General features: G+C 44.0%; 1 protein-coding gene across 1 annotated transcript; it reads left to right on the forward strand.

Moving 5' to 3' along the window:
- The first annotated feature begins 3,540 nt into the window (after window positions 1–3,540).
- Window positions 3,541–28,541, forward strand: lpar2b (lysophosphatidic acid receptor 2b). The gene is made up of 5 exons (XM_056280277.1): window positions 3,541–3,713; window positions 17,006–17,500; window positions 18,991–19,485; window positions 21,934–22,193; window positions 27,151–28,541. The coding sequence occupies exons 2-5, from the start codon at window positions 17,248–17,250 to the stop codon at window positions 27,241–27,243; spliced, it is 1,101 nt and encodes a 366-aa protein (XP_056136252.1). The 5' UTR covers window positions 3,541–3,713; window positions 17,006–17,247; the 3' UTR covers window positions 27,244–28,541.
- Window positions 28,542–72,089: the final 43,548 nt, after the last annotated feature.

Below are 72,089 nucleotides of genomic sequence, written 5' to 3' on the forward strand. Positions count from 1 at the left end.
GGAAAGGCACAAATGAATTGCAGAGAGGGAATCTCCCAATCAGTCATTACTGTATGCGTTGACATATTGGAGAGCTGGCTCTGTCGAAAGTGTGTGTGTGTGTGTGTTGGGGTTAAGGAGGGGTGTTTCCGTGGAACACTCATACAGTCTTCTTGTAGAGGCAGGGAACCACAGCTCTCAGCATTCCTGGCCTCTTCTTCCTGGATCCAGGACCAAGTTGTTGTGTACTGCTTCTGCCATCAATCATCAGCGGTAAGGATAGATGGGAAAAACAGACGACATACTGTATCTACTACAGTAATGGCAAATACTATGTGTGCTTATACGATACTAAAAACACAAACCACTCTTGCTTCTCTCTCTCTCTCTCTCTTTCTCTCTCTGTGTCTCTCTCTGTCAGCTGTTGCACATTCATGTAATCAGACAGATTCGCACAGCTCACGCTGTATACACTACACTATACAGTGTACAGTGTAGTGTATGCAGTGTGAGCTGCAGTTCAGATGAGCAGCGCTGATGGAAGAGATGATGTCATCCTTGTAAGTAGGAAACAGCAGGGGGCAGGCCATAGGGAGCCTCTATGGCATTTCATACATACTTAACTCACACAATACATGTGTGCACATTCCATTTCCTACTCTCGAAACTCTCCCAAAGTGCGGAAGGGCCGCCACAGCCTTCCCTTTCATGACATTTGAAGATGAGGGCGCAGAGTTACGGTTGAGGGTAACCATTGGGACATCAAGGCCCTCACGAAATCTATGCCAGATGACAATAAGCAACTCCATATGCAATTCACACACACACGTGTACACACACACACTCACACACACACACACACACACAAATTCTCTCCACTCATAAACACATACAGTCACATAGTATCTATTGGCTTGTACACATCTGCGCAAGCCAAGGTCGAGTGACATACTTTTACATAAACACACGCGAACACATTTAATGACACGTTCACATTCTTGTGCGTCCTGTTGGTCTCGCACACAGTATCTTGCTGTTTTATGACCCACATGGATGTCTCTAGGCAGTAATTTGACTGTCATTCTTTTCTTATGACAATGCTCAGCTTTTTTTTTCTTCCCCCCCACTCTGTTTTTCTGCCATTTCACCATACAGGTCTTAAATCTTGATGTTCTGCTCTGCTTCATGAACCACGTTGGCCTTATATTGCTCTATGGTCGTCCTCGTAACTTACATTTTTTCTAATTCCCGTTTCCCTATTACTGTTCTGTGGGCAAAAACGTGAGCTGTACAAAAGCCATATACTAGCATCAGGAAGTGGACCTACACTGCTCCACCATAATGATCTCAACTCCTTGTAAGTTGTTTTTTTTTTTGGATGAACATCTGCTCTGAACCTTTGCTTTAATGATATACTGAGCATCCCAGAATTATCTTTGTGACTGTTTCAACCATTAAAAAAAAAATCCAGTTCACCTTTTTATAGAGCTACATGAGTGGGACACCAGCAGGTAGTGTGGCCTTCGCCTCTTGCCATTGTGTTATTTGGTATGCGATAGTGCAGCAGTAGCGTGCCATTTAAACCTCAAATCTAGAGACATTTCCTCTTTAAGCCATATAGTATGGGGGCGGCAGGTATAGTGATCGGCTTGTTTAGTCCTTGCGTCCCTCGAACAGGTGCGGGGGACGAGATCAGCATCGTGGACGCCATGATGACAGCGGGGCCACCACAGCAGCTGTCTGGGACGCTGAGGGGAAATCAAGTGCGACAGGAAACTAATGACTTTCCGACACACACACACACACACACACACACACACACACACACACACACACACACACACACACACACACACACACACACACACACAGAGAGAGAGAGAGAAACCGAGTCAAGCATGTCATCGTGTTGCAAGGCGCCTGTCACGGAAAGTAAACTGTATAAGTTGAAACAAACAAACATGACTGCCTCCCCTCTCACACGTTAACCTCCACACAGTCGGCCCATCTTGTAAACAGGAACGAATATCTGCTTCTTCTTTTCTTTTTTACCGTCTCTCGGCTGTGTCTTCCAGCAATCTCACTGTCCGTCCCATCCTTATCTTGCCCCCCCCCCATTTTCACTGCTAGACAATGTTTATACTTGAAACAGCCCTTGTAAATTCCACGAACGTCGCAACAATGTCAAGTGTTAAACAATGCCTCTCAGTCTGTCCTCATCACGCCATGAAAGCGGCCTGCCTGTCCCCTCACGAAACGAGAAGGCAGAATTGACAAAGCCTTCACGGATTTAGATACCGCTGACAATGTCTCATAACTACCCCTAGAAATAGATACACCAGAAGCAGAGCATACCGCTCAAACCGTAGGTGGGCCCAAACGCGATCGTCAGTAAACGAGACAAGGTAAAAATCTCCCCCCCCCCCTCGATATTGTTCAAAGCGCCATCTACGCATAACACAGTGTGTGTGTGTGTGTGTGTGTGTGTGTGTGTGTGTGTGTGTGTGTGTGTGTGTGTGTGTGTGTGTGTGTGTGTGTGTGTGTGTGTGTGTGTGTGTGTGTGTGTGTTTTGTGAACAATTCTCTCAAACTAGTTCACATATAAAAGCTTTCATCACGTCCGTGTGGAGGTGTGGTTGGTGCTAAGTCGGTGTTTTTGTGCTCTTTTGCTTATAAATAATTGATGAGCCAGGCAGTTTTGTGGGAAGTCGGTTGTGTTGTTATCGGTCTTGTCTTGTACCTTTTGTTGTAATAATAATAATAATAATAATAATGAAGCAATCTTACATAGCGCTTTTCTAACACTCAAAGTCGCTTTACAATAAACGAGGTAAGACAAGACAACAGATAACACATAGCACAGACATACAGGGGTGGATGGGAAGGGGGCTACGAGAGGGAGAAGCGGCAGCCACACACGACGTCAGCAGTACTCTCCCACTTAAACATACTGTAACGTGCATGGATAAGAAGACACGCTGGCCGCTGGTTGGCAGGTCTGATCCTTTAGTCGAGCGGTTAGCGATGTCTCCTGCGGTGCGGGCGATACGGGTTCGCTTCCCTGCCGCGGCAGTTCCTATGGTTGTGTTGTCCCCTGAATTCGCTACAATACGAAAGGGCAAGAAAAAAAAAACCCCGAAAGCACTGTAGACGTTGATTTTCAGTATGTGTAGATTTTTTTATAGATGGTTTTATTCCGAGTGCAACGCAGTTAATTCCGTATCGACGCGAAATCGAGCCCGATTGAATCAGTTTTTACACCTTGCTCGGAATTTCCACTACCCTCTCACGTTCAGCCGGAGAGTCACGACGTCTTTCCGACATGTGACACCGCGGCTGAATCGTTGTCACGCACGGAGCTGAACTCCCTTCAATTTCTCAAACCCGTCAATCGCACCTCAACTCCGTCTCTCATTGGTCGATTTCCCCCTCGCAGGCGTCCAACGTGGAGTAGAGAGGGGAGGAGGAGGAGGGGTCATTAGTGGGGGTGGGCGGAGCTTAAACGCTCAGGTTTGTCGGGGAGCGAACCAAAAACCCAGCAGACCCCCGCCGCGCCCTTTCCCCTCGTCTCGGTGCGCTCAGGTGCTAGCGCCGACACCGCACAGGAGCTAAAGTCGGTAGTGGGGACGGGTATTTTATTCCCCCCCCCCCGAGGTCGGCGTTTGTTAAAGGTACGGAGGATAAAAAAAATGCACCTGGAGTGGACTTCTCATAGAACAAAACACGAATAAAAGGGTAAGTGTCTGCCTTTTATTGTCGTTCGCTCCCTCCATTGTTCTGCGCCCGTTTAACTGGGCAGGTTAGTGAGTGTAGGTGCGACGGGAGACCGGAAAAAAAAAGCCAAACTTGACAAGGCGTCGAATCTGGATTTACTTGCCAAACGAGTTTAATAAGGTAAACGTTAAAGGCAAGCGCTATCTGTCTCTTTTATATATATATATATATATATATATATATATATATATATATATATATATATATATATATATATATATTTAGATGTGTGTGTATATGCCACGTGGAGTTTTGGAACATAAGATGCTGGGCTATAAAACAAAGTTTAAGCTGCCCTTGTTCTCGGCTTTGTGATTGTTTCTGTGGTCGGATCTGGGTGGTCTGCCTCAGTCGCCAGCATGCTGTGGCGTCTCCTGTATATCTTAAATGGTTTGCGAAACCACGGCTTCGTTCCCGCTGGAATAAACATCCGTATTTCCACAAGAGTGTGGATGGACCATGAACCTGTTTTCTCTTAATGGATCGCAGGTTGCGTCACAACATGTGGCTTTACCATTCCTGCACTTTTGCAGATGCAAGGAGTGGCCTTGCTTAATAGCGCGGCTTATACATGGGCAGCTATTGTCATACCAGCAGTATCTGATGTATATGTTTTATTCATCCACTCTCTTGTCCTTTTGTTTCTTGGATCCGGCACACTCGGGTTATACATGGTTGTACATTGTATGTTTGGGGTCTTGTTGACACCAGTGGTATGTAGAAAGTAGTTGGCATCCTGCATCCTCCTGTTGTCTTTGTATACTGAGTATGGTCTGGTATCTTTGGAAAGACAAATTCATTATCACTCATATGAGCTTAACCCACAAAGTCAGATGCCCTTCTGTTTGAATGCTTAGAGGCAATCAGTACTGTTAATAGTTATTAAGGGTTAATGGAAAAAAGGTCATTTGACAGGTTGTACATACTATAAAGATGCCACTGTGCTTAAACCCTCCATCCCTATCCATAAAATTCAGAGAATGTAAAAAAGTGAGATATTCAATCAGTTAAGCCAATCTGCCATTGTGTAGTTTCACAAACAAGGAATTTTCTTTGGTTTGTTGTTCACACAGAATGCTAAGATGAGACCGAGAGAGAATAACAGCAGTGTAAGACTGAAAACTAAGTAAAGAAAAAATAGTGAAAAGTTAGGCGGTGCAAAGATGCAGTTGTTAGTACTGCAGTACATAAATAGAAATTATAGTAGATATTAAAACATTTAGGTAGTCTATAAGCATCAAGTTTATTTCTGGTTAACTTCTTATTTATAATAAAATGTAATTGATTAATTAATTAATTTCTTATTAACTTGACTGGGTGACAGAGTGAGTGATTGTGTGTCGTATAATCTGTCAAGAAAAGGAAGAGCACTTTGATAGAGATCTGTTTTTGAAAGTCTCGGTGGCAGAATGTGGCTCACATATTTTACACCGAGGCTGTTCGTTTTTTGCTGGCAGGTCTTCTCCAGAGAGACTGATTGAACAAAAAGGGCTGCTACGGTACAGTGGCCCAGCAGTCAGCACTGTTGCCTCAGCGCAAGAAGGTGTTGGGTTCGAACCCCAGGCCGTCCCAGGTCCTTTCTGTGTCGAGTTTGCATGTTCTTTCCGTGTCTGTGTGGGTTTCCCCTGGGTGCTCCGGTTTCCTCCCACCATCAAAAAGACATGCACGTTAGGTTTAATGCTCTTGACCAAGGCAATGGAAAGAAGAACTGGAGTTGGTCCCCAGACACTGCAGCTGCCCACTTGCTCCTTTACAGTAGGCTGGGTTAAATGCAGGGAACAAATTCGCTGTAAGAATACAATTCATTGTAAGAATACAATGACAAAATAAAGGGGCTTTCTTTCTAATGTCAGCACACAGCTGCGCATTTCTCTGTTTCCTGTGAATTTTGTGTCGAGGTTTGAGTAAGCAGCACTATTGACACTTTCATGCATAATAATATTGCATAGTATTTGTCATTCTGTTTCATCACCATCACCACCATAACTACCTGTGCTGCCGAGTTGTTGACCATAGTCAATATGGACACATGGTGTAAGGCTTCCCTATGCCAAGTATAGCTCACTTAAGTTGATATGTAACCATTCTCCTCTTAAAGAGAGAGACAGACAGACTGGGAGAGAGAGAGAGACAGAGACGGGTGTGGCTCCTCGAGTAATGACTGGTTAGTATTCAAGCTGGTGTTTACTGATTCAGCCCAATCCACTCTCTTCACACACACACACACACACACACACACACACACACACACACACACACACACACACACACACACACACACACACACACACACACACACGTGCACACACTTGCACAAACCCTCACGCATGCCACATAATCTCACTCAAGCCTACAGATGGACTGAGGAAGTTGAAACTGAAACACACTGCTGCAGAAAGCCAATGTTAATCACATAACCGTGCTATTTTGTGTCATGGCTCTGTCCCATATAACACGGAGACCGCATTAGATATCCATATCTCCCTGGAGTGGGCTTTTTGTGTGTTTCTCTTGTTTTGAGTAACTTCACATCTCTGAAATGTCTGCAGTGTATTTGTTGGTCATCTAAATGTTAAAAGGGTAAGAGACTCATTCTGACAGTTGTGTACTGGAGCAGACAGACCTAGATTAATTTGAATGCAGAACTGAGATGTTGAGAGACTATGTGCTGTGGAACCTGTAAATCAATTACTGGTCCTATTAAAACTGTCTAATGGTGATTCGCTGATGTAGCAGTCGTGATTATGAGTCAGTCGCTGCACAGCTATCTAAGCTGTGATTGTATTTTCCTGTGAAAGCAATCACATCCAGGATCCTGCACCCTTATCTGCCTCATCTTCAGAGTTTTATGCATCAGTTTTTCAGAGGTCGGTGAAAGTACAGCCATAAGAAGAGCTATGATAAGTGCACATCTGTGAGAGCAAGGGGGCTGGTTTTTAGACGAAAGTCACAAGCAATATATATTCAGTCTGATGTGAAATTAAAAATGTTGACATCAAGTATGCATTAGTGCTGCATTCTGACTGTTAGCTGGGAAAAGAAACTATTGCCTCAAAAAATGTATGCTCTATATGTATGTCCTCACTGGCCGGATTGTAAGAGTAGTGCTTCATCCTTCAAAAGATAATTTCAAGTAAGTTTTTTTTAATGTGTGAATTTTATGTGTGTGTGTGTGTGCATGTGTATATATATATATAAACACACACACACACACACACACATATACATGTATATCAATTTATCTGTACCATTGATGGTTTCCGGGAAAAAACCCCACTATATATATGTGTATATATCGCTGCTCATCTTCCGGCGCAGGTTGAAAACTCAACTCTTTAAGCATTAGTACCCTGTTACTTGTTCTTAGCACTTATTGTATTCGCTCATTTAAAAAAAAAAAAAAAAAACTTTGTTGCACTTTTACTTCAGCACTGGTTTTGCTCTTAGATGCTTGTTTAGATGCACTTATGACCTCTGATGACTAGTTCTCCTGATTTCCTATGTTAAATGCACTTATTGTAAGTCGCTTTGGATAAAAGCGTCGGCTAAATGACTGTAATGTAATGTAATACATATATATATATCTTCTTCGGCAGTCCATCAAGACGATGATGACTGTGATGCAGTTTAAACTCGGCAAGCACACCTGTGGGCCATTAGGCTCACATTAGAGCGACAATATCGTCCACATTTGTCACAGACGAAAACAAAAACTGAAATGCATTAAAGTTTTTTTTCCTAAGTCTAAATATTCTGCTCCTCATTTGTTTAGCACTTTTATCAACACCAATGATGGTTTCCCGAAAAATAAAAAAAAGTTATCTCATATACATATATATATACATACACACACACACATACATACATACATACATACATACATACATACATAATAACTTTTTTTTTCAGAAACCATCAATGGTGCTGATAAAAGTGCTCGACAAATGAGGAGCGGAATATTTAGATTTAGGGAAAAAACATTTAATGCATTTCAGTACAAGCTTGTTTCATGTGTTACACACTCATCAGCTGCCAATGTGACATATATATATTTGTGTGTGTGTGTGTGTGTGTGTGTGTGTGTGTGTGTGTGTGTGTGTGTGTGTCTTTCATCACTCCCAATTTTCATTAGGAATGACGTAGAAGGACAGGATTAGGAACGAGTATATTAGAGGGACAGCTCAGGTTGGACAGTTTGGAGACAAAGCAAGAGAGGCAAGACTGAGATGGCTTGGACATGTGTGAAGGAGAGATGCTGGGTATATTGGGAGAAGGATGCTCAATATGCAGCTGCCAGGGAAGAGGTAAAGAGGAAGGCCAAAGAGGAGGTTTATGGATGTGGTGAGAGAGGACATGCAGGTGGCTGGTGTGACAGAGGAAGATGCAGAGGACTGGAAGAGATGGAAATGGATGATCCACTGTGGCAACCCCTAACGGGAGCAGCTGAAAGTAGTAGTAGTATATAATTCGGCTGCTCCCGTTAGGGGTCGCCGTTTCCATCTCTTCCAGTCCTCTGCATCTTCCTCTGTCACACCAGCCACCTGCATGTCTTCTCTCACCACATCCATAAACCTCCTCTTTGGCCTTCCTCTTTTCCTCTTCCCTGCCAGCTCCATATTCAGCAACCTTCTCCCAATATACCCAGCATCTCTTCTCCACATATTTCAAGCCATCTCAATCTTGCCTCTTGCTTTGTCTCCAAACCGTCCAAGCTGACCAGTACCTCTAATATGATCATTCCTAATCCTGTCCTTCTTCGTCACTCCCAACAAAAATCTTAGCATCTTCAGCTCTGCCACCTCCAGCTCCGCCTCGTGTCCTTTCGTCAGTGCCACTGTCTTCAAACCATATAACATAGCTGGTCTCACAACCACCTTTTAACCTTCCCTTTAACTCTTGCTGGTACCCTTCTGTCGTAAATCACTCCTGCCACTCTTCTCCACCCACTCCACCCTGCCTGCACTCTCTTCTTCACCTCTCTTCTGCGCTCCCCGTTACTTTGAACAGTTGACCCCAAGTATTTAAACTCATATGCCTTCATCACCTCTACTCCTTGCATCCTCACCATTCCGCTGTCCTCCCTCATTCACGCATGGGTATTCTGTCTTGCTCCTACTGACTTTCATTCCTCTTCTCTCCAGTGCATACCTCCACCTCTCCAGGCTCTCCTCAACCTGCACCCTACAATGTCATCTGCAAACATCATCGTCCACGGAGACTCCTGCCTGATCTCGTCCGTGAACTGTCCATCACCATTGCAAACAAGAAAGGGCTCAGAGCCGATCCTTGATGTAATCCCACCTCCACCTTGAACCCATCTGTCATTCTAACCACACACCTCACCATTGTCACACTTCCCTCATACATTTCCTACACCACTCATACATACTTCTCTGCAACTCCCAACTTCCTCATACAATACCACACCTCCTCTCTCGGTACCCTGTCGTATGCTTTCTCTAAATCTACAAAGACACTATGTAACTCCTTCTGGCCTTCTCTATACTTCTCAATCAACATTCTCAAAGCAAACATCGCATCTGTGGTGCTCTTTCGTGACATGAAACCATACTGCTGCTCGCTAATCATCACCTCTCCTCTTAACCTAGCTTCTATTACTCTTTCCCATATCTTCATGCTGTGGCTGATCAACTTTATACTTCTGTAGTTGCTACAGTTCTGCACATCGCCTTTGTTCTTGAAAATCGGTATCAGCATACTTCTTCTCCACTCCTCAGGCATCCTCTTGCTTTCCAAGATTGTGTTAAACAATCTAAATTTAGCACCAAAAGTAAGGAAATTTGTGTTTGGTAGATTATTTATTTGTTGTAACAATGCTTCTTGGCAATAAAGCTTATATCAGGCACCTGATTATCAGCACCTGGGTTACCAGAAGCTCAAAACAAGAGTCAATAGCAACAGCAAAATACGCTGTTTGGCATTGGCAGAGAAGATTTGGCAAATTTTTCATGGGCGCAACCCACATACTCAGCTCTGCTGCTCATCCCACAAATGCATGTTCCTTACAAATGTGGCACCATTTAAAAGGGAAATACACAGGCTTTCCAACGGTATAAGATTTATTGCCAAGAAGCATTGTTACCACAAAGAAATAATCTACCAAACACAAATTTCCTTACTTTTTGTGCTAAGTATAGTTAAAAATTCCACTGCCATCTCTCCTAAACATCTCCATGCCTCCACAGTATGTCATCTGGACCAACTGCCTTTCCAGTCTTCATCCTCTTCATAGCTTCCCTCACTTCCTCCTCGCTAATCCACTGTACTTCCTGATTCACTATCCCCACATCATCCAACCTTCTCTCTCTCTCATTTTCTTAATTTATCAGCCCCTCAAAGTACTCCTTCCACCTTCTCAGCACATTGTCCTCACTTGTCAGCACATTTCCATCCCTATCCTTGATTGCCCTAACTTGCTGCACATCCTTCCCAGCTCGGTCCCTCTGTTTAGCCAATTGGTACAAGTCCTTTTCTCCTTCCTTAGTGTCTAATCTGTCATACAACACACCATACACCATACACCTTTTCCTTTGCCGTTGCCACCTCTCTCTTCACTTTATGCTGCATCTCCTTGTACTCCTGTCTACTTTCTTCATCTCTCTGACTATCCCACTTCTTCTTTGCCAACCTCTTCCTCTGTATAATTTGCTGTACTTCCTCATTCCACCACCAAGTCTCCTTGTCTTCCTTCCTCTGTCCTGATGACACACCAAGTACCTTTCTAGCTGTCTCCCTCACTGTTTCTGCAGTGCCTGCCCAGCCATATGGCAACTCTTCACTACCACCCAGTACCTGTCTTAACTCCTCCCTGAACTCCACACAACAGTCTTCCTTCTTCAACTTCCACCATTTGATCTTCGGCTCTGCCTTCACTCGCTTCCTCTTCTTGGTCTCCAAAGTCATCGTACAGACCACCATCCAATGCTGCCCAGCTACGTTCTCCCTTGTCACCACCTTGCAGTCTCCAATCCCTTTTAGATCGCGCCTTCTACATAAGATATAGTCTACCTATGTGCACTTTCCTCCACTCTTGTACGTCACCCTGTGTTCCTCCCTTTTCTCGAAATAAGTATTCACCACAGCCATTTCCATCCTTTTCACAAAATCCACCACCATCTGCCCTTCCACATTTCTCTCCTTGACACCATACCTACCCATCACCACCTCATCACCTCTGTTCCCTTCAGCATCATGTCCGCTGAAGTCTGCTCCAATCACCACGCTCTCCTCCTTGTGTACAGCTCTCCACCACGTCATTCAACTCACTCCAGAATTCTTCTTTCTCTTCCATCTCACACCCAACTTGCGAGGCACATGTGCTGATAACATTTAGCAATACACCTTCGATTTCCAGCTTCATACTCATCACTCTGTCTGACACTGTCTTCACCTCCAGCACACTCTTGACATATCTGTGAATGTTCTCATTCATCCAGGTCATGGTTATCCAAAGGAGTTGAATCAAGTGCAGCTGGACTTGGTATATATCTGTGAAGACGTTTCACCTCTCATCCAAGAGGCTTCCTCAGTTCGCGCCTTTCTGACTAGACGAAGCTAGTCTGACTGGCTGGTGATGAGACTCAGAATTTATCCTCTTGGAGTCGTTGTCAGAGCTATAGATGTCCATGGCTCTTTGTGTCCCGATGTTTACCAACGCCCATCACTAACAGAGCCATTGATATGAGTGGCTCTTTTGTGTACCGATGTCCAGCCGCGCCCGTCGCCATCAGATCTATTGATTTGCATTTGTTTAGCAGCAACGGTCGTTGGGGGTGTTAGTTTCGACTTCATTATTCAGTGGTCATGAGAGTCGTTGGAGCCGTTAGTGACCGACTATTGTTCTTGGAGGCTAGGCTTCTTGAGTCTCCTGGGTAGAGATGAAAGGACAGCGTTGTAAGTGGGAGATAGGTGGTGTCGCAGACCTCCTCTGTTGAGGGATGGTTTTTCCAGTTTCGCATAGATGGCTTCCTTCACCCCTCTTTCAAACCATCTATCTTCTCTGTCCAAAATGTGTACGTTGCTGTCCTCGAAGGAGTGTGTCTTCTCCTTTAGGTGTAGATAGACTGCTGAGTCTTGTCCTGAGGAGTTTGGCCTTCTGTGTTGGGCCATCCGTTTGTGTAGTGGTTGTTTGGTTTCTCTTGTGTATAGGTCAGTGTGATCCTCATTGCATTGTACAGCATACACCAGATTGCTTTTCCAGGTGTGTGGTACACGGTCTTTGGGATGAACCAGTCTTTGTCTGAGTGTGTTGCTGGGTTTGAAGTATACCGGGATGCGGTGTTTGTTGAAAATTCTCCTGAGTTTTTCGGAGACCCCAGAAACATACGGGATGACTGTGCTATTCCTTCTTTTCCTTTTCTCCTCGTCGCTCACCTGGTTGGTCTTTTTGGAACGTGTTGCAGTTTTCACAAAGGTCCCACTGGGGTAGCCGCAGGTTTTTAGAGCTCCCCTCAGGTGTTTGTGTTCTTCTCGTTGGGCCTGAGTGCTGCTGGGCACATTATCAGCTCTGTGTTGCAAAGTCCTGATTATGCTCAGTTTGTGTTCCAGAGGGTGGTGTGAGTCGAAAGGTAGATATTGGTCTGTGTGTGTAGGTTTCCTGTAAACCCCAATGTGGAGGCTCCTGTCTTCTCCAATGTGGACGTCACAGTCCAAGAAGGGCAAACTGTTGTTCTTTACGTCTTGTCTTCCCTTGTGAACTTAATGTTCTTGTCCACTGAGTTGATGTGTTTGGTAAATGCTTGCACCTGTTGTGTTTGGATTTTGACCCATGTGTCATCCACATATCTGAACCAGTGGCTCGGAGGTGTTCCTCTGAAGGAGTTCAGGGCCCTGTGTTCTACCTCTTCCATATATAAATTGGCCACAATGGGCGATACTGGTGAGTCCATTGCACAGCCATGTTTCTGTTTGTAAAACTGGCCCCTGAATTGGAAATATGTAGTGTTCAGGCAAAAGTCCAGTAGTTGGCAAATCTGGTCTGGGCTGAGGTTGGTCCTATTGTGGAGGGTGTCGTCCCGTAGCAAACGTTACCTCACAGTTTCCAAAGCCTCCATGGTTGGGATGCAGGTGAATAACGAGATCACGTCGTAGGATACCATGGTTTCATCTGGTTCCAGTTTTACGCCTTGGACCTTGTCCACGAAGTCAATGGAGTTTTGGATATGGTGAGGTGTTTCGCCCACTAAAGGGGTCAAGATGTTGGCTATATGTTTGGCAATGTTGTACGTGACTGAGTTTATGCTGCTGACGATGGGCCTGAGGGGGGTTCCATCTTTATGGATCTTAGGGAGTCCATATATGCATGGAATGTTATCTTGTGGGTAGAGACGGTGGTATTGTATCCGATCAATGGTTCCTCCTTTCTGTAGTTTCTGTAGGTATTCTATTATTCTCCTCTTGTAACCACTAGTAGGATCGCGTCTCAGAGGTTCATAAGTGTCAGTGTCGCTGAGTAATGACGTGATCTTGGCATGGTAGTCTGTTGTGTTGAGGATAACCGTGTATCTCCCCTTATCTGCTGGAAGGATAGTGATGTTTTCATCCTTGCTCAGGGCTGTCATGGCTTTCCTTTCCTCCATGGTTAGGTTGGAAGGAGGGAGTTTCGCATTGGACAGAGCTGCTGATACCTTTAACCTAAGCTGTTCTGCCTCGGTTTCCGTTAGATTGTTTTTCCTTATGGCTGATTCTGGGGATGTGATGAGGTCAACTATAGGTAGTTGTTTGGGTGTCATGGCGAAGTTCAGTCCTTTGGCTAAGACCCCCTTCTCTGATTGGGAAAGTACCTTGTCTGACAGATTCTTGATCCATCTGTTCTGCATTCCGTTTTGTGTGGGATGTTCTGTCTTTTTTCTCCAGGTAAGTATATCTGCTTGGCTAGTGTTGTTGGTTTGTCGTTGTAAGTTTTGGAACTTCGTTGTCTGCCTTTCTTTGGTTTTGTGGTGTTGAGATAGTTGGGCTTTCTTGGTGAAATCAGTGATCCTCTCCAAAACTGCACCAGGCAAGTGGGATGTTATTTGCTGGAGTAGTTGGTCAGATTTCTCCTCAGCCCTTCAGTAGTGAAATGGACCTGTCTCACTCTTTCATTCAGGAGTTGATTCTGTGCCTTCTCTATGATTCTGTCTGCTCTATGTCCTTTCATTGTGGTACACAGGCGCAGGCTAGTGGGTATGACTAGCACTTTGAGGTTTCTATGAAATGTAAAGTGCATTTACAAATAAAATAAATTATTATTATTATTATTATTATGAGCCTGTGTTGTCTGCATCTCAGATTGAATCGCAAGTGGTTTCTGTAGTCTGCAATCTTCCGAGCCATCCTTTCATATTCCCTCACCATTTTAAGGGTGTCAGACCCAAATTGTTCCGCAATATGTCTGTGAATGTTCTCATTCATCCAGGTCATGGTTATCCAAAGGAGTTGAATCAAGTGCAACTGGACTTGGTATATATCCATGAAGACGTTTCGCCTCTCATCCAAGAGGCTTCCTCAGTTCGTGCCTTTCTGACTAGATGAAGCTAGTCTGACTGGCTGGTGATGACACTCAGAATTTGTCCTCTTGGAGTCGTTGTCAGAGCTATAGATGTCCATGGCTCTTTGTGTCCCGATGTTTACCAACGGCCGTCACTAACAGAGCCATAGATATGAGTGGCTCTTTTGTGTACCGATGTTTGGCCGCGCCCGTCGTCGCCATATTCTATATATATATATATATATATATATATATATATATATATATATATATATATATATATATATAAAATACTTTATTCATCCTCGGGGATGGATAAAGTATTCTGATTCTGATGTGTTTTAACAAGTGTTGTAACACTGATATTTGTCACCCTACACAGGAAACAACATTAAACTTGGCTGCAAGAGAAGCAGATTGCACATTCAGTGTATCCTCGCTGATTCTCTGGAATGTCTAGATATGCTACCAGACACGCTACACTGCTACTTTTGATCAGTGGATTTGTGTTGCGACCTCCTAGTCTGTGTTAGAAATCACACCATCTACCTGTGTGATAACACATACACTATATCATTCGTAAGCTAGCACATGGCCAGTATGTACTGAGCTTGTAATGCTGAACCTTCAAAGCAGCAAGAAAGACGAGACTAAGAGATGTGAATTTACATTGTTGCTATGTAGTGGATCGGACGGAGGACAGGAATTTCCTGACATTGAAAGTGGAGCTGTCAGGCCAAATTGTGTCCGGGCTGCCAAAATGTGTCCAGGTGACGTTATTGCAATACAATCATGACAGCTTGCATTCCTGATGTTCATCTCTCGCTGTAGATAGTCGTAATATTGCAGGCAAAAGCAGGTTTAATAGTGTACTCTTTTTAGCTACATCGTACAATAGATGTGCAGGGTCACCTTTTATATTGGACTTGCAATTGTTTATATTAGGATATGTTTTTCGAAATGTACCAAAGAAAGCATACTTTTTTAGGCGAAAGTTCATTTACTGGTTGATCACCTTGGTAGCATAGACGAGTTAAACCTATTTTCCATTAAAATGAAACGTCCAATATGTTTTTTGACATCAATGACAAGTTAGCTAGGTAGCTAGCAACCCAAAAAAAAGGCTCACAAAATGTTATTTTAAACAACTGGACTTTTACATCTTTATTGAAAATCTCGTCCACGCTACATAACGCTAGTTTGCTAGCTAGCTAACAAGGTGATCAACCAATAGATGAACTTTTGCCTAAAAGTATGCTTTTTTGTGCTTTTCGAAAAACATATCCTAATATAAACAATTGCAAGTTGAATATAAAAGGTGACCCTGCTCATGAATTGTACGATGTAGCTAAAAAGAGTACACTATTAAACCTGCTTTTGCCTGCAATATTACGACTCAACGAACTACAGCGAGAGAGGAATGTCAGGAATGCGAGCTGTCACGATTGTATTGCAATGACGTCACCCGGACACATTCTGGCAGCCCGGACACAGTTTGGCCTGACAGAGCAACTGTGCTCACTTCAAAGGTAAGCGCTCTTCATAGTCTGGGCTTCAAAGGTCAATTCTAGCACTGTTGCTGGATTTACAGTCCATATCCTGACAGGGGTAGATGCCTCGAAGAAAAGTGGGGGGAAGTTCTCATCTCAGGGGGAGACATGTCTGTTCATTTCTATCTGTAGGCAACACTCATCCGAAAACTTGCAAACTTGCACTTGTGGGCGCTTGCTCGATAAATGCTCATTTATTAGTATTGTTTTCCAGCCAAGTCTCCTCCCTGGTTGACTTTCTTGTCCTTTTTCATTTTCTTTGCCATTCTTTTTCATCCATCATTCATTGTTAGCCTTGTGCATGTTTTCAGTCTCTCCATGTCTTCCCTCCTTTTGGTTTGGCATCCCGCTGCATGCCCTCAATAGGAGAGTGGGTCATTGAGGCTCTCTTTCCCTCTGTGTGTGTGTGTGTGTGTGTGTGTGTGTGTGTGTGTGTGTGTGTGTGTGTGTGTGTGTGTGTGTGTGTGTGTGTTTGATTGAGATTGGGTTACATAGCTGGATTGTGTAATTGTGAGGTGTGTCTGCTATAGGGAGCTGCTCTGCTGTTTCCATTGTTGAAAGTAGAACTGGTGCCAGCGCTGTATGTGTGCAAGACTGCTTGGTTGGGTGTAATAGCTGGAGGAAATGGGAGCAAACGCACAAGGGAACATTGTTGATTCAAAACTCATAATGTGGTCTTTGCAAGTTTATTGTAAATAGAGGATTATAGCACGTTGTGTTGTTGTTGTTGTTGTTGTTTTATTACTGGTGCTTGATTTTTGGATTTTTCCTTTTGGGTGGGGGTTTGCTGGTTGAATTCTACTTCAGGGTTATGGTTAGCTTTGATTACAGTGTCCCATCTGTAAAACTATGCCCATTCCTGTGATGCTTTAAGGGACTCTTTGAGTTGACAAAGTGAAAAGTCCAGTATGTTTGTGTGATAATAATCACAGCATTTGTGCCTCATTTTTATTTACAAGGGAGTGTCAGCTCGAAGATGGCATTATCAGAGGATAAAAAAGGATGTAGAGCAACACAAATGCACACACTTATTTAAATATTTCTTGAGGCTATAGTAATTGAGTGATGATCCCAGAATAAGTTTTTTCCCATTTATAAATTTTTTTAAACCTAGCTGGCAAATGCGACTGCTGACACGCAAGTAAATAATTAATATAATTCACATAATAAGGTTAGTTGGTATCCTCAATAACAACAGTTTTTTTTTCTCACAGATTCACGAAGGGGGTAGAGTGTCTCAGCATTTCCCAAGATTAAAAGCGTCACATATCAAACTGGATGTGTACATTCATCACCTGTCAGGCTGACGGCATGCTAATTCTCAACCTACCAATAGGGCATGTCTGAATGCCTCCCTAGTCCTACCCCTTGGCATCCCATCTGAGCCACCCAAAAGGCCTCTCCGTCCTCCATTTTCATCTACCCTATTCTGATCCTGCCGCCCGATAGCCTCAAGATGGATATGCTGACAAAAGACACTGAGTGCATCAACAACCAGTCTGTCAAATTTTTCTATGACAAAAGTGGCAAGAACATCAGCACCGAATGGAGACCCCGTGACTATGTGGTTGTCACTCTTGGCATGTTTGTTTGTTTCATTGTTATCCTGTCCAACATATTGGTCATGACAGCCATTTTCCTCAACCGACGCTTTCACTTTCCCATCTACTACCTGTTGGGAAACCTGGCTGCTGCAGACCTCTTCTCAGGTACTTGGGTTTATACCACAGTCAATGGTTGTACTTCTAAGTCAGATCAGGTTTATTTATATATCCCTCGGTTACAACTACTGTTTCAAAGGGCTTTACATACCCACAGCGAAAATGAGTAGAAGCAGTGAACAACACCCCCTACCCATTTTCCCTTGATTCAGATGATGGGAAAACTCCACAAGAAAAAAAAAAAGCCTTTCCAGGGAAAAAAGGGAAGAAACCTCAGGAAGAACATTAGTGGTTACTAACATTACTACAAACATTCACTTTTTGGTTATTATAAATAGCCTACTAACTTGAGAAAGTATGCATATTTGTAAAACTTCCAAAAAGGTTGTCATTAAATGCAACCAGTTCTTGTGTTCTGTGTAAAATGATTTTTTTTGAGTAATTACTGTTTTAGCGCTAGTAAGCCAAATATTGTATACTATAAATGAATATCTGCACAGGGATGGGCAACATGATCCAGAAAGGGCCGGTGTGGGTGCAGGTCTTTGTTCCAGCCAAGCAGTTACACACCTGAATCTATTAGTCAACCAATAGTCTTTGCTAAGGACCTTGATTTGTAGACTCAGGTGTGTAACTGCTTGGTTGTAACAAAGACCTGCACCCACACCAGCCCTTTCTGGATCATGTTGCCCATCCCTGGTCCTTCTCATGTACTTGGGTAATTCACAGGCTTTTAACTGTTCGCATATGGAGCTACTAGCCCTATGCCATTTACTTTAAAACCAGTAGGCTACTATATACATAACCACCACAAAGCCACTTCTGTTAAAAAACCTATATTACTATTACTCTAATATTGTGTTATTCATTTATTCAAATCATAGTCATAGGTTTCCCATTCATGCAGTTAATCTTTGCTCATCCCCCAATAGAGCAAGTCTGAATCCTTCTCAGTTCCCCCCTTCCGCATCCTTTTCCAAGTTACATTAAAGGCCTCTCTCTCCCCTCCAGCCTCACCCCATATACCCTTGGAGGTCCAGGAGTTTTTATTCTGTTTAAAAAACATTTTATTGCAGGTGGGAAGCCAGATGTAGGTATGTGTCCTGGTTGCTGCACTAGCGCCTCCTCTGGTCAGTCGGGGTGCCTATTCAGGGGGATAGGGGAAACGGGGGGGGGGGGTAGCGTGATCCTCCACGCGCTACGCCCCCCTGGTGAAACTCCTCACTGTCAGGTGAAAAGAAGTGGCTGGTGACTCCACATGTATCGGAGGAGGCATGTGGTAGTCTGTAGCCCTCCCTGGATCGGAAGAGGGGGTAGAGCAGCGGCGACCGGGATGGCTTGGAAGAGTGGGGTAATTGGCTGGATACAACTGGGGAGAAAAAGGGTGAACAATCCAAAAAACAGAAAGCAGTGTCAGAATAGGGTCACGTAAAACACTGTATTAGAATGTATAATAGCTTCTGCTGCTTGTTCAATAACATTAGGTAGCACTTACATCAAATTATTTTGAAATGAAACCCTCTCTTGCCTCTTCCCAGGGATCTCCTACCTTCACTTGATGTTTCATACTGGGCCCTGGACTATCAATCTGTCCAGTAACCAGTGGTTTGTGCGCCAGGGCCTGATTGATACCAGCCTTACTGCATCAGTTGTCAACCTGTTGGCTGTGGCAGTGGAGCGCCACCAAACCATCTTCACCATGCAGCTGCATAGCAACATGACCAACCAGCGCGTTGTGTTGCTCATCATAGGCATCTGGGTGGTGGCAATAATCATGGGCCTAATTCCCACCATGGGCTGGCACTGTCTGTGTGACTTAACTAAGTGCTCCACAATGGCACCGCTATACAGTCGCAGCTACCTGGTATTCTGGGGCCTGCTCAACCTCCTGACCTTCAGCATTATGCTGGCTGTCTACACCAGGATCTTCATCTATGTAAGACACAAGAGCCAGAGGATGTCGCAGCACACCACACAGATGAGACACAAGGAGACAGTGGTCAACCTGATGAAGACTGTCTCCATGATTCTGGGTGAGGAAGGATGCACAGCCGTGCTACTGAAATACACTTGCACATAAAACGCATAACATCCAAAGACACGCCTACAATCGGTCATTACTCATTTACTCATGTTACTCATGCTGCTCAAGAAAAGAAACATTGGTGCCCGGGCAGCGTAGCAGTCTATTCTGTTGCCTACCAATACGGCAATCGCCAGATCGAATCCCCGTGTTACCTCCGGCTTGGTCGGGCGTCCCTACAGACGTAATTGGCCGCGTCTGCGGATGGGAAGTTGGATATGGGTATGTATCCTGGTCGCTGCACTGGCGCCTCCTCTGGTCGGTCGGGGCGGCTGTTCAGGGGGGTGGGGGAACTGGGGGGAATAGCGTGATCTTCCCACGTGCTACATCCCCCTGACGAAATTCCTCACCATCAGGTGAGCAGGGTGATTGGCCAGGTACAATTGGGGAGAAAGAAAAAAAAAAGAAAGAAAGAAAAGAAACATTGGTAACTTTGTAAGTTGAGGAATTCTGGGTGGAATGTGTGTTTTTAACATTTACATTTTATTTTTAGCAGGTGCTTTTGTCTAAAGCCACCTGTAAGTGAGATGGCAGTTAACAGATATGACTATCAGTCTGCATTGTAGAGCGCAATATAATATAATCGGAGTGTGTGTCAAGTGTGATATGAGTAGTAGGGGATTCAAACTACAAAGATTATCATATCATTGCCAAAAATACATGCCATGCCATGTGCAAATAAGTGTAAGTGCACAACAGGCAAATCACCAGAAGTAACTTTTGGTCCTAATTTAGCACTCCCCCTCCACTTGCTGTCTTCCCTCAAGTGAACCCTCTGGTGATGATATTTGATATAACAAGCAAGCCCTTTTCAACTGGGATGAGTGTGTGAGGGAGGGGAATGGGGAATGTATTCATGGGAAGTGTATTTGCCCTAACAACCTCTCCGCCCTATATAAGTTGTCATAGTATCTGGGTGGAACTTCTAGCAATATGGAGCCCTCCAACATAAGGTGGCAGTGTCTGATGTTGTTCATAAACATGTGTCCTACAGTCTCCATCTTTTCCCCTGTGCGGAATTTGGGAGCCACGTTTCATCCTGGCATTTTGCGGATTCCCCTCTTGAGCCAAGGGATGTTAATGGCAAGGAGAGAGCATTTAACTCAGAACTGGATGCACCCAGTGCATTGCGATTGGCAATAGCAAGAGTTTTGGCAATATGTTTGTATACAGATGAATGCATTGGCAATGTCACGTTGAGTTGGTTTGTGTTTAAATGCGAAAATGATAAATAGAAAAACCATACAGCTGTCGTATCTATCTCAAAATCAAAGAAACCAAAGTTATCGCCAAACCTGATAATATTTCTCAGTGCTTGACAATAATGATGGGATTCAGTCAGTGCCTTAATTTTGATATCCAGACCTACATATAACACACACTCGCATACACACACAAAGGCTGGTTAAGCCGCTCGGAGGAGGACCACGGGCACCCACAGGCTTTCAAGTTTATACACACACGGGGCGATGCAGCCTTCTCTAGCTTGTCTAAACTTGTCAAACTAGACTCCGCTTCCCCCGCATTCTCTCCCACCTTCTCTGTCCTGCTGTTTCCTTTCTTTTCTGCTCATCTGGCCACTCTTGGTTGCTGCCCTTCTCTCTTCCCACCCTACCTAGCCTCCACGCTTGAATTTTTAAGTTTTGATTAAATTCCTCAAGCTAGGAGATATTTTACTTCTCTCTCTTTTGTCACACACAGCGTTCAACAGCTTTGATGCGTAAAGAGGGTAAGGAAACCCTGAGCAAGCCCAGACACTGAACAGCATAGTTAAAAACCTGTGGAACAAAACATTCCCTCATATCCTCTCTGCCCGTATGACACTAAATGATTTTCGTGTGCTTGTGCTTATGTGTGTGTGTCTGTGTGGGAGGATGGGTGCGCGGGTGTGGGTCTCTGCTCTGCATGTGTCTGCGTGTGTGTACATCTGCATACCACCTTAGTACTTTTAAATTTTTTCCCCAGCATACATGTGTAAATAAATTGGTGTCAAATGTGCTGTATGTGTGTACATTATAAATTCCTGAGCTCTAATCGAGTAAAGTAATCATGAAATTCCATCATACAGAATAACTCTACTCCACACAATGATGTACCATACACGATATTTGCGTACATCATGCCTGTACTGTAAAGTACACCGAGAAACGGAGTAATCTGCATCAGTCCTTTCACTTTTCCTTTTACTCTGCCACCGTCTCCTTCTCTGCCTCTGCCATTCTTTCATTTCTCCATCCCTCTTTTTAGTAACGCTTCTTCCTCTTTTCAACACTTAACGGTTTTATATATGTATAGATATACACACACACACACACACACACAGTTATTATTATTATCATAGCCTCAGAACCATTGTATTGGCTCTCTTTTCTCACTCAACCCTCCCCACCCCCAACAGGCTGTTTTGTGATCTGCTGGACGCCCGGCCTGGTGGTGTTGCTGCTGGACGGCCTTGGCTGTGACAAGTGTCAAGTGCTGCGCTATGAGAAGTACTGCTTGATTCTTGCTGAGTGCAACTCCTTCGTCAACCCCATCATCTACTCCTTCAGGGACAAGGAAATGAGGAGGACCTTCAAGCGGATCCTGTGCTGTTTGTGCCGACAGAATGGCAAAGACAAAGGGGATTCGGGAGTTCGCTTTAGCACCCTGGATCACGAGGTATTGTCCGAAAGCAATGGAGACAACCATGATGACAACAATGGCAAACAAAACCAAACCACAACATTGCACATTAAGGATTAGCACTCCTAATGATAAAATGTCCTGATCATTTCTGAAGAAATACCTTGATGATCATATACTACAGAGCAATACGTAATGCCAAGACTGTAAGACTGGCTGAGAGTTGTACAATGCCAAACTAACACTTTCACTGACTTGAGAACATGTGAATAGTATGTCAGTTTTTGCCATTACAACATAACAGTAGCCCTAACATAAGAAATTAATGACTTGGAAAAACAAAATGGATTGTTTAAAGGTGCTATGTGTACTATTTCAGCTTTCCTGAGGCATAATATGACTAGTAAATGTCAGCAGAGATCGCTGAATAGTATTAATTGAAACAAAGTTAACAACTCGTACCTGCCAACTCTCCAGATTTCTGCATTCAAAAACTTGAATACCAGGCCAGCAAGGTGGTTTTTTTGTTGTTTGACACTGTCCCCCCCAAAAGATGTTACCCGTATTCACTGTCCTCAGAAACGATGCAGTAATTTCAGCAAACAATGTCTACTGAGAGTCTGATGTTGGCGAATGGGCTGTTTATCTGCTACCTTTCTCTTTGAATTTGTTTGTCTTGCTTGCTCTCATTTGTTGTTGTTATTCCATGGCTGAGTGATGAGATCAGGATTCAAGCTGAATTTCAAATAACAACTTTATTTTTGCATGTTATATGCCGCAGTACCATGCAAAACATCTCTTAAGTCATTGCAGCTTCAAAAAGCTTAACAGCTTGTGAGACTCCAAAGGCAGCAATGCTTTCTTATCGTCTGTTACTTTGTCTGCAGCATCATGTGCAGGATTGGCTTATGCATCTCCTCCTCTTTCTCTCACCTTAAACACATAAAGAAATGGTGAAAAATCTAATGTGAAATGACTGACAGCTGTAACCAACACACTTGTTCTTTTAGCTAGGAAGGTACTGCCCATACTACATTGGCTCTAGTATTACAGTTGGCATACACCAGTGTTTCTCAACCGGGGGTCCGCGGACCCCTAGTGGTCCGTGGTGTAATTGCAAGGGGTCCGTGAAAATAAAATATCTTTAAAAAAAAGATCCTATGACATTTATAGAAATAGGATTATTTTACTCAAATGTGACTGAGACCTTTATCTACCTAAACTATAAAGGGTAACAGGACTTTTTTCTCTAATTACCTCTGTTTCACAAGTGTAATTTATTGTATTTTAATAAGAGATCTCGCTCCCGTTTGCATTGTTAAAAGTTACTGCATAAAAATTCTGTTGTTACATATATCTGAAAGTTACTGAATACATATTCTGTTTTGTTACATATATCTGAAAGTTACTGCATAAGAATTCTGTTTTGTTAACTATATCTACACTCACCGGCCACTTTATTAGGCACACCTGTCCAACTGCTTGTTAACGCAAATTTGTAATCAGCCAATCACATGGCAGCAACTCAATGCATTTAGGCATGTAGACATGGTCAAGACGATCTGCTGCAGTTCAAACCGAGCATCAGAATGGGGAAGAAAGGTGATTTAAGTGACTTTGAACGTGGCATGGTTGTTGGTGCCAGACGGGCTGGTCTGAGTATTTCAGAAACTGCTGATCTACTGGGATTTTCACGCACAACCATCTCTAGGGTTTACAGAGAATGGTCCGAAAAAGAGAAAATATCCAGTGAGCGGCAGTTCTGTGGGCGAAAATGCCTTGTTGATGCCAGATGTCAGAGGAGAATAGCCAGACTGGTTCGAGCTGATAGAAAGGCAACAGTAACTCAAATAACCACTCATTACAACCGAGGTATGCAGAAGAGCATCTCTGAACGCACAACACGTCGAACCTTGAGGCAGATGGGCTACAGCAGCAGAAGACCACACCGGGTGCCACTCCTGTCAGCTAAGAACAGGAAACAGGCTACAATTCGCAAAGGCTCACCAAAATTGGACAATAGAAGATTGGAAAAACGTTGCCTGGTCTGATGAGTCTCGATTTCTGCTGCGACATTCGGATGGTAGGGTCAGAATTTGGCGTCAACAACATGAAAGCATGGATCCATCCTGCCTTGTATCAACAGTTCAGGCTGCTGGTGGTGGTGTAATGGTGTGGGGGATATTTTCTTGGCACACTTTGGGCCCCTTAGTACCAATTGAGCATCGTGTCAACGCCACAGCCTACCTGAGTATTGTTAATGACCATGTCCATCCCTTTATGACCACAGTGTTCCCATCTTCTGATGGCTACTTCCAGCAGGATAACGCGCCATGTCATAAAGCTCGAATCATCTCAGACTGGTTTCTTGAACATGACAATGAGTTCACTGTACTCAAATGGCCTCCACAGTCACCAGATCTCAATCCAATAGAGCACTTTTGGGATGTGGTGGACCGGGAGATTCGCATCATGGATGTGCAGCCGACAAATCTGCAGCAACTGCGTGATGCAATCATGTCAATATGGACCAAACTCTCTGAGGAATGTTTCCAGTACCTTGTTGAATCTATGCCACGAAGGATTAAGGCAGTTTTGAAGGCAAAAGGGGGTCCAACCCGGTACTAGCAAGGTGTACCTAATAAAGTGGCCAGTGAGTGTAAGTTACAACTGAAAGCTCTTATTTTTGCCCCAAAGAGTGAATAAATGCTATAATGCAATTTAAAATGCAGTTTCTACTGTTTCTATCAAATTGCAACCCCCCTCCCCCAAGATCAGGTGGAGGGGTCCTCAGGGTAGATCAAAAATATGCAGGGGGTCCAGGACCCCAAAAAGGTTGAGAACCACTGGCATACACAACATCTGAAATTGTGTAACTGAACCTAAGCCACAGATTGTGCTTTGCATCTGTGTGTAAAGATAAACTGCACCAAGATGAACAGATTATTTGAGAAATAGTCATTCAGGATATCACATTTATCAATGAACAAAAGTTGGCAAAACATCAAGATTTTGGCAAACATGCATATTAACCTAGGCTTTTTGAAATTGTCATTTTAAAGACACAATTATTTAGACATGCCCAAATACAAAGCTTATGCAATATTTCTTTTCTATATCTAGTGCCACATTTGTTTGTTCTTTTTTCTATTGTGTAAGGTTGTTTGCTATCCTTGTGCCGTCCTAAACTACTCCAGATGTCTGCTGGTGGTTTGAATGGGTCATTTTCCTTGCCAAATTTCCTCTGACTTGTTGCTCTGGCATGTGTGTATGTCAGAGGCATGCACTCCCTAACTCAAAGGCTCACTTTTAAGGGTAAATGCACACACATACATACACACATGTATTCTTGGCTTCATCATTACTGCTAAATACAGTCATGGGCATGAGTTTTTTTTTTATGTGCACACACAGACGTGTGTGTGTGTGTGTGTGTGTGTGTGTGTGTGTGTGTGTGTGTGTGTGTGTGTGTGTGTGTGTGTGTGTGTGTGTGTGTGTGTGTGTGTGTGTGTGTGTGTGATTTATTAATTCGGATATCACTGTTGCAACAGAGGCTAAGGCCATGTCAAAGTGGTATGATTGCAGAGATTTGAATGTAACTTTCTCACCATGTGGTCTAATGGTGAAAATGCGATGACACCTCTCTGTCTGTCTCTCTGTCTCTCTCTCTCTCTCTGTCTCTGTCCCTGTCTCTCTGTCTGTCTGTCTGTCTGTCTGTCTGTCTGTCTGTCTCTCTCAATTCAAAGGGCTTTATTGGCATGAAAGTTTAAAAAAAAAAACAATGTTGCCAAAGCATCAAAGTGCAATTTGTCCAAATATTTGGACAGTACACAATAACTCTAATAATGAACATTAACACAACATTATATCGATCAATAAAGAAACAATAAAACAATAAAGAAAGAGAAGTAAATCAAAAGGTAGAGCATGAGTTGTGAGGAGACCGAGTTCAGCTGTCATGTGTTGTGCTGGTTGTCTCTTAGGCTGTGACATGCACTGACATATCTTGCTGCATCTATGGCGCTGACACTATTTTCCCCAGATAGATGTTGCATTTTAGTCTGTCAGAGAGTGCATCAAAATGTTGGAATTTACATTTAATTTTTGTAAAAACTTTGTTCTTAAATCTTAATATGTGCTACATTGTAGCAGGAAATGTTTCTCTCTCCACCTCTCTCTGTGGACAGAGCTGACACAGCCTGTCTTCTCTAGGCAGCCAGGTCTGCCTGTCTGTCTGTCTGTCTCTCTCTCTCTCTCTCTCTCTCTCTCTCTCTCTCTCTCTCTCTCTCTCTCTCTCTCTCTCTCTAAAATATATATACACACACAAAATAAAAAGGAAGTAATCCATATGGGGAAAAACTCCCACTTAGTAGTCAGCCATTACTTATACTTTTACCAGTATTCGTGAAGGGAATGTCAATACAAGAAGCTTTTTAAGGGTTATACTCTAGTTAACTGTACTCTTTTCTATCTGATTTGCTTATTGAAACTTAATTTCATATTATACACTTTCTGTTAATAAAGTTAGTGATGACATTTTAATACATTTTCACCATATTGTTTATTTTTGTAAAAAATAAAAGTTGCAAATGAAATTAATAAATGCACAGGTTTAAATTTACCTACATCTGTCAGCCATTATGTTTGCATATATCTGCATGCTCTCTGTAATGTCTGCTTTCCTGCCATGGTGTCTCTGTGCAGCGATTGCCTTGATGTGGTGACCCAAATACAAATTTCCTGTAACTCAAACTGAGGGTGAAACTCATGCTATCTACGAAGAAGCATGTTTTTATGTCTATTTTCTCAACCAGTTTCCCTCTTTTTGGTAGTTTGGACATGACTAACTCATTTTCCTTTCTTTTTCATCCCCCTTTACCCTCTGCTGCACCTAATCCTCTCTTTTCTTCCATCATTACCCCACCACTCTATTCCTACCCTTGTTTTGTTTCTTTGGCTTTTGCTTTATCTATCACTCCACAACTCTCCGTAGACTTATAAGAGTCGTGCTGAGCTGGAGAAGACCAATGGGACCTCGCTCATCTTGAAAGGCGCAAAGGACTTGGAGTCTTCTTCAGAGAGCTGAAACTGACAAATACTAGGATAACTATTCAGCAGACCTTTTTGGCGAAAAGCATACACGGTTGAAATGGAGAAAGCATACACGGTTGAAATGGAGATCCACTGACCCCAGTGTGGATATGGAAGGTCTTCATATTGACTAATCGGTTGCCATTCTAGCAGGGTCACAAATAAGTGTCCAATTTAAAACCAACAGACTGACTTTTATACAGGACTTTGAGCCTTATGATCATCCAAAAGGCATCACTATGCCACAAATGGAAAGCTTTATCATTCAAGCAAGCCTTTTCATTCCTGTCAGATGCAAACATAGATTATAAGAGCTTGTGGTAGAAACTATATCCCCACAGATCTCAAATCTTCATTCTGGGCTCATTGTGCCCTCAGACTTATTCCCACATGTACCATTTTTAATGTGTATTACATCCAGGATTTTTACATTTTATGAAGTATATGAGCCTGCGTAGTTCATTTACTCTTGTTTTTTAAGTCTATGAAAACCTTTTTAATCATTATAACTGATATAAACTCTTATCAGCACACTCACAATGACATGGCAAAGACATACATGCTCTGTTGTTTTTCCCCTCACTCAGGAATATCCATTTGAATTACATGTTGATGCTTTTATGTTGCACTTAACGGGTGAGGCCCAATTTGGATCTCGATTCAAAACCAGTTCAGAACCACTGCTGCAGCTAAAAACACACGAGCAGCTGAACCAGAACTGTAAGCATCACAGCTTAAAAGTGATCTTTCTTCAAATTTGGATTGCTTTATTTTTATTTTTTCGCTTTAATGTTATTTTAATTGCGTCTGTGATTTTAGCTTATGTGAAAATGTTTCAGTCTTTGTGTGACAGGATTGCTATTAAAATTGTCCTCACCAAAGCTAACTATGATCATATTGTAACAGTTGGCAGTATCTATTAAGTGAACCTTTAAATGCTAACACCTCCAACCCAAATGCAAGCCATCAGAAAGGGAATGTATTTTAAGATCCACATAGCATAAATAATTTATTTTGTAAAGGGTCAAACTTTCTCACTGTGTCAGTTCGAGATGTTTGAGATCATTTGAAGCAAAAGGGAAAGTTGGACTTATATGTAGTTTAGATTAATAATATAAAGAGAATGTAACAGGATGCTTTTATGAAAAGCTCTCTGACTGTATGACAGTTGTTGTGTCGTAGGCAAAACTTGAGTTGACAGTTTGGCCATTTGTCACTCAGTGGTTGCATCTAAGCTATTATAATAATCAGCCAACCTTACCAATGGAAACTGATATGTCATTAAATACTTGAAATATTTGTGGGCCCTTCTGGGTCTGTTGTGCCCTGTGTTCACACTTTCTACTTACATAAAAGATTACAGTCAGCATTCTAAAATCAAGGTACTCTTAACAAATAGTTAACTTTAATAAAATGCTGCAATTTAGGCAACTGGGCCCCGTAATGGATGAATTAGTGAATATAATGGAGTTTTTTTCCATACACTTTAACTTCAATTATTTTTATCTTTGTAAAACACTGGGAGGAATCCTGTGTGTGTATATACCTGTTTTTCCCCCATTATTTTAAATGCATCAAGTTATCTAGGTAAAATTTGCAAAAGAGCCCTTTTTTATGTTCCTTAAGGAGAATCTCTTCTTCATCCTCTCTGCTGGTCTTCCTGCCCCCCCGGTGTAAAATTGACTCTCTCCTAGGATTGCTGAGGGACCATATTTTTATGGATATGGGTGCCTTCCTATCTCCTGACCTCCTGTGTGAATGAATAGCACTCCCCTCTCAGGCGATGCAGGCCAAGTTTGTCCCACTCTTTCTTTTATTGGTTATCGGGTTGCGCCGCCCACAGTCCTCTCAAGGCAATGCTCGGAGCTGGCTATTGTTTCTTTAGTCTTGCAGGACACCCGCCCCACCCCCCATAAGCACTGTTACTTACAATGGGAAGGAATCCACCCTCTTCAACCCAAACATCTTTCCTACAAGAACTAGTAGTATTTGCCAAAGCGTGTTTGGCCTACTTTAAATTTGGTGTACATGCAAATAAACACAGAAGGTCCATCCATCCATCCATTATCTGAACTGCTTATCCTGCTCTCAGGATCACGGGGATGCTGGAGCCTATTCCAGTCATTGGGCGGCAGGTGGAGAGACACCCTGGACAGGCCGCCAGGCCATCACAGGGCCGACACCCATACGCGCGCGCGCACACACACACACACACACACACACACACACACACACACACACACCCATTCATACCTAGGGAGAATTTAGTATGGCCAATTCACCTGACTTACATGTCTTTGGACTGTGGGAGGAAACTGGAGCCCCCGGAGGAAACCCATGCAGACATGAGGAGAACATGCAAACTCCACACAGAAGATAACCCAGGATGATCCACAAAGATTGGACTACCCGGGGGCTCGAACCCAGGACCTTCTTGCTGTGAAGCGACTGTGCTAACCACTGTGCCACTGTGCTGCTAAACACAGAAGGTGTACATCTAAAATCGTACATTTGTTGCTAGAAGGGGGACAATTTGTTTTAATTAACGATGTAAATATATTTCTACCATTAAGCAGTCAGCGAGGAAGCAGAATTTCATCACGTATGCCCATTGCCACCAGCAGACTTTAAATTTAACGTGTAAATTGTACAGAAGTGTGTTAGGACCACACGTGAAAAGTTGGATACAGTTAAAGTTAGATACACAATACAAACGCACCTTCTTTCCTCCCCTGTCTTGAAGGCGGGGGTGGTAGTGTGCAGACTTGTTTGCCCTTAACCACAGCCCAGAAAGAGAGACAAAGTGTGAGTCATGGTGCAGTTAATCTTACCTTCACTTTCGTATTTTTAAACCAGGTGATGGGTCAGCCCCGTCTATAACTTTGGTGTCAGATATGAAAGTCTGACCTACATGTCAGGACTGTGGGAGGAAACCAGTTGATGTACTTGTGTGAATATTTTGTTTCTTTATTTCTATCTCTGCGTAATGAATACTGCTCAGGATCTATTTGTTATTTACTTGAATAGTAGGAGCTTGCTGCTTAAAACTAATCTCTTCTGGTTTGTTTATAATAAACCTAGCATAATTACACATGTAGGTCAGGTTAATCGGCCATACTAAATTGTCTCTAGATGTGAATGTGTTGGCCCTGTGATGGCTGGCGGGCGGCCTGTCCAGGGTGTCTCCCCTCCTGCCGTCCAATGACAGCTGGGATAGGCTCCAGCATCCCCACGACCTCAACTGGTATAAGGGGCGTGAATAATGGATGGATGGATGGATGGATATGAAAGTCTGTCATATAGCGGCTACACCTGAGAGACAGCAATACAGGTTCAGTATTCAAACAAGTGATTTTTCAACACAAACATAAAAAAACGAGTTTAGCAACATTCTTAGTTTGCATTGTGTGCAACTTCTCTGTGTAAGGGTAAACTTTTTCTGGAACAGTAAAGCCATGACATTGGAACACTGTTGGGCAAACTACTTGGAAAGTATAGTGAGCTTATATCTTTATGCATGCTCAATAATCCAGGTAAGAAAATCAAAGAAAGTTGAATCGGTTCATCTGGACACAACGTTTATTGACAGAAACGTTTCATCAGTTTTTCTTGGATTTTTTTAATGCAATTAATTAAGTACTAGATTTTTATTTTTACATGCTATTTTTGATTAATTGTAAAGCGCTTTGAGTGGCTGTTGCAGCTTGAAAAGCGCTATATAAAATGCAACTTGATCGACTGATTGATAGACTGAGGAGGTGACTTAGATCAAGCAGTTTTTTTTTAGACTGAAGAGGTAGGTCACTTAGATGAGTGATGAAATGTTTTCGTCAATATATATTGTATCCTTTATGAACTGATTCAACATTCTTTAATATAGCCAGTTACTCTACATTAAATGAAGCTAAGCTACAGCAACATGGCAAAAGTAGTTTACTACATCCAAGCTATTTTTTTTTTACATTGAACCGACCTCTCTCCATTCGTTCTATCTCAATGATCAATAAAACTGTCAAACAGACAGGCAGGCAAAAACTGTTCGGTTCAATTGTTTATAAAACAATAAGCTCTGCTCTCACTGCTCCAAAACCAATTTGGCAACGAAAACAAACAAACAAAAAACGTGCTCCACGTATACTAGCAGAAATCAGACGTCGAGAGCGTGTTTGTCTGTGTGCGCGTGAGTCATCGGTCCAAGGATTGGTACGTGACGTCACAACCATACGGAAGCGCTGCTGTTAGCTACACATGCAGGTCCGTGTATGGGGTGGCGTCACTTACTGACCCGTAGCGGTTCTTTTTCACACCGCAGCAGAAAGCTCCGCTGCGCTTAAGCTTCAAAAATGTTTGGGAAAATGCAGCTTGTGTGGACATGAACGTACTACTTCATCAATAAAAGAGTGTCGCTACTGAAAAGCTAATTTGATTCAGAAAACAGCGACGCTACCACCGCGCTACTGAGCATGTAGTTAGTTAAACTAGTAACGCCGCTACTTTTAGCGACGCTACTGCCAACACTGCATTGGAACACACCGAGCTGTGGGTTTTGTCTTTTATCCACCTTATTCCTAGCCCGCGTACCTTGCGTGAATTATGGGCTCGACTTCCGGCGCGTCCTGTCGCTGAACCGGAACCGGCGTTTCCATGGTAACGGTACGCTAACCGTCTTCTATATGTACGGCGCCTCATTCATTCGTAAAGATCTAGCAAGCCAAGCCAAATTAGCTAATGATGTGGGAACACAACCTCACGGAGCTCAAAAGGGCTTGCCTGTATTGGGCAGGCGATGAGCAATTTAAAAAGCTCGGAGGCGTACCAATATTTTATACAGCAATAAAGAGTCTGAGTCAGAGTCTGCACGTATCTCATAAGGCTTGGAGCTACCATCAGTGACAGGTGACATACAGACAGCGGGTTGCTCATGCATTTCAGGGCCAGGACGCTCTTGTAGTCATGCAGCAGCAATTCTGTGGAAGGTCAGTAAAGTAATGGCATGAAAAGATATGAAAAATTTGATTTTATTGTAAGTTTTACAAATAAATTTACTGAACCGAAAATTGTACTGTACTTCAATTAATTCACTGCTTAATATGTTGTTGTTGTTGTTGTTGTGGCACACAACCTCAAATCTCACAACATTCCATTCCTCTAGCAAGTCCCTAATCGTGAAGCCACAGTCCCCAATCACCTCATCTCCAGCATGCAAATGGTCAAGAAACCCTGAGTTCTGTGTAATGAACTATATTTGCCACCACAAGCCTCTGAAATGAACGTAAGAATTCCAGATGGAGCAGTTGCTACAAGATACTTGACAGTATTATTGGCATAGTAGTGACTGTAAGATTCAGTTCTGAGTCCAGATTTTTAACTTTCTGCGAAACACTTTCTGTGCAGTCAGTTACACAAGTTGTGTTTGGAAAATTGTCCTTAAAAACCTGTGGCAATGTGGCCTTTATCGTTTCACAACGCAGCCATGGAATGAGATCCTTGGTGTGCTCAGCAATCACATCTATCTAGAATATCAGTGTTTTACTGACCTGACCAGGTGACCTTTTGAAGCGTCTTGCTAAATCAGCTATGACAAAGTTCTGTCTAAGTTTCATCAGCATCAACAGGATTTGGTCTACCTGTGATGGCCTGGCGGCTATCCAGGGTGTCTCCCTGCCTGCTGCCCAATGACTGCTGGGATAGGCTCCAGCATCCCCGTGACCCTGAGCAGGATAAGCGGTTTGGATAATGGATGGATGGATGACATTGATGATGATGTGGCAGCAAAACCCTGTAAGCAAGGCACAAGAGTGTTGAACTCTAGTAGTGGAACCTCTGTGTAGAGAAGGCAGTCTGCAGCATCTTTCAGTGTAACATCTGCAACAGACAGCGACCTCTCAGGGGACAGTGTTGTTGTCAAGCCACATGTGATGCTTGCTCCTTTGGAGTAGCTGTGGTCCTCCATTGCTGGGTCTGCGCACTGTGTTTGGGCATCATGAAAAGTCTTTTAAATAGGACTTGGCTCCTCAGAAACCTCGATCTCACCGGACTCGTCTGCAGGTAATACATAAAGTGCATATTTAGGTCACAATTGCTTTTTTTATCTAGCCTTTATTTATACGGGTGTATTTAACTTTTATTTACACACGGGATCCCGTTGTCTCAACGGTGTCTCATTTTCAAGAGAGACCTGTCCTGGAACAAACATAAACAATACAATACAACACTGAGTTACAGACAGGTTGATCAGTACAAAACACAAAACAAAAAATATGAGATGTATTGCTTTAGTAGTTATCAATTCAAGTAGATGGAAAAGTACACAAAGATTGACAGAAATTAAATGTACACAAATTTAAAACACAATGTTCAGATAATATGAATTAATGATTAGTTCATGATATTATTTGTGAAGATTCTGGAAAGGCAAATAATAAAAAATTAGGGCTACTTTAAATAAACAATATTAAACACTGTGCCTTACTTGTAGCTGTTGTCAGACTATTTATTCTCTACGGCAAATGAGCACTCTAAACCAAGGGGTGTTGTATGGGGGACTAAGGTCCGCTAATCAGAATCTAACTTGCACACAGACATCAGGATACAGAGCTCAGGTTTAATAATTTCAAAATAAATATTCTGTATCTGTTCGTTAAAACAGGGAATGAAATTAGTACCTGCCAAAATAAAGGGTAACGTTAAATGTCCGTGGCAAGTAAAAATATCAGGTCACCTGCCTGTCACCACGGCAGACAGGTTTTTCTTATACTAATAATATTTTTAAAAACAGTGCTTAAGTTAAGAGTAGTCAGGGATAGTCAGATTCTGAAAACTGAAAACCGTGGCGTAAACAAAGCTAGCAAACTAGTCGACATCACATTAACTTACCTGTTGTTGTGACATGATGAGTCCCGATGAGTCGGCGTCTCTTCTTCTTAGGTGGCCTCTCGTAACCCAGAACAAGTGTTGGGTAAGGGTTATCCAGCGGTGGCTTCTTATCAACAAAGTGAATTGAGTAAACCTAGAGTTTGAGGGGGCTTTTTTGAGTTTAAGTTCTTTAGCCAATTTCTTTTTGCCTCGTCGTCTTGTGGGAGGCGATGGAAAGTGTACCATCGCTGACAGGAACAGTCTTGATGTAGTTTTAGGCTTATGACTGAAGCATTCCCGTTTAAGCCACTCATTAAAGTTCGTCTGGTTGTACGTACAACCACGAACAGCACATGTTGTCCCCGAGCTCCGTAACGACATTTTATATGTAGGTTAGCAACTTTTATCATCTTTTTTTAAACACGAACAGCAATAGCTAACACTCCTTGAGCCAAATCTGCACACTGGATCAGAGCCCTAGAAAGAGAGAGTTGCGTCAATGAGGGTCAAAACGCGAGAGGGTCATGTGGTTCATGTAGCCGCCGAGTGGTTCCAAACGAAGCTTGGTAGGTCATTTAAATGAACTGCTTAGCCGCGATTTCTGGTAACTACTATCCAATATTTTCAGATTTTTACATTTATATATAGATATAGATATATTCCAACGTGACACATATTCTATGCGCACTGTTTGGAACTATCTGGGGCTCCCATGATCCGCCATTGCTGTTAAATAATTGGCCCATTGACGTCTACGGAGTTGACATAACTCTCTTTCTAAGGCTCTTCACTGGATGTATTCCCTATAATAGTTTCCCCAGTGACCCCCCCCCCCCCAGGAAACTCGTGGCTGGGCTATTTAGTTGGTTTAGATTTTTTGTGTGTGCCAATTTTAGTTAAATGTTAAAGCTGCAAGTTTGTAGATAAAGGCCAAAAGAGGATGTGTGGTATTGTATGAGGAAGCTGGGAGTGGCAGAGAAGTATGTAGGAGTGGTGCAGAATATGTATGAGGGCAGTGTGACAATGGTGAGGTGTGCGGTAGGAATGACAGATGGGTTCAAGGTGGAGGTGGGATTACATCAAGGATCAGCTCTGAGCCCTGTCTTGTAGGCAGTGGTGATGGCCAGGTTGAAAGATGAGATCAGGCAGGAATCTCCGTGGACTATGATGTTCGTGGATGACATTGTGATCTGTAGCGAAGAGTAGGGGGCAGGTTGAGGAGAGCCTGGAGAGGTGGATATATGCACTGGAGAGAAGAAGAAGAGAAATCAGTAGGAGCAAGATGGAATACATATGCATGAACATGAGGGAGGACAGCGGAATGGTGAGGATGCAAAGAGTAGCGGTTATGAAGATGGACCAGTCTTGGGTTCAGCTGTTCAAAGGAACGGGGAGTGCGGAAGAGAGGTGACGATAAGAGTGCAGGCAGGGTGGAGTGGGTGGAGAAGAGTGTCAGGAGTGATTTGCGACAGAAGGGTACCAGCAAGTGTTAAGGGAAGGTTTACAAGATGGTAGCGAGCGAGACCAGCTATGTTGTATGGTTTGGAGACGGTGGCACTGACGAAAAGACAGGAGGTGGCGCTGGAGAGCTAGAGGTGGTAGAGTTGACGAGGCTAAGATTTTCGTTGGGAGTGACGACAAAGGACAGGATTAGGAATGAGTATATTGTAGAGCCGAAGGAACGGAGAAGACCGTAGGTTCACACTTTAGCCGTGTACGCAACTTTCTTTAATCCACAGTAAATCAGAGAGACAACAAAACCAAAACTCGACTGAGCGGAGGCGGCAAGAATAACCAGAAAACTGGCTGGACAACCATAACTTAACCCTGCGTTAACCTGCCAGGGCAACCATGACTTAACCCTTAGTTCCTGGGTTGAATTCTGTCCCCAATACGTGTCCACCACATGAGCCCCCCCAGAATTCGCCCTAGTAATCGAAGTCAGGCAGGCGCGGGGGGACGACAAGCCGTCCGCGGCGGCTCCGGGTAACAGGGGCCGGAGTGTCTCTGGGAGGCATTGACGCGGGCCTGTGGAGGTCGGCCTGAGGAGCAGAAGAGGCAGCGCGGGCCTCCACGGGGGGAGGAGGCGGAGCCGGGGGACGACCGCGACGAGGAGGTTGGGCTAACTCCAACGGCTGCGTCAAGTCCAGGTGTGCGGGTTTAACTCGGTCCACTGAAACATGCTCGGCCGTGCCCCCAAAATCCACCACCAGGTGCTTAGTTCCCCGTTCCAGGACGCGGAAGGGGCCGTCATAAGGGGGTTGCAGAGGGGGGCGGTGTGCGTCGTGACGGATGAACATGTAGTCCGCTTACTGCAGACCTGGGGGCACCTGGGACACCGGAGCGCCGTGTTGGGCGGTAGGGACGGGTGTGAAAGCTCTGACCCCGTCCAGCAAGGAGGCTCGTTGGTCCACAGCTGACCAGGGACGCGTTGCGTTGGGCATGAAATCGCCTGGGACTCGCAGCGGCGTGCCGTACACCAGCTCCGCAGAGGAGGCTTGTAGGTCTTCCTTCGGGGCGGTCCGCAGGCCCAGCATGACCCATGGGAGCTTGTCGACCCAGTTGCAGTCCTTGAGAGTAGCCCGAAGCGCAGCCTTCATGGACCGGTGGAAGCGCTCACATAGGCCGTTCGCCTGAGGGTGGTAGGCGGTAGTGCGATGAAGCTTGACGCCCAGAGCCTCACCCACAGCATTCCCTAGCTCTGAGGTAAACTGTGGCCCGCGGTCAGATGAAAGGTCGGAAGGCGTACCGAAACGTGAGACCCACGACCCAATAAAAGCCTGGGCCACATCAGCAGACGTCGTGGATGCCAGGGGAACAGCTTCAGGCCAGCGCGTAGTCCTGTCCACCACAGTGAAGAGGTAGGTGAACCCATGGGAGGGGGGTAGGGGACCAACCAGGTCGACGTGGACATGGTCAAATCGTCTCTCTGGCACTGCAAAGCGTTCCAGGGGCGCCTTAATGTGGCGGTGTATCTTAGCCCGCTGACAGGCAACACACGAGTCGGCCCACGCTTTCACGTCTCTCTTAAGTCCCTCCCACACAAACTTAGCAGAGGTCAGGCGCACGGATGGCTTACCGCCTGGATGAGCGAGGCCGTGCACAGCTTCAAATACGGGGCGTCTCCAGCTGTGCGGGACGATGGGCCTGGGCTGTCCTGTTGAGACGTCACACAGGAGGGTGACACCTGTGTCGCTGAAAGGAACGTCCTGCAGGCGGAGCCCCGTGTCGGAGGTCCGGAGACGGAGGATGCTCGGGTCCGTGGCCTGGTCAGCGGCCATCTGTGCATAGTCCAGGCCTAGGTGGACCGCTCCAATCACTGCCCTAGAGAGGCAGTCAGCTACCTGGTTAGACTTACCAGCGACGTGCTGGATGTCGGTAGTGAATTCCAAAATGTAGGAGAGTTGTCGCTGCTGGCGAGCGGACCATGGCTCGGCCGTCTTGGACATGGCAAACGTGAGGGGCTTGTGGTCCACGTACGCAGTAAACTCGCGGCCCTCTAGCAGGAAACGGAAATGCCGGACGGCGAGCCAGAGACCGAGGAGTTCCCTGTCAAAAGTACTATACTTGCGCTCTCGGGGTGTAAGCTGGCGACTGAAAAAGGCCAAAGCTGCCAAGCCTCCCCCACCCACTGTTCGTGAACCGCACCAACAGCATAGCCCGATGCATCCGTGTTTATGGAAATAGGCGCTGTAGGTGAAGGATGCGCTAGCAGGGTAGCCTGGGAGAGCGCAGCTTTAGTCTCGGTGAACGCACGGTCCCGCTCTGCTGTCCAGTCGACCGCCTGGTTGGGGGACATGCCTTTCAGCGCCTCGTACAGTGACCGGATGATAAAGGCGGCTCGGGGAATGAAGCGGTGGTAGAATGTCACCATCCTGATGAACTCCCTGAGCGCACGAGCTGTTTGGGGGCGCGGAGAGGCCGCCACCGCTTCCACCTTTGAGGGCAGGGGGACTGCCCCGTCCCCAGTGATGCGGTGCCCGAGGAAATCAATGGCCGTCAGCCCGAACTGGCACTTCGCCGGGTTGACGATCAGCCCATGCTGGCTGAGGCGTGTGAAGAGGGCGTGAAGATGGGACAGGTGTTCTTCCTCGGAGGCACTGGCGATGAGTATGTCGTCCAAATAGACGAAGATGAAAGGAAGGCCACGGAGCACTGAATCCATCAGCCGCTGAAACGACTGGGCCGCGTTTTTGAGTCCAAATGGCATTCGTAGGAATTCAAATAGGCCGAATGGGGTAGTCACCGCTGTCTTGGGGATGTCCGAGGGGTGCACGGGAACTTGATGATAACCACGGACCAGGTCGACTTTTGAGAAGACGCGTTTGCCAGACAGGTTTGCAGAAAAGTCCTGGATATGCGGGACAGGATAGCGGTCGGGCGTGGTGGCGTCATTTAGTCGGCGGTAGTCCCCGCATGGGTGCCAACCTCCATCAGGCTTAGCGACGATGTGGAGTGGGGATGCCCACGGGCTGTCAGAGCGGCGGATGATCCCCATGCGTTCCAGGTGCTCGAACTCAGACTTGGCAATGGCGAGTTTGGCGGGGTCGAGACGCCTGGCTCTGGCGTAGACCGGGGGCCCCTTCGTAGCAATGTGATGCTCCACCCCATGCTTAGCGGTGGGTGCAGAGAAGGTAGGCTGGGTGAGGTCAGGGAACTCAGCGAGGAGGCGGTTGAACTTGTCTGCCTCTGAGAGAGAGTTGGCTAGACCTGCATAAGCCACTTCCCTCCGCGTACATGCGAAGGAGGAGAAGGTTAAGGCATCGACCAGACGGCTGTTCTGAATGTCCACTAGCAAACCGTAAGCGCACAAAAAATCAGCTCCGAGGAGGGGAAGCGTTACATTGGCCATGACGAACTCCCACGTGAAACGTTGTCCACCAAAACACAGTTCTACAGACCGCACGCCGTAGGTGTGGATTGGGCTGCCGTCAGCCGTCGCCAACTGGGGGCCCCGCTCCCCGCCCATGATGTCGACGTCAGTAGCAGGGAGCACGCTTCTCTGTGCGCCCGTGTCACAAAGAAATCGCCGACCGGAGAGGGTGTCGAGGATGAAGAGTAGCCTGCTCGTATCGCCAACACTCATGGCCACTACTGAGTGTTGGCCCTCTCGTTTCCCGTCGGCCTGTAGTTGCAGGGGGAACGGCACCGTTTAGCTTTCGCACCAAATCGAGCGTGGTACATACTGAGTCCAGAGGGCTTGTAGCGGTCTGACGCTGTGGCGCCACCGTCGGGCCACGCCCGCGATGTCGGCGGGGGGCCAGTGAAGGTAGGAGCCAGCACCCCGGCATGGGAGGAACGTTGTGTAGCGACGAAGAATCGGTCAGCCTCCTTTGCCAGCTCACGGGGATCAGTGATGGTGGAGTTAGCAAGCGCAGTCTGGACGTGGGGCGGCATGTTGCGCAGAAACAGCTCCATAAACAGGAAACATGGCTTTTCTTGACCCAGTAGGTTTAACATCCTGCTCATTAGCTCCGATGGTTTGCCATCCCCCAAGCCCTGAATTGCGAAGAGGCGACGTGCTCTCTCCGTTGTTGACAGTTCAAAAGTTTCAAGGAGGAGATGTTTAAGTGCGGCGTATTTACCATCGGCCGGTGGGTTGGTTATGAAACCGCTTATCCTGGAAGCCGTAGCGCCCCCCAGCGCTGCCACTACGTAGTAGTACCTGGTCTCGTCTGCTGTTATGTCTCTGAGCGCGAACTGTGCCTCAGCCTGTGTGAACCACGTAGCCGCGGAAGACTCCCAAAACTCCGGCAGTTTAATTGCAACGGCGTTCGTAGCCATAATGTGTGTGGTTTCAGAAAACTTATCCGAAAACCGACGTCGGGGTCACCAGTGTAGAGCCGAAGGAACGGAGAAGACCGTAGGTTCACACTTTAGCCGTGTAGGCAACTTTCTTTAATCCACGGTAAATCAGAGAGACAACAAAACCACAACTCGACTGAGCGGAGGCGGCAAGAATAACCAGAAAACTGGCTGGACAACCATAACTTAACCCTGCGTTAACCTGCCAGGGCAACCATGACTTAACCGTTAGTTCCTGGGTTGAATTCTGTCCCCAATACGTGTCCACCACAATATTAGAGGGAAAGCTCAGGTTTACAAGGTTGCAGATGGTTTGGAGACAAAAGCAAGAGAGGCAAGTGCACCCCCCCCCCAGTTAAATCACGAACACAAAGCGTTCTTTTGGTTACAGGCATTTATTTTGCATATCCATGTCGTCAAACATGCCGTGAGAACTAGATAGAAATACACAACACATAAAATTAGTCTGATATAACACATTCTCATAGAGAATAACCATTAAAACATACATCACAATCACAAAATATAGCTTACCCGTTTACTCTGAGGGCTATAAGCTGCTAAACTGACATAATTAGTTTGCTAAACGTTCACTGAAACATAGGTAGGCTATCACGTTGCTATCATGTGAACGCCGTTTCGCATATTAGCCGTTAGCATATCCAATAGCTACAAGCATGTTGAAACGTACAAATAAACTTGCATACCTCATTGGCCGCGCTAACTCATGGGGGTAAGAAAAGAAACCTCACGCTTTACAGGTCTTCACTTAATTCCAGTCTTAATGAACATTAATATACAGCAACGTAATTTAAACCACCATCGTACGTTGAGCCGGACATACGCTGCCCCTTGTGGCGCATAGCGTGCAACCAACAATAACAACCTGACCCCACTGCAACACAAGAACATGGAAATATTAGACAGGTCTGTTTACATATGATCTTATGTGTATATTCTTAGTTATATTTATGTGAATTAACAAAAATATTCTTTTATCAGAAACATAAATTATTCTTATATTTAACTCAAAATTATTAAATGAACTTAAAACTATAACTGAATGTGATGATAGCTACACTCTCACCAAATCACTGGTGATTTCTCTAATGAATCATACACTTGTATGATTCGAATAAAAACATTTTAAGAGATTTGGTGCGAGGGAAGGTAGACAGACAACAAGGCTGCATTACTCAGCTTCAAGCATGGTAACAGTCTTGTGGATAGGCCTCTAAAGGTAGGTTGGCTTGGTGAGTCGCTTTCCTTGATCATCTAGAGCTAAGTCACTGACCAGTAATTGCAGCTTTCTCATACATCCATCTTCACCAGGGTACACTTCATTGACCTTGGCCAGCTTCCATTCATTTCGTAGTGCAGTGTAGACTTGTACAATCACTATATCGTTGATCTTTGTGTTTCTGTGTGTCTTGTGCCAAGTCTGTCTCTGTTGCATGTACTCCTTCTTCCATATAGACCAGAACTAATTGGCTAGATGTTGCACTCTACACCATCTTTTGCGAAGATAATGGTCTTCCTTGACAAACTCTCCGGGTGGTGGCAAGTTTATTGAAGACTTCATTGTCAGAATGTGATTGGGCGTAAGAGGCTGTTGCCCAGCTGGATCATTGAGTAAATGTGCTGTTAAAAGGTCTGCTGTTTATGATTGCCATGAATTCGTAAAGGTAAGTTTGCAGTTTTCATGACAAACTCACAACCTAGTTGCTTTAGGCATTCTTGGTCCATCTCTTTTACAGCTTCCAGGAATTCACGTCTAGCACCAACAAAATTAGTGCCCTGATCAGATTGAAGTTGTCAAATGTTTCCGCGTAAGGCAATGAAGGCACAAAGAGCATTAATAAAGGCATCAGTCGTCATGTCATCAAGCAGTTCTATGTGCACAGCATGAGAGCAGCCAGGTAAATAACAGACAATAGCGCTTCAGCTCCATTCTTCCCTCTTTGGCATAGAATGGGCCAAAACAGTCCATCCCACAATATGTTAAGGGAGGAGTTATTCTATGCGTTCACGGGGTTAAGTCTGCCATTTGTTGCTGTTCTGTACACCTTCTGAACCTTCTACACTTGACAGACTTGTAGATGTAGGACGACACAGCATGACTACATTCAAGTATCCAGATGCCGTTTGATCATAGCTCATTCATTGTTATGCCACGCCCTTGGTGCTGCACCTTTTGATGATAGTGCTTGATCAGTACGTTTGATATGTGGCTGGTCTTTGGAAAGACTGCTGGATGCTTGATGTGCAGGCGCAAAGCAGCATGCTCTAGTCGACCTCCCATCCTGAAGATGCCTTGCTCGTCCAAGAAAGGATTCAATCTATGTAACCTGCTGGCCTTATCCTTGGTTGTCATTTCCTTCTTGTATTGAAGACTTTGGATTTCCTCAGAGAAGGTTGCTCTTTGGACAATGTCTATGATAGTAAGTTCTGCATCCTTCTCTCTTTGAGACTTGTGGCTTCATTGATTCTTGATGCCAAACCTGTACGCTCTTTGATGCCATATGAGTCTGGCGATGGCTTTGACTACCCTCATCCAACTGGAGAACTTTAGGAAGCTATCAAGCAGTAAATCTTCTGTTGTCAAGGTCTTGTGTACGAAGGCCTTACAAACTTCTGGGTCTTCACCTGCAATGTCTCCCACCTTAATATCTCCTCTGGGAAGCTCGTCACACCAGAGAAAGTCAGGACCAGTAAACCAGTTAGAAGCAATGACCTCTTTAGCTTTGAGGCCTCTTGATGCGTGGTCAGCGGGATTTTCTTCAGAGACCACCAGTGGTGGCTGGTGCTAAAAATGTGGGGGGGGGGGCGCAATTTACCTTGGTGCAGCACACCTGACAGCTGATTTAATGTCCACACAGTCACAGAGTTATTAAGAAGGACGATGTAGCCTATAGATTTTATCAGGGTTTGTAGACAGTTGATGATTGACAGTCGAGACGAGGCGTCGTGGTGGGTGTGAACATGATTGACAGCCACGAGAATTGTCCAATCACATTAGATCAAAAAACATTAGAACAATACCAATTCGCTGCCAATAAAAGTGGGAGTGTCTGGGGCGCTCAGAACTGCTCCTCGTGGAAAATCTGAAGAAACCAATTAGACAGCAGCCTCAGGTCATCTGCTCGCCAAAGGTTTGAGGGCTTACATCTTTTGGCCGGTGCCCCTCACCCAGGAAGTATATGTATTCAGACAGAAATCAACCAAATACCATTTGGAACCAATATTTAATGGCTGCTGACAGGTGCTCACCGACTGAAAAACACTTTTATTTCATAATTATTTGCATTATACAACTAAATTATATTTAATATGTTTAAGTAGATTTTCATCTCTTGATGTTTGAAGGGGCGGCGCCCCAGCACCCTATACTGGCCAGCCGCCACTGGACACCACGTGTCCCCGTTGACTTGGATTGGTACTTTCATAGATACGCTGAATGCGGTTTGCCACAAATACGTGAAATCGTCTGGCATCATTGTTGACCTTTGAGTCCACCCAGAAGAATTCTTAGGCACCTTCTATTTCCAACTCCCTTTTGAGCAGATCACTTGTACGGACAGCAACAACAGCTGCTGTCAGCTCAAGTCTTGGTACTGTGGTGACCTTCATGGGGGCCACTCTGGCCTTGCCTATGTTCTAAAGAACAGTGGATTGGTAGTTTGCCAGTGCTCCAGAGTTTTCTTGCTTCGCTGACTATTGTATTGCTTCATCTTCTGTTGACATACTTGTTAGGCCATCATCCACATAAAAGTTTCTTTTGATGAAACAGATAGATGCAACCTTGTCCTTGAGCGGCAATGTGTTTGAGGCCATAGTTTGCACAGCCAGGTGATGAGGCTGGTCCGAACAGGTGCACTCTCATTCGATAGACTGATGGGTGTGATTGAAAGTCCCAATCGTCCCACCAGAGAAATCTCAAATAATCTTACGTGAAATTGATGGAACATATGTACAATATTGCACATTATTGCTACAAGACCTTTGCGAAACTGAAAGAGAACTACCACCAGAGTATTCGTCAATTCTGGCCCGGTAAGCAGATGGTCATTCAATGACACGAATTGAAACTTCGCTGAGCAATCGAACACGATCCGTATTTTGCCTGGTTTCTCTGGGTGATACATCTCGTGGTGAGGGATGTACCAGGCAGAGCTCTTGTCGATTTCTTCTTCTCGAACCTTGTCAGCGTCTCCACGAGTCATTGTTCACTCATGTAGGCTATGTAGTCCTTATGGTATTGCTTGTCCTTCTCAAATCGCTTTCTCAGACACTTGAGTCGGTGATCTACACATCTATTGTCTGGCAGACTCGGCCTGTCTTCCTTAAATGGCAAAGGCATTTCGCATTGACCGTCTGCATTGATTTTGATTCTCTCCTCCATTATTGATATGAAGCACACATCCTCTTGAGAGAAGTGAGCATCCTCTACAGTCCTTTTGTTGAAGTCCGATTTGAGCACCTATATCAAGTCTGGTGGAGTAACTAATTCCTTGACTTGTCTTTGGCATATGTATCGAACTTAATTTGACAGATGAGCAGATGACTGTAGATAAGGTGTCACTTGTTTCACAATGACCCTGTGGCTGCTTCCAATTGTGTCGCCATAATCAACACAGGGATTGACACGTCCAACTATATACTCCAGTCAAAGTCTGTTCTTTGGGGAAATGGCTCATTGTCTTTGCGTGACACAACTTCTCTGGGTAGCAGGGCTTGAGAACAATTGTAACCTATGAGCAGACCAATGTCACATTTGATTAAAGGAGCAATCTCTTCAGCAAGGTGCTCTAGGTGAGGCCATGCGCTTGCTGTCTTGGGTGTAGGAATATGACTTAAATTGGCAGGAATAAACTCTCTTGAATAGGTTACTGGGATAGATATTTTCTTTGATGAATAAAAGCCTCTGACCTGCAGTCCAGTTAACTTCTGACTTGGAATGACTGTACTTCTGGATGACAACGTGGAGAGTTTTAATTGCACAGGCTCCTTCTGTGTGTCCAGAGTGTCTGCCTTTTCTTGCAAGATGAAGGTGGTGTCACTTTGGTTGTCCAGTAGTTCATATATGAGAACTTCATTCTCTGGGTTACTTATCGTGGACAACCATACTGGCATAACTGTGGACGTGTGGGTGCTGTCCATGTCTTGCACCACTCGGTTAGATGTTGCTTCATTTGGCGTTTCATTGGTCTGTTTAGACTCTATCCCTTCCTTTAACCTTTCTTTCTCCTTTGAGTGTTTCCCACTCTCCTTTCGCTCATCATCCTGTTGTTCTTTTTTCTGTCCTCTTTGGCATGATCTTCATGTAAGCACATTGGATGCTTCATTTTACATGTGTCGCAGACACTCCTCTTTTCACAGTTCTTTGAATTGTGCCCTGCTTTCAAACATCCACAACGCAAATTTTCCGTGTGTACAAATTTAACTCTTTCTATGATTGACTTGTCCATGAACTGTCGACATGTATGAATGCCATGGCTTGACTTCTCACAAAAAAACATCCTTTAGCATCTGTGTTTTCTTCAGCGCTGCTTACCAGCACCTTTGCACCAACGCTTCGAGTCTTTGGTGACCTCACCTCTTCACCATCACTGGACTCAACTCACTCCTTCAATCTCAAATACCTTTTTGTTCCATCTGGCTGTTAACCAATCAGGAAACTTGGTGAGCATTCTTTGATTTTCTCCACAGTGATTTAGGACTTCAAGACTCTTGACCTGAGACACTGCTGCTTGACAGCCTCAAAGGAAGTCTGAGAACTCTCTTAGTTCAACGCTATCCCTGGGTCCTATCTTTGGCCACGAGATGAGCTTATGCCTGAAGGCTTTAGCAATCACAAAGGAGCTTCCATACCTTTCTTCCAGGACGCCCCATGCTGAATGATAGGCTGCATCTATGCCTATCAGGAAATAACTCTCAATGGATTTCTTTACAGTTCCGACAACATACTAGCAGAGGTAGTAGACTTCCGCATTTACTGGAGTGTTCTCCCTACTTATCAATGTTTGAAAGGACATTTTTCAGTTTTTGTATCTTAGTGGGTCTCCACTGAAAACAGAAGGCTCTGGTACTGGGAGATGGTTTGCATTGATGGATTCTGCTGTTGCTGTAGCGAGTGCTGTAGCGTGATCCTCCTGATGTGTGTTAGTAACAGGTTGCCCCCTTGTGGCAGCGTGTGTCATCATAGCAGGTTGTACATGTGTGGCATATTGTGGTGGTGGCACATGATGCACTGGAAGATTTATTGGATTAGGTGCAGGTGTCTCCTGCCCTGTTTCTTGTGGAGCAACTCTGATATCTATTCATCTGAGCCCAGTTCTTGGTCTTGTTCATAGACTTGCAGTCGTGCCTTTGCAGCATTCATCTACTTAACTGTCTCTAAGTGCTCTATCTGCCTGTGCTTCTCTTCATTTTGTCTTGCGCGTTTTCAGCTTCTTGTAGTGTAAGCCTCTGTCTCTTCCAAGCATCAAGGGTTTCAAGCACTTGTTTCTCACGTTCCACTTCTTGTAAGACTTTCAAAGTGGACTGAGTTGCGGCCAGCTCTTCTGCAGCTTCTTGTTTCTTTGCAGAGGACAGGCTTGAATGTTTTGACCTTATGCTTTAACTGTTTGCAGACCTTGGACTTTGAGAGCTTGAACTGGTCTTCTGAGATGCTGCAGGTAATAACACTGAGCCAGTCTCAATCCAGTATGCTTGTTCTTTATAAGAAGCTTGGCCTTTGTCTTTCTCTTCATGACAATTCCATGCATAGTCCAGAATTTGTCTTGAGACAACATCAGAAGTGTCTACTCGGAGGTGAGTCTCTGCATCGGGGTAATGTATTGGCGTAAGTCTTCATAAACTTGTTTTATATCTGTTGAAGCACAGCGAATCTTAGTCATGAGGTCTTGTAGGAGCTCACTGAAGAGAGGTCCATTGAGTGCGTTCTTAACCTCCTAAGCAAGCGCTTTCCATTTGTCGTAAGAAATTTTTAAGCGATGCTGAAGCCTTTTAGATTTGCCCTCTTGGAGTTCTTGACCTTTTTCAGTGAGCTTTCGGGTTCTCTGGCTTCTCTGTAGTCCTTCTACAGCGGCTTGTGTCCCTACACTTACCTGAGTCTCTTTTAGTGGGTTTGTGTCTAAAGGTGCATTATCAGTGTTTTTAGACTGTTGCTGTAACTCTACAGCTTCACTGTTGCTGTCTAAGTCCCATTTATTAGCTTCACTCTCACACTCAGCTGCTACTACTACTTTCGGCTGCTCCCGTTAGGGGTCGCCAGAGTGGATCATCCGTTTCCATTTCTTCCTGTCTTCTGCATCTTCCTTTGTCACACTAGCCACCTGCATGTCTTCCCTCACTACATCCATAAACCTCCTCTTTGGCCTTCCTCTTTTCCTCTTCCCTGGCAGCTCCATATTCAGCATCCTTCTCCCAATATACCCAGCATCTCTCCTCCACACATGTCCAAGCCATCTCAATCTTGCCTCTCTTGCTTTGTCTCCAAACCATCCACCTTGAGCAGTCCCTCTAATATAATCATTCCTAATCCTGACCTTCTTCGTCACTCCCAGTGAAAATCTTAGCATCTTCAACTCTGCCTCCTCCAGCTCCGCCTCCTGTCTTTTCGTCAGTGCCACTGTGTCCAAACCATATAACATAGCTGGTCTCACAATCATCTTGTAAACCTTCCCTTTAACTTTTGCTGGTACGCTTCTGTCGCAAATCACTCCTGCCACTCTTCTCCACCCACTCCACCCTGCCTGCACTCTCTTCTTCACTTCTCTCCTGCACTCCTCGTTACTTTGGACAGTTGACCCCAAGTATTTAAACTCAAATGCCTTCGTCACCTCCACTGTTTTTGCATCCTGACCATTCCACTGTCCTCTCTCTCATTCACACATAGGTATTCCGTCTTGCTCCTACTGATTTTCATTCCTCTTCTCTCCAGTGCATACCTCCACCTCTTCGGGCTCTCCTCAACCTGCACCCTACTCTCGCTACAGATCACAATGTATTCTTTGAACATCATCTTCCATGGAGACTCCTGCCTGATCTTATCCGTCAACCTGTCCATCACTATTGCAAACAAGAAAGGGCTCAGAGCCGATCCTTGATGTAATCCCATCTCCACCTTGAACCCATCTGTCATTCCAACTGCACACCTCACCATTGTCACACTTCCCGCATACATATCCTGCACCACTCCTACATACTTCTCTGCAACTCCCGACTTCCTCATACAATACCACACCTCATCTCTCGGTACCCTGTCGTATGCTTTCTCTAAATCTACAAAGACACAATGCAACTCCTTCTGGCCTTCTCTATACTTCTCCATCAACATTCTCAAAGCAAACATCGCATCTGTGGTGCTCTTTCGTGGCATGACACCATACTGCTGCTCACTAATCATCACCTCTCCTCTTAACCTAGCTTCTATTACTCTTTTCCATATCGTCATGCTGTGGCTGATCAACTTTATACCTCTGTAGTTGCTACAGTTATGCACATCGCCTTTGCTCTTGAAAATCGGTACCAGTATGCTTCTTCTCCATTCCTCACGCATCCTTTCACTTTCCAAGATTGTGTTAAACAATCTAGTTAAAAACCCCTGCCATCTCTCCTAAACATCTCCATGCCTCCACAGGTATGTCATCAGGACCAACTGCATTTCCACTCTTCATCCTCTTCATAGCTGCCCTGACTTCCTCCTTGCTAATCCACTGTATTTCCTGATTCACTATCCCCACATCATCCAACCGTCCCTCTCTCTCATTTTCTTCATTCATCGGCCCCTCAAAGTACTCCTTCCACCTTCTCAGCACACTCTCCTCCCTTGTCAGCACATTTCCATCTCTGTCCTTGATCGCCTCAACGTGCTGCACATCCTTCACAGCTCGGTTCCTCTGTCTAGCTAATCAGTACAAGTCCTTTTCTCCTTCCTTAGTGTCTAACCTATCATACAACTCACCATGCGCCTTTGCCACCTCTCTCTTCGCTTTACAGTGTCTCCTTGTACTCCTGTCTACTTTCTTCATCTCTCTGACTATCCCACTTCTTCTTTGCCAACCTCTTCCACTGTATAATTTGCTGTAATTCCTCATTCCACCACCAAGTCTCCTTGTCTTCCTTGCTCTGTCCTGATGACACACGAAGTATCTTCCTAGCTGTCTCCCTCACTGTTTCTGCAGTGGTTGCCCAGCCATCCGGCAACTCTTCACTACCACCCAGTGCCTGTCTTAACACCTGCCTGAACTCCACACAACAGTCTTCCTTCTTCAACTTCCACCATTTGATATTTGGCTCTGCCTTCATTCGCTTCCTTTTCTTGGTCTCCAAAGTCATCCTACAGACCACCATCCAATGCTGCCTAGCTACATTCTCCTCTGTCACCACCTTGCAGTCTCCAATCCCTTTTAGATCGTGCCTTCTACATAAGATATATAAAGTCCACCAGTGTGCACTTTCCTCCACTCTTCTACGTCACCCTGTGTTCCTCCCTCTTCTTGAAATATGTATTCACCACAGCCATTTCCATCCTTTTCGCAAAATCCACCACCATCTGTCCTTCCACATTTCTCTCCTTGAAACCATACCTACCCATCACCTCCTCATCACCCCTGTTCCCTTCACCAACATGTCCATTGAAGTCCTCTCCAATTACCATCCTCTCCTCCTTGGGTACCCTCTCCACCATGTCATCCAACTCACTCCAGAATTCACACTCATACTCAGCCATTTTCAGTATTATTTGAATTGACCTTATATGCTTATTTGTTTAATTCTTGAGACTTAAATGTAACTACATTAGTTTAATTAACTAGCTCAACTTAAATGTTACTAATTAGCCTATGGTGTAAACTGCAATAATAATGCGAATTGCAATTAACTTAGCTTTATTAACTTTAGTTTTAACCAACTATGTTTATAGTGTGACTTAATGTGTTAAATGTGTTATATACGTTTTCACAATGCAAATAAACTTGTTTTCACTCGCAATGAATTAGAGAACACTTCTTTTTAACACTTAGTAAATTAGACCAATAGAATACTGTGTTTGTCCCTTTAAATGTCATTTACACTTCAAAATTCCTTAGTAGTAAATGACATGGTGGAATCAGCGTCTTGGGAGAGAGATCCCTCCTCTGTTGCTCTCCCTGAGGTTTCTTCCTATTTTTTCTCCCTGTTAACGGGTTTTTTAATTAATTAAAAAACATTTTTTTTAGGGAGTTGTTCCTTATCCGATGAGAGGGTCTAAGGACAGGATGTTGTGTTGCTGTTAAGCCCACTGAGGCAAATTTGTAATTTGTGATATTGGGCTATACAAACAAAATTGATTTGACTTGAACTTATACACATGTACATAACACCAGAACACTCCACCCTTTTAGCACTTACAGAGTCCCTTTAAAGCAGTTGACGAGGCTACTCCAGTCCTTCCCATTTAACTTGTTTACGTAAGTGTGTTACTTCTTGTTGGCTTAACCACACAATGCTCCTGAACTCCACTTGCTACTTCCTTAGGTTACCACAGTCTTAGCTGTTCGGTGCTAGAGTGCGATGAAACTGATAAACTTGATTGCAGCTCGGTCGACGGCAGGCACAGACTCATCTCTTCACCTCGTTTCGAACTAGCTGAGTTCTCACTGTAATGCCCCTCCAGTTAAATCAAGAACACAAGGCGTTTTTTTGGTTACAGGCATTTATTTTGCATATCCATGCCGTCAAACATGCCATAAGAACCATTAAAACAGATATATCACAAACACAAAATATAGCTTACATAACCAATTAACGTTGAAGGCTATAAGCTGCTAAACTGACAGATAATTAGCTTGCTAAACATTCACTGAAATATAGGTGGGCTATCACCTTGCTGTCATGTGAACGCCATTTAGTATATTCTCTGTTACATACCTGCCAACACTCCCGATTCTAGCGGGAGTCTCCCTATTTTAACCCTTTCTCACGCTGTGCTCCCGATTGGCAATTTCTCACGCTAATCTCCCGGTTTCATAGTGACCAAATCAAATGGGTTGTTTTGTTTATGTGGGGGGATATGTGTGGTGGCATTTTGTGACGAGTTCAGCAAAAGTGTTGCTGACATGTTTCCTGACTCAGCAATAGCTCGGAAATACTCCTCAGGGAGAACCAAGTCAACACAACTCGTTATAGGCAAGATCCGTGATTTTTCTTTTGACCTCATCATTGTGAGGTAACTATATTCATATACACAAAATTGCTGGATGGAAAATATGCTACTTTTAAATATATTAACCCGTTGTAAATCGAAATGTTAGGTTAGAAATTGTTTTACTCCAGATACAATGTAAACAAACCTTTTACAGCCACAAAAGGGAGCAAATACAATGAAATACTCATGTGCCTGTTGTAAGTGTTAGTGCTTGTATCAAGAGCTCACTCAAGCAACTACACGTGATGTCTCCAATCTTACTGAACATCTCCAATCTTACTGAATATTATTTTCTGTACAGGAGCCATAGCTGTGGAACTGGATGACGATGTAACAAGGATCTGCAAGACCCAGCCCTTTGCACTCCTTTGTGATGAATCAAATAACACAAAATCAAACAAGGAATTTGTAATCTTAGCAAGCGTGTATGATGAGGCCTTTATGCAGGTGGCCACCAAGTTCATCGACATGCCAATCTGCAATATCGGCACTGCTGAGAACCTTTATGAAAAGTTGTCATCAGCGTTAAGGTGAATGCACTGGCTAGGTCACCACAAAGGAGAGGTTTTAACAGTTTGAAAAAAAACTTATCTGATTGGAGGGACAAATGTAATGTAGTTGGTAGCAGTTGAGTGTATGCATATCCTGTGTATGCATATCCGATATGTGAAGCACTTTGAGTACTTAGAAAAAACGCTATATAAATGCAACCAATCATTATTATTATTACTATTATTATTATTATTATCCTCTAACTGCATGCATGCTGTTTATGTTTTTATGTTTGTGAAAGGAAAAGAAGCATTCCGTGGGAGGGGCTGATTGCTTTCAACTCGAACAATGTCAGCGTTATGAAGGGGAAACAACTCTTTCATAACCAGACTTCGGGGCAGCCAGCCGCATATCCAGGACTTGGGTTGCATATATGCCACCTCAAGTATGCTCCCTCTAAGAAGGTGCTAAGCGCTGCCAAGTCTGCCTACATGTACAACAGCTCCTTGGGTGACCGAGGGAACCAAGAGTGAAGTTCTCCCTCCTCACCCCCCCTCTCTCAATTCAATTCAATTTAAATCTAAAGGGCTTTATTGGCATGGTAAACATATCTTTACATTGCCAAAGCAGGTTTAAAATAAAATAAGAATAAAAATAAAAATATAAAAAATGTGTACAAATAAAGTGGCTACATTAAGGTTTATACAATTAAAGCTATAGAATAAGCTATAGCTAAAAAATATGTACATGTGCAAACCAGGCTGGGTATATACAGTGAGCATTTATGTACAGTATGTCTATGTGTCAGACGTCAGCACAGTGCAGGAATATAGTAATCTCTCCCCCCCCCCCCCCCGGTGAGGGATGGGGTGGTGGGAGCTAGTTGAATTCTTACAATGTTTGCACTTGGTGATATTTTTGTGATGTAAATTTTAGATGTTGACTTTTGATCACTTTTTTGTACATTTTGTATATATATATTATTTTTTTGTAAATTTTACTGTGAGCTATGAATTTAAGACTAATTAAAAGTAATTTCAGTTTCACATCCTTGTATTTATTCTATTGATCTGTGGTATAGGGTTATATGGGGGCCGGGGCGTTGAGGGTGGGCTATTTGCCGATACCCCAGAAAATATCCTTCTTTTCCACAGCCTAATGTTGGCAGGTATGCTGTTAGCATATCCAATAGCTACAAGCATGTAGAAACATACAAATAAACTTGCATACCTCATTGGCCGCGTTAACTCAAGGGGGTAAGAAAAGAACCTTCTGTAGCGGACTACATGGGGTTGTGGCTAGACGGGATAGAGCCACGGACGGAAGTGACACAAAATCTCGCCGGGCACCCCATCTAGCCACAACCCTAGCTAACCTGAGAGACATGGCGGCAGATTCAGAAGAAGCCCACGAAGGCTATTTTCAGTTTCCCGTCGCGTAGATCTTTTGAGGGGATTTGAAAAAAATATGACGAGGACACACTGACGACATACGTTGTTTCGACGAAAGAGAAGGCTTTTGGTCAGGAGGGTGAGTTTTCATATATAGCTAACGTTAATTATCTAGCTAGTTAGCATCGCTATTAATTGTATTCGATACCTGCTGTTCCCCGGTCCTCCAGAGGCCGTTGCTGGTCTTGGTAGGGGCAGTGGCGACTACTGGGGGTGGGGGGGGGGGGCCTAGAGAGCTTCGCTTTGGGGTTGTAAGTGATGAGCTGTGGCTGGTGGCTGGAGACGAGACCGGAGACGACTCCCCGCTCAGTGAGGAACCTGAGGGTGTGAGGGTCCGGGGGGGAAGAGATGATCAGGAGGTTAAGAGAGGAGGGAGAATGAACGAGGGAGAGAAAGAATGGAGGGTTAGAAGTTGTTCAAATTTGAAACGATTGCGAAAGGCTGAGAATGAGGAAGAATGGTGGGTTAGAAGTTGTGCAAATTTGAAACGATTGAGAAAGGCTGAGAATGAGGAAGAATGGTGGGTTAGAACGATTGAGAATGGTGGGTTACAAGTTGAACTTTGGATCGAATCCCGCAGCGGGCATTGATTGAGTCACGTTATGAGGACACTTCCGGATCCCACCGCTGCCGCCAATGTAACGTGGCTCAATCAATGCCCGCTGCGGGATTCGATCTGACGTACACTGCACCGCAAGGCGACATCGCTGACTACTCGGCTATAGGGGCCGACACCCCAACCGAACCGGCCAGTGAGTCTCCTGTAGTTTACAATATAATTAGTCTTTTCGCAGACGATGTTATCATTTTTCTTGAACAACCAGATGTATGTTTCCCAAACCTAATGAACCCACTTGAAATAGATGGACAATATTCAGGGTATAAATTGAATATAATAAAAACACAAATTCTTTAATTTAATTATTCTCCATCCCAACAAATCAGAGATAAATATAATCTGAAATTCAACTCTGAAACAATTAAGTATCTTGGTGTAACTATAACCAAAACACTTTCCAACATGTTTGAAACCAATTATAACAAAACTGATGAAAACATCCAAAAGGACATTGAAAGGTGATCTACACCCCCTTTAGACTTCAGTGCCAGAAAACAAGCAGGGAAAATGAACATCCTACCTAAACTACTGTATTTATTGCAATCTCTCCCAAGTATGTTCCCCAAAACAAATTTATAGCCTGGGATGGGATGATCTCTAGATTCATTTGGAACAGCAAAAAGCCAAGAATAAAATTTACGACACTCCAACTGCCTAAAAGCAAGGGGGGAATGGCTTTATCAGATCTTAGGGAATATTTTTATGCAGCCCAACAAAGACCTCTGGCTTGTTGGTGTAGACCTGACTATGAATCTCGGTGGAAAGAAATGGAAAGGGAGATAAAGGGTTACCAGACCCAGATTTTGGTGGGAGACACATATTTAATAGGGGCAATGAAACATGTTATTAATCCAATAGTAGCATTTACGCTAGAAATATGGAATGTTATAGTAAAACATATATAAATTAAAGGGAGGGGTTCGCTCACTGAGGTGGTTTGCATATAACTAAAAGCCAGGGGTGGATGATCCAACATTCAAAGAATGGGCACAAAAAGGCATTACGGCAATGTGTACAGTTCTAGAAAATGGTGAATTTATGAGCTTCCAAGATTTAAAGGCAAAATATGGTCTCGAAAACAAAGACTTTTTTAGATACATCAATCAATCAATCAAGTTGCATTTTATATAGTGCTTTTCTAGCTGCAACAGCCACTCAAAGCGCTTTACATTTCTAGTCAAATTTCAGTTTCAGACACCTTTTATAATAGAACACAAGCCGTTTTCTGTACAATCACTACCCATTTCTTATGCGTAAGGCCACTGAAATGTGATTTACACTGGTTAACTTACTCACATGTGCATCAACATGCGTCCAAACAGCATCTGTAAATGTGAGCAGCTTTTATAACGTCCAGGGATGTGCAACATGATCTAGAAAGGGTCAACGTGGGCGCAGGTCTCCGTTCCAACAAAGCAGCCACACACCCAAGTCTATAAATCAAGGTCCTGAGCAAAGACTATTGGTTGACTAATAGAATCACTCGTGTAACTGTTTGGTTGGAACAAGACTATTGTATGACTAATATAATCAGATGTGTGGTCTGTAACTGCTTGGTTGAAACAAAGACCCGTAATCACACCGGCCGTTAAGAGACTACTTTACAAAACTGATAAGGTCGGAACTAGATGAAGCCTCAAATAATGTGATTGGGGTGATTGTGGCTCCATACAAACAGAAGGCGCTTAGGGTCATCTCTGCTTTGTAGCAAGCTTTGGGGAGAAGTGGGCGGGAGGTGGGAAGACTCAACTCTCTACATAAAAGCAAAATGGGAAGCAGAGTTAAAGATTCAGATAACAGAGGAAGAATGGTACCAAATGTGTGAGACACAATGTACATCCACAAACTCACAAATATGGAGGGAATTCTGCTCGAAGAATTTAACTCGCTTTTTCATTACACCCAAAATAAAAAGCAGGCAACTTGCTGCGCGACAACAGTGATGGAGGCTGTATGGGAGCATGGAGGCTAACCACTCTCATATTTTCTGGAAATGCACAAAGATAAAGTTATATTGGCAGAATGTAAACGTAGGTATCAACAATATTTTGGGATATGAAATCACAAATACCTGCCCTGTAATGTATCTTGGTAACATTGATGATGTTGTGATGAGAGAAGATCTCTGCTTGACTAAAGTTTTACTTGCAGCAAGTAAGAAAGCCGTTACCAAACATTGGCTTAATGTTAACACTCCAAAACCGGAACAGTGGATGGAAATTGTCCAAGACATTTTTGTTATGGAAAAGTGGACGTACATTTCGAGAGTCCAAAAGAGAATATATTTAAAAAGAACTGGGAAAAATTGAACATTTATATGAGAAATTACACTGACTAAATGAATGCCTGATTAAAAGATTTGTTTGAATATTGAAATATTTCCAGACAACTATTTATTGTTATTTTTTTTAATTATTTCTATGTGTTTGTATATTTTACTGTATTCTTTTTTTTGTGTTGATATTGCTGTACTGTTCTGTTTATATCTTTTTGAAAACTTAATAAAAACTTAAGTGAGGAAAAAAAACCGTTAGCTAGCTAGTTAGCTAGCTACATCACATAGTTCATGATTTAATTTCATTTTACTAAGGTATGCTACGTTTTTTATACAATCAGTTTTTGTCTAAACTTGAGGATTTTTATACAATCCGTTTTGTTTTGTTTTGTTTTTTGTTTTGGGAGGCAATGGATCGTCAGTACCTGGCAAACAGTGATCAGCCAATGATCCATGACAATAAAAATGTTCAACACATAATTTTTTTGTTTTCTTCATGCTCCACGAGGGTAACAATGCTCGGTGCAAGTCGACGAGACGCAGCAAGTCCTCCATTTGTGTGACTGAGAGATGCGCTAAACGATCAGGCAAGCACAGCAACACCTCCGAATTCCTCAACCCGCCATCCACTAAAACACAGTTCAAGAGTTTATTAAAAATAAAAAAACCGAAATATCCCATTTAAGCTCAGATACATCAGTTTCCCTGAGAGATAAACGGAGACCACCTATGTTAAACTGTATTGATTCTAATTATTTCAGAATAAAATCAACCGTCCCTGAGTATAAAAAAAATCCAACACATTGATGATGTTGTGATGAGAGAAGAAACCCATTAGTCAGTCATCACCAATTTTTAAAAAAATGCGTGGCCCTGTAGATGCAAAAAAAAATAGACCACCTGCCATATTTCAGACTAAGAATGGGGTCTATTTCATTCATGCCAATGAGGTGAAACTGATGTTAAAATAGATCCAAAGCCTGGACTGAAATATGGCAGGTGGTCTTTTTTTTGGGGGGGGGGTTGTATCCACAGGTCCATCCATTTTTTAAAAAAAATTGATGATGACTGACTAATCTTTTTTGCTTTTTTGGATTAGTTTTGCGTCCACAGGTCCTGGATGACCTTTTAAGATAGATGGCATCATGAACACCTGTACTTACCAAGACATAATTAAAAAAAAAAATACCCCCTCCCCTCCCAAGGAGGTCAGGCTGGGATGACAATAGTGGTCATGGAATCCACCAAAATGACTACTACAATCTTGATCCACATATGTATAAAGACAAAGCACTGTTGGTTGTTCCAAAGTCTAGGTTGGAAATGGAAGTTGATCATGTTTTTGATCACAGCTGCTAGGCTCTGTAACGACCTTCCATTGGAAATTAGATCAGCTGTGTCATTGTCCTCTTTTAAAATCCAACGTAACACAAATTTTTATAGAATAAACTTTAATCTTGCTTGTTCTTTCTTTTCTTAACACTCCTATTTTGTTTTGCTTGATATTTTATCAATTTGTTTTTATTTTATGATCTGTTATATTACAGTCTGTAAAATAATAAATTATTATCTTGATATGTTCTGATGTTTTTGTATATTGAGGAAAGACCACATTAGGCATGTAACTTTAGTAGGACAAATGTTTGGTTATATGGTGTCCATGCACTGGCGATGAATCTGATACATTGTAGTTTATTTCCCGCCCCTCACTCTTGACGGAGCATGACAAACGCGATGACTTAATAGGGATAAATGCACAGAATTAACATTTTATATATAATGTTATCTCTATGGATAAATAGCTACAGTGTCGCAGACACTAGGTAACGTTAGCTAGGTAGGTAGGTTAGTTAGTTAGGTAACTTTTACATAGACTTAGCTGGCTTGCTAGCATTGGAAAGCAGTATCTACGCACAAGCAACAGTGATATTTCATTTAAAATACACAATTACCAGTTTTTATTATGTGAATTGTAGTTATTTTAAGTAAAACTAATTCATCTCACTCATCGTTCATCTGGCTTTAAAAAACAAAGTCCAAACTCGCGGTAGCTCAGGAGGTTAGCTCGGCTAGCTATCGCCATAGCAACGAAATACACCCGGCGAGATTTTGTGTCACTTCCGTCCGTGGCTCTATCCCATCTAGCCGCAACCGACTAGATGGGCATCCATCCATCCATCCATCCATTATCCGAACCACTTATCCTGCTCTCAAGGTCGCAGGGATGCTGGAGCCTATCCCAGCAGTCATTGGGCGGCAGGCGGGGAGACACCCTGGACAGGCCGTCAGGCCATCTCACTATAATCGGTTGACGTTCTGTGTAAGGTAGATGCGAGCCCTTTAAGAAAGTGTTTCCGGGTTGACAGGGTAGAGCTACCACTAGGATTGTTGGCTCAGCGTCATGTTGCTTGTAAATGACACACGCATTCATGTAGTGAATGAGAGAAATTGTCCATCTCTACTTACTTGCAGTTTCCACATTGGTGACCCCGACGTTTGTCTGCTGAGCTCTGGAACGCAGTCGCAGAGAGCATAGGGGTGAAGCTCCACTGCACCACCACGTAACACCCGCAGGCCAATGGATTGTGCGAGTGGTTTCATCGCTCTATGAAGGCCGCTCTTCGGGCCAGCTTAAAGGACAACAGCTGGGTCGACAGGCTCCCATGGGTCATGCTGGGCCTCAGGAGCGCCCCTAAGGAGGACCTCCAGTCCTCATCTGCTGAACTGGTTTACGGACAGCCACTGCGGATCCCAGGGGATTTCCTCCCCAACACCTCAGCTCCCTGGTCTGCAGCCCATCAATGGACCACACTGATAACGCCAGAGCTTTCGCACCAGTCCCCACTTCGCAACACGGCCTCCCACAGTCTCACATCCCCACAAGTCTGCAGTCAGCAGAATACATTTTCATCCGCCATGATGCCCACCGTGGACCACCGCAGACTCCCTACAACGGGCCGTTCCGCGTCCTGGAGACCGGAAACAACCACTTTGTCGTGGAAGTCAGCAACAAGCCAGAACGCATTTCAGTAGATCACCTCAAACCGGCTCACCTGGACTTGGACCGACCTGTTGGACTTGCCCAGTCCCCATGGCAGGGGCGCCCTCCTACCCTGCCCCCACTCCCCAACAAGGCCCCTAAGGTTCCTCCACCACCTGCCCTACCCCCACACTGCCGCAGGGTCCTTAAGGCTCCTAGTATAGGCACCCCAGCCTCTGCACTTGTTCGGCAATGCCGTCATGGCCGGGCCATCCGCCCCCCTCCACGTTGACTTTTTTTTATCATAGTGGATTCTGGGGGGACGTATGTAGCGGACTGTATGGGCAGAATTCACCATAATTGGTTGACGTTCTGCATTAGGTAGACATGGGCCCTTTAAGAAAGGGTTCCCGGGTTGACAGGACTATGAGGACTATGATTGTTGGAGCAGCGCCATGTTGCTTGCATTGTGGTTTTGTATGGAGGAATAAATGACACACGCGTTTGTGAAGTCAATGAAAGAAATAGTCCATCTCTACTTTCCTGCAATTTCTACACCATCATATTGAACAGTGCGGCAATACGCTGATGGAACTGTATCTGAAAATTGTGTGTGTGTGTGTGTGTGTGTGTGTGTGTGTGTGTGTGTGTGTGTGTGTGTGTGTGTGTGTGTGTGTGTGTGTGTGTGTGTGTGAGTGAGTGAATGAGTGAGTGTGAGTGAGTGAAAGAAAATGTTATATTCCAATAAACTGATGTTAACGTAAATACATTTAACTTTTTTTCTCTAGTCTGGTACTGTAGCATGTCAATAAATGTTTAATGGTAGCAGTTGTGAAGTATTCTGCTTCTACTCAATACTGATTACTAACAACTACTAATATTTTTAACATCACAATTCATCATTAATCTGGAGAGTAAACAACAGTTTTTGAAGTACACATTTAAAATTTTCAATGATTAAGACATGTACTTTGAATGTAAATAAGGTGCCAGAGTGCATTAAAAAAAGCATCAAAATAGAGCTTGTTTATCAAAAAAATTTCCGGGAGAGGATCCCCCCCAGACCCCTTACAGAAATCCAGGCGAAGCCCCGAATGTCCTCAAATCCTGGACATGCCTCTGGGAGGACCTGGGGCCTGCTGGTTCTGATTTAGACCCTGCTGTTTCAGTACATCTGTGAGATAATCAAACCGAGAACGGGTGATCCGAGGACGCCTGAAAAATGTCAGCTCAGCCATATGGAAAAAGTATCTCCCATTCAGTGCCGGTCTTGAGGATTGTTATCGGTGGCATTACAAATTGGGTAAGTACTGCGTTTCTGAAAAGCGAAATGAGACACAAGTTTCAAACGGTGAATTGAATTAATAGAATTCTCATGGTGAAATGAATAGTGTTTAAATTAGTAAATGATGTCCAAATCGTGACAGTATGTTTAATATGCTAAATTCCATCCATCCATCCATTATCTGAACCGCTTATCCTGCTCTCAGGGTTGTGGGGATGCTGCATGTGTTTTATTTCTGTTATGTTAAACCTTAGATTTATGTCTGTCCAACGTTAATACATGTCCTTGATTCGTTTAATTTTATTTACTTTGTTTTCAATGCCATGTAATTTATTTCCTTTCTTGTACATTTCAAAGAATAGGGGAGGGGGGTACGGATGTATTTATATGCCTTTTTCAGCCCTGTGATGGCCTGGCGGCCTGTCCAGGGTGTCTCACCGCCTGCCGCCCAATACGCCCATTTCACGCCGCGGCCATCTTGGATTTTTAAAAAACCAAGCGGTGGGAATTTAGCCACGACCCCTTCTTACTTCATTGAAAACACTGCTGGAAGCAACATGTACTGCTGTGTACTGTAACAATAGGAACTATTGTTAGGAACCATTGTTTAGTTCCTTGTTTACACAGGGGTCGTTTAGGTTGTTGCACCTGGAATAACGGACCGAGCGTGATGCATAACCTTACGTGCCGAAGTTATTATTAAAGTTTATAGCCCCGTGGGGTTGAAACGAGTTGTAACGTCTCATTAGTAGAAGGTAACAAGACACTTTAACATGGTGGCAGCGGCGGACGACTCGGTTTGAAGTTTGGTGCGGAAAAGTTTCTAGGAGCGGGAGAGCGGTTAGTGTTCCTAAGCAACGTTCAGTATATGTTAGCATTAGCTGCTAGCGTGAGACTGCCGTGTGAAATGGATGGGCTTAAACCACCGCAAACGTTATGTCTGGACTCAAGCAACCTTTCGAGGACATGGAAGGCCTGGAGGGACGAGTTTGCTCTGTATGTGGATTTAGCCATGGCTGACGCCGATGACAAACAGAAGGTGAAACTGTTCAGCTATCTTGTCGGGGAGAGCGGCAGGGAACTTATGGACACGTTACTGGGCGACACACCGAAGGATGCATGGACGTTAGATGACGTTATCGAGAAGTTTGATGATCACTGCGACCCCAGCGTTAACGAGACTGTGGAACGTTATCGTTTTTTTTACAAAAAAACAGGGCACCAGTGAAAATATAGACCATTATGTCATGGAACTGAGAGTGTTGGCAAGAACATGCAACTTTGGGACAGTGAGAGACTCGCTCATTCGGGATCGGATTGTGTGTGGAGGTAACAACACAATCGTAAGAGAAAGACTGCTCCGAGAGAAAAACTTGACACTGGACACATGTTTGCAGCTGTGCAGAGCCGCTGAGCTCTCAAAGGACAATGTGAACACCATCTCGGGATCGATGGTGGAAGAGGTACATGCAGTGCAAGGAGCACAGTATCGGAAACAGACGAGCAACACTGTGGAGTGCAGATATTGTGGAAAAACGCATGAGAAAAGTAAACAAAAGTGCCCAGCGTTTGGGAAGAAGTGCACAAAGTGTGGAAGAGAGAACCACTTTGCAGCAAAATGCAGAGTAAAACCGGAACTAAGGAAAAAGAAATATGTGAGTAAAATAACAACTGAATCTGAGAGTGATGAATATGAAGATAGTATCACCTGTGTAAAAGAAACTGAGAAAATGAAGAAAACTCAGCTTCTCTATGCTGGCATGCTTCTAGGCAAGGACATGATCAAATTCCAAATAGACTGTGGTGCCAGTTGCAATATCATCCCAATTAACCTGCTGAATCCAGATGCCAAATTAGAACACACGGAGAGTGTACTAGTAATGTACAATAAAACCAAATTAAAACCACTGGGAAAATGTAAAGTGAAAATAAGAAACCCAAGAAACAACAAGCTATATCGCTTAGAGTTCCAGGTGGTGAATGCAGCTGGTACAGTGCCTCTGCTGGGTAGGAGAGCCAGTGAGGCCATGAAATTGATAAAAGTGCAATATGAAAACATCATGACAATAGACAGTATTGTCACAACAGAAACAACAACAGGACAGTGGATAATGGGACAAATTAAAGATGAGTATGCTGATGTGTTCATTGGCGATGGCTGCCTCGAGGGAAAATACAAAATAGAGGTGGACAGCACAGTGAAACCAGTACAGCTGCCAAAGAGGCGGGTCCCAGTCGCCATGATGAAACCACTGAAGGACGAGCTACAGGACCTACAGCAAAGAGGGATCATAACACCTGTGGAATGCAGTACAGATTGGATCAGTGCAATGGTGGTGGTACAGAAACCAAGTGGGAAACCAAGAGTGTGTATCGATCCCAAGCCTTTGAACAAAGCTCTAAAGCGCAGTCACTTCCCACTGCCAACCATTGAGGACATTTTACCGGACTTGTCAAAAGCAAAAGTGTTCACAGTGTGTGATGTCAAGAGTGGATTCTGGCATGTGCAGCTGGAGGAGGAGTCCAGCTATTTAACAACATTTGCCACTCCATTCGGACGTTACAGGTGGCTGAGGATGCCAATGGGGATAAGTCCGGCCCCAGAAATCTTTCAGAGAAAGCTCACACAAGCGCTGGACGGTGTACCGGGCTTGTACATTATAGCTGACGATGTACTGATCACAGGCCAAGGGGAAACACAGGAGGAAGCTGAGCGTGACCATGATGGAAAACTGAGACTGTTTCTTGAAAGATGCAGACAAAAGAACATCAAGCTGAACAAAGACAAATTCAAGCTGAGACAAAAGGAGACCACATACATTGGACACCGCCTGACGGCTGATGGACTCAGGGCGGATCCAGAGAAAGTGCTTGCCGTTGAAAAGATGCCGGCACCGACTGATGTGAAAGGAGTGCAAAGGCTGCTAGGTATGGTAAATTATCTAGCCAAGTTTTGTCCCCACCTCTCAGACCAGTGCATAGTGTTGAGAGATTTGACACACAAAAACAGGGAGTGGAACTGGACAGCACAGCATGAGGAGGCTTTCCTCAAATTGAAAGAGACTATAGCAAAGGTCCCAGTACTGAAATATTACAACCCAGATGAGGAACTCACAGTGCAGTGTGACGCTTCAGACACAGGTTTAGGCGCAGCGCTCATGCAGATGGGTAAGCCAATAGCATTTGCAAGCAGAGCACTCACTCAAACAGAGCGTGGGTATGCACAAATAGAAAAGGAGTTCTTAGCAATGGTTTTTAGCATGGAAAGATTTCACCAGTACACATACGGCCGAAAAGTGACGGTGCAAAGTGATCACAAGCCGTTGGAAACAATAGTGAGAAAACCTCTACTAAGTGCACCCAAAAGGCTGCAGGGAATGATGCTGCGCATACAAAAGTATGATCTAGATGTAGTATATGTGCCAGGTAGAGACATGCTGCTAGCAGACACTCTGAGCAGAGCTTATCTTCCTGAGAGTGCACCGGATGCAGAACTAGAGACTGTCAACATGGCACAACACTTACCTATCGCAGCAGACAGGCTACATGATATACGATCTGCCACAAAAGAGGATGAAACACTGCAGCTTCTCATCAAAATGATGCAGCAAGGATGGCCTGACGATAAGTCAAAAACACCAAGGGAAATCAAGCCCTACTTCTCATTCCAAGAGGAGTTAAGCCACCAAGATGGAATAGTGTTCAGGAGTGAGCGCGCTGTCATCCCTGATGCATTGAGGAAAGACATCACTTGCCGCCTACACGCATCACATCTGGGTGTGGAAGGATGCCTACGGAGGGCTAGGGAGTGTGTCTATTGGCAGGGCATGAACAACCAAATAAAATCATATATAGCAAAGTGTGACATCTGCAGATCAATGGACATTAAACAACAAAAAGAAACACTAATGTCACATGATGTGCCAAGCAGGCCGTGGGCAAAGGTGGGCACGGATCTGTTCATGTTTGAAAACAAAGACTACCTCATAATTGTTGATTTTTTCTCAAATTTTTGGGAAATAGATTACCTGGCAGATACCAAGTCAACCACAGTGATACGGAAGCTGAAAGCTCATTTTGCCCGCCAAGGTATCCCAGATATTGTAATCTCGGACAATGGCCCACAGTATTCGTCACAAGAATTCCAGAAGTTCAGTCGACTGTGGGGATTTCAACATAAAACCTCATCACCAGGTTACCCGCAAAGCAACGGCAAAGCTGAGTCAGCTGTTAAGACAGCAAAAAGACTCTTGCTCAAAGCCAAGGCTGCTGGACGGGATCCTTATCTCGCCCTTCTGGACCACCGCAACACACCATCACAGGGTACTGATACCACACCAGCACAGCGGCTGCTCAGTCGCCGTACCAAAACACTACTGCCAACCAAGGCAAGCCTGTTACAGCCGAAAGTTGTGCAGGTGAAACAGGATTTACAAAATAACCAACAACGGCAGAGGGCATACTATGACAGGTCGGCTAAAGACTTGGACACGCTTGCCCCAGGTGAATGTGTGAGAGTTCAGCCTCTCGCACCCCACACTGGCTGGAGAGTGGGCAAGGTGCTGAGGCCGGTCGATAGGAGATCCTATGAGGTCCAGCTGCACACGGGTGGTGTCATCAGGAGAAATCGTAGACACCTCAGGCATGCACCAGGGGCAATCTTCACTGACACTATGGACATGGAGATCAGCAGCCCCAGTCAGCAAGAGAGTGTTGAACCCGGACATTCAGAGAGTGTTCCTTCTCGCAGTGTCTTAGCAGGAAACAAAACCAAGGACACTGGTGACAGGGCCAACCCTGTTACCACCAGATCAGGCCGCTCTGTTGTGCAGCCGCAGCGATACAAAGACTTTGTGACCTCACATAGATGAATGGATCTGTAGCACTAATGGACTTTGGGGGGGGGGCATGAATGAAAAAGAAAAAAAAGTGAATCACAAATGTTGTGCAAATGTATTAAAGGTTCTAAAAAAAAAGAAGAAACTGAAAAGAGAAAGGATGTAACAATAGGAACTATTGTTAGGAACCATTGTTTAGTTCCTTGTTTACACAGGGGTCGTTTAGGTTGTTGCACCTGGAATAACGGACCGAGCGTGATGCATAACCTTACGTGCCGAAGTTATTATTAAAGTTTATAGCCCCGTGGGGTTGAAACGAGTTGTAACGTCTCATTAGTAGAAGGTAACAACACACTTTAACATGTACCATCCTGCAGCTCCTATCAAAGAAGGGAAAGAGATAAATCCTTTACGTTTCACCGCTTCCCCAAACGCCTGCACACCCGTAAGGCATGGGTGGTGAAAATTAAGAGGGATACAGGGCCACATTTTCAGGTAACTACCAATACCTTCACCTTTACCTAGCTAGCTGGCTGGATGGCTAGCTAGCTAGCTCCCTAGCAACGTTGTTAGCTAGCTTTCTGGTCTAACTACAACCATAACAGTTAACATGTTGCTGACAGCAACGTCAGATATCATTTGTCTTTATAGATCACAGGCAACACCAGGGTCATAGGCGGAGTTTGACATTCGAGCCAGGGGGGGCAAAAAAAACCAAAAACTCATTGTAACAGCTGAGACCTGGCCTACCACCCTGGGAACACAGCACGAGCAGATATGGACAAAACAAACATGTTAAATACACATATATGTTTATTTTTAAAGCGGATTTGAAATTACATCGTAACAATTTAACAATTCGCCTTTATGAAATCCAATCACGGCACGGCTGTCTTGGAACGCAATAGACACAAGGTGGCGGAGTGCCCCGACGCTTCAAAATTAAACTAAACGCAACAGCCCCAACGTAAATAAAGTCCTAAATCAAAGGGGCATCTCCGGGAATTAAGGAAGTGTTCGACTTAAGTTCACAACAGTATCGTTTTGCCTATCGTCATCATCGGTTATTGATGTTTGTGTTGTATCCTTGTTAGATCCAGATGGCTGACCATTTGTGTCGTCTGGAGCTCGACGTTTTAAAAATCTCCTTATGTCCATATTTTCGTGCCGACTAGATAACTACAACGTTATTACCCATGTATGCTAGCTGAGAATCGCTGGTTCGATTTATGTTAGCGTACGTGTCACTCGTCACATGACCTAGAGCCCTGAACATTTTTTTGTTTTTACTAAAGCAGTATATGAACTCAGATGTATTACCTGGTACCATTTAGTTGTTTTGTGTTATTTAAAATATTGATAAAATATCTGGTCATGCCAAACGTAATTATTCCACTCTTTTTTGAAACAATGCAATTACCCGTTTCAGTCACCAGGGGGGGCAGTGCTCCCCCTGCCCCCCCCCCCCCCGCAAACTCCGCGCACGACCAGGGTGTGCTCAAAGCACTTCACCGAGGACTGTTTTCGCAAGACGTTTCTTGGGCTGACAAAACTGAAAGCCGGAACTCCACCGACCATTTTCCCATGGTCAAATCAACCTACGCCGAGGAGGTAGCTAAGTTTACTAACTTTACTAGCAGACAGACATCACGTTAGGTCATGCAGAGCTATAATAACTGTAACTGCAGACAGTGTCACACCTACCCAAGCTTCAGCCAGTTCGTTAAGTTCCTCACACATGAAGCCAAAATTGCTTGTCATCCAGTATCATCCCTCTACGCTCTAAAACCAAGTGAGAGCGAAAGGTTCAAGGTTTCAAAAAGCAGAAGCCCCGGAGCAAAGGTGCTGGCAACCAATTCAGACGAGAGGGTTGTCTATTTATCCTGTGATTTCTGTGAGAAGGCAGGTCACACTCTACACAAGTGTCGCAGATTTATGGATAAGACAATCGCTGAGCGAGTCAAGTTTGTTCAGGAGAAGAAATTGTGCTTCGGCTGTCTGAAGTCCAGCCGTCGCTCAAATGACTGTAAGAGCAAAAATTATTGTGATACGTGTGAGAAAAGACATCCAACTTGCCTCCACGATAATCGCACTAAAGAAGAAAAGATGGCAACAAGGCCTGATGGAGCAAGGAACATTGACAAGTCACAGGAAAGGAGAGTGGAACGCTCACATGATACACCGGCAAGAGCATCAAGTGATGTGAGAACATCAAGTAAAGCAACAACCTCGAGTGATCCAAGCACATCAAGCGAAGCAAGGTCACTGAGAGTTGTTCAGAATGTCAAAGACACTCATACATCCTCAATTGTTCCAGTGTGGGTGTCAGCAGCAAGTGAGCCCACCAACGAAGTTCTTGTGTATGCACTTCTCGATACACAAAGTGACACAACGTTTATCCTCGAAGACACAGCAAAGGCTCTCCACACAAAGAATGCACCAGTTCAGCTAAAGCTCTCCACAATGGCTGCAAAAACCAAGCTTGTGTCATGCAGGAAACTGACTGGTTTACAAGTGAGAGGATACTTCTCGGACAAGATAATCCCTCTGCCAGAGACCTACACTAGAGATTTCATCCCTGCAAAAAGAGATCATATTCCTACACCAAAGACTGCAATGGCTTGGCCTCATCTTGAACACATTGCGCACGAAATCGCTCCTCTGCAAAAATATGATGTTGGCTTGCTAATTGGCTACAACTGTCCCCAAGCTCTCCTCACAAGACAAGTGGTGTCAAGTAAGGAGGACAATCTGCCCTTCGCTCAGAGAACAGACTTGGGCTGGAGTGTAGTCGGCTATGGCAATCCATGTCTCGATTATGGAGATGTAATTGGAGTAAGTCACCAGGTCATCATGAAGCAAGTGATGCCATGCCTTCAATGCTCTGCAGATCTCACAAGTGAAGTGTACTATGTCCTTAGAACACAGATCAAGGAGGTATACTCACCTGTGGATGTCATCAAAGTGCTGGAATCTGACTTTGTCGAAAGAGCATCAGAAGATGAGCACTTTTCTCAAGAAGATCTTCAATTCCTGTCAACGATGGAAAAAGGCATCAGGCTCAAAGATGATGGACACTATGAAATGCCACTGCCATTTAAGAGAGAAAGACCCAACTTACCTGATAACAAGGTGTGCGCCATCCACCGTCTCCGATGCCTAGAAAGGAAGTTGAGGAAAAATGAAAAATACAACAAAGACTATAAGACCTTCATGGATCAAACAATCTCAGGCGGAGATGCAGAAAGGGTCCTTGAATCAGAAATCTGTAACTGGTTCACAGGCCCAGATTTTCTCTGGCACAAAGAGCTACCAAGTGGAGAAGTCAAGGTGGGAGAAATTAAAAGTGGTGACCCAGAGCTCAAGAAAGCTCAGGTTTATGACACCCAGGCAGAGGAAGTAAGGTCATTGTTAGATTGCCTACACAAGTTCTCCGACTGGTTAAGATTGGTGAAAGCTATGGCCAGACTAAATTTCGTCAAGGAAGATCGTTACCTCTGCAAGCGATGGTGCCGAGTGCAACTCTTAGCCAACAGTTTCTGGGCACGGTGGAAAAAGGAGTATCTCCTAAACCTCCAGCAAAGGCAGAAGTGGACTAAAGACCACAGAAGCGCAAGGATCAACGACATCGTTCTGCTGAAAGAGGATGCTACACCACGAAACCAGTGGAAGTTGGCAAAGGTTATCGAAGTGTACCCAGGAAAGGATGGAAGAGTCAGGAGACTCAAGTTGCTCATCAGTGACTCAACTCTGGATTCTAAAGGAAAGCGCATCTCCAAGCCAGTTCACCTGGAGAGGCCTATCCAGAAGACAGTTACACTGTTGGAAGCTGTAGACTGAAGGCTTTAGTATATCTAAAGACTAATACAAATACAGTAGAAGCTAGTAGTTAACAGCTTAATTAAAGATAAGAATTGTGAATTAAGTTGACAGTATAATAATCATTTCTAAAGCTGTCTTTATCTCCAATCCCTCCACCAGTAGTTCAGGTGGTTCATAGTATATTTTTTAAGTTAATGTTTCTATGCAACATGACGTCTTTCAAAGTCTGTCGTTCTAAGAAATCAGTAATGATTTGGTGGGAGTGTAACTGCAGACAGTGTCAGTTAAGTTTTTAGTTTTGTTTTCTGAATTATAATTTTGGTTCCTACTTCTCACCTGTATATTGTAGTACGGAGGGCGGAACTAATCTCCGCGGCTCTATTGTTACCGGCAATTTAAGAATGTAGCACCTCGATATCAAGCGGCAAAAATAATAGCACTAACAGCGACAACAAGAAAATAGCAGCACACAAGACAAAGCTAATTAAGAGAAAGACAAGTTAAGATAACAACAAGATTTAATTGTATACTTACCTGTAAGACCTGAGGAAAGAAGATAATCTAGACGGAGACCAGACGGAGACCAGACGAAGTGAAGAATTTAGCCCCTCTCAGTACTAAGCAGCTGACGAGGTAACGTTATGTGTTGCTAATTGTCTGTTGTGCTAGCTAATTTGCTAATGTGCTAACTATCTGTGCAGTTATTGAGAATTGACGTACATGTACGCATTTTATTTTTATTTTTATTTGCTCTCAACCCAGTCTCACGGGTTGGCCTGTTCCCGAAGAATAAACCCCATTCCTATCCAAGACTTGCTTCATTGTGATTACTGAGTGGAGCTACAATAACGTTAGCTGGATGTTGTCATGAAAATTATTTTAGGATGTTGATGAAATGAAACATAATACCTGCCATTAATAGCTTGTATTTTTAGGGTTCCTGTTTGTGGTGGACAACCTGCTGGGGAAGTGACACCCGAGTCAGCAGATGAGTGAGTAACGTTTACAGTTGTGCACTCATGTTTACAACTAAATTCCACATTAAGATGCCATATGGCTAAATGTTTACTCCTCCTGCTATTATTGCAACAGACATGTACATGTAGACCTACTGTATGCATTGAGCTGCAGAGGTTGCATGTACATTTAACGTTACTGTATGCATTGAGCTGCAGAGGTTGCACCATGTACAGCCAGTTAAATAATATTGGGGTGACCAGTTTCACTGTGACTAAAACATTAGAAGGGAGACAGAAGTTTGACGTTGAAAAATGTTTGCTCCTGTTTGTAGTCGCATTGGTGACTTAATAGCGGAAGAAGATGAAGAGGAACATGAGAGAGATAGGTGAGTTGTTACTGTCAGTACAATACAATTTTTCAAACATGTAGATTACTGCATTGTATAATATGTGTATATATATATATATATATATATATTCACTAATCTTTCAATAGTGGCTAGCTCTGTTCTGACACATCATCTTGATAACAGGAAAATGTGTGGATTTATATTGCTTCCCACATGTATGACATATTCTCATGTGTCCAGTGAGGTTTGGGCGACTCTACCTGATCATGACTACGACGTGAGGCCCCTTTCTGTGGAAGACCAGCTTGACGCAGTAAAGAAACACATCGCTTTCCTGGAGGACGAAAATAAAAAGCTGAAAAGTGAGTGTTTTGGTCTAGAACGCTTCCAGTGTGCGCCCAATCTGATCAGGTTTTACACTGGTTTTAAGGATTACCACACCCTCAAAGCACTCTTCCTAGCTTTACAGCCTACTGCAGAGTCCATGGTGCGATGGACTCAAATGCAAAGGAACAGCCATAACCTAGAACACATTTCTGTGTCTGGCTTCCATGCAGAGCATTTATCGCTGATTGATCAGTTGTTCCTGTTCTTGTGCCGTGTGAGGCAGGGCTTTTTTGCTCTGGATTTATCTGTACGATTCAATGTGTCGCTGGCCACAGTCAGCAGGAACTGTACGACGTGGGCCAACTATTTGCTCTTTATGTTAGGGACCCTCCCAATATGGCCTAGTAGAGCAGCAGTAGACGAGCTAATGCAACCAGTATTCAGGGAATTCTACTCAAACACAAGAGTGATACTAGACTGCACAGAGATCCGCATCAAGACAGCTAGTTCGAAGGTTTTGAACACCATGACATACTCCCATTATAAAAGTAACACTACACTGAAATCCCTAATTGGGATCACTCCCTCAGGGTCAGTTAGCCTGGTAAGTAATCTATACACAGGATGTATTTCTGATAAGGAGATAACTAAGAGGTCAGGTGTTCTGGACCTCTTAGAGTCAGGTGATGAGGTCATGGCCGATAACGGCTTCCTTATCAAAGACCTGCTCGATGAAATAGATGTAAAACTTGTCACCCCTGCATTTTTAGGCCCAAGTGGACAGTTTAGCTGTGATGAGCTCACAGACACACAGAGTATTGCTGGCTTGAGAATACATGTCGAACGGTCAATAAGACGCATAAAGGAGTACCACATTTTTGATGGAGTAATACCCCTTTCACTAAGTGGAACAGTCAACCAACTGTGGACTGTATGTGCTCTCCGAACAAATTTTCAGGGACCACTGTTTTAAACCTTTGTTAAATTCAGCTGACAAGAAAATAGTGCACACAAACCTTAGATAGATTGAAACATATTTAATTTCATTTCAGTACAGTCCCATTTTTTAGCCCACACCTTGAGATGAGCAATCACTATCTTAGTTTAGTAAACAATTGATGATTTGAGTTGGTAGCGAGTTCCAGTTTATTGCTACAACAGAATGACAGTTGACCGAACATATTTTAGTTTAAAATGGACCAACAGTTTTGTTAAAGTTAAAGGACAAAGAATGAAAATATTGTAGATGGGACAATCTAATGTATAAATATTGAATGTACAGTATAAAAATTAAACGTATCTTATTTTTTATTTTATTATGATTAAACAGCTTCTTTGAATACAGCCCTGTGTGTGTGTCTCTCCTCACTGGCACAGGAGAGGCAGAAAGTACTCGAAAAAGAAAAGATCCAGCTTAGTTTTCATATTGTGGTAAATAACGGTAGGTGCTCGAGGTTGGTAGTCCAAACCATGTTTGCTGCTGGCCCCGGCTGCATTGATTTCCGATTGAGTAAGAAGGGGGCGTGGCCAAGTTCCCACCACTTGGTTTTTTTTTAAATCCAACATGGCCGCGGCGTGAAATGGGCGTATGA

Source organism: Lampris incognitus, chromosome 5 (genome assembly GCF_029633865.1).
Source record: "Lampris incognitus isolate fLamInc1 chromosome 5, fLamInc1.hap2, whole genome shotgun sequence".
Taxonomy (NCBI): domain Eukaryota; kingdom Metazoa; phylum Chordata; class Actinopteri; order Lampriformes; family Lampridae; genus Lampris; species Lampris incognitus.

Bases quoted from the DNA above. Each gene is read 5' to 3' on its own strand.
- lpar2b (XM_056280277.1), top strand. From the start codon at position 17,248: ATGGATATGCTGACAAAAGACACTGAGTGCATCAACAACCAGTCTGTC. The intron at 17,501-18,990 runs GTACTTGGGTTT...GCCTCTTCCCAG, and splicing joins TGCTGCAGACCTCTTCTCAG to GGATCTCCTACCTTCACTTG. The intron at 22,194-27,150 runs GTATTGTCCGAA...AACTCTCCGTAG, and splicing joins TTAGCACCCTGGATCACGAG to ACTTATAAGAGTCGTGCTGA.